The sequence below is a fragment of the Helianthus annuus genome, chromosome 15, assembly GCF_002127325.2.
Source record: "Helianthus annuus cultivar XRQ/B chromosome 15, HanXRQr2.0-SUNRISE, whole genome shotgun sequence".
Lineage (NCBI taxonomy): Eukaryota > Viridiplantae > Streptophyta > Magnoliopsida > Asterales > Asteraceae > Helianthus > Helianthus annuus.
In genome coordinates this window covers 117,890,719-117,962,807 of record NC_035447.2, presented here as the reverse complement: position 1 = coordinate 117,962,807, position 72,089 = coordinate 117,890,719, and positions in this window count along the sequence as shown.

Here is a 72,089-nt window from a genome sequence, read left to right as displayed (position 1 = left end):
CGCAAACTGGTGAGTTCATGTCCCCCTTTTCTCTTAACTGTTTTCGAATTTATAACTCTCGGGGGTGAAATACATGTTACATATGTTTCAATGGTATGATTTGGCTATGAAATGAACTATTAGATCATGTGAGCATAGGCTGAAACTGAAATGCCAATAACTCTCATAAGAAACATGGTCAAAGGTTAGATCTAACGGGTACGGCCGAGCCCCACTCATGGTCCATTTATGACTACTTAGAGTGTTTTTGTGTCCCACTCGAGGTGATTCGACAACGGTCAAGGGGATTTGACACAGTCAAGGTGATTTGACACAGTCGAGGTGATTCGACACAGTCGAGGGGATTCGACACAGTCGAGGGGATTCGACACTAATAATAGCCCACTTGGGTTGGGTACTCCCTATGTTTTCACATATATTAATGTTCTTGCAAAACATTAATTGATCTATTCATAGACGCTTTACATACTTGTTTTCAAAGGAATCTCTCAAATGTTTACAAGTTTATTGGAACTCATACAAAACGCATGAACTCGCTCACCTTTTGTTGACTTTTTAAAACTACATGTATTTCAGGAAACAAGTCTTGAGCCGGTGATACATGATTGGATGCAATGATTACCTTTCTTACGTCACACGCAACACGCTTCCGCAACTAGCAGGGTGTGACAGATTGGTATCAGAGCTCCGATTGTAGTGAACCGGGGAAAAACTTTTATTAAAGTTTGGTCTACAATCACTATGGGCTCTCACATGAAAACAAACTTGATAACATTACAAAAAATGATTTCAAAAGTATGACAAAATGACAAAAGGTTTTCATTGTGTCACGATAACATGAGGATCTATACACGAGCTCAATCATAAGTAATAGATAGGGATCAATACATGGTTTGTCTATAAGGAATAGACTCGAAACATTAGGAAGTACATGTGAAATCACGAGAACAAAAATAGCATGAGATTTAGTGATTGTATATATATCTATACATATGTGTTGTACGGAATATTTTGCCATGAACGAAAATACCCTCGACTATGAATTCTACTATTACACTTGACTCACGTGATGAGAATGATGACCTCGCGTCTATTACGAAGCTTATGGCGGACGTGGTCCCTAAGCGAGACCCTAAAGCATTGATCCCGTGGAAGATGGTTGTTCTCCCTCGGATGGTTACAAGTCTGGCTTCAGTAGTGGCGACGAGGAGGATGTGGCAGCCTTAGAGAACAACTCTACTAGTGGGACGAGGCCCTTGAGGCTCATACTAATCGTGATTGATGCCACTCTCGTCCAGACATGGAAGAGGAAGTACTCATCTTAAAGGTGCCCCTCCAGTTGCTATTGTTGCGGATTCTCTATATTTCTATTCCGTCTAACGTTGTGCCCTTTCACGAATAATGACTACGGGTGTTAGCATGTGGACTATCACGACGGTCCCTTTTGTGTTGAAGGTATAATGACAATAGTGTCCTCTCTCTGACTGATCGTCTGCTTGAACGAGAGAATGCAAGGGTGACCATGCAAGATAATTTATTATTACGGGGCCCACGTAATAACAACTTGTAGTGCATGGGGAATCCTGGTGGGCTCTGTGGGTCAAGCTAGCGATCACTATCCATTCGAAATTCTTAAGTTGTTCAAGTTTCTATCTAGTAGAACGCTAACCGGAATGGTTACTATAACACTCTATGATGCAGGAAGACCACACGCATTTTTCATACTTAACATTTGATCTATAACACGAGTCGTTCGATACTAGTCATCGAGAGCAAACAAAGCTTGTTAGCCACTCATGGAGGATTTTCCTCAACATTCTCGAAATTCTTGTACATGGGTTGGTTCTTTGGTGTCTATGACACCTTACCTTATCTTATTATCAGAGATGATTACATTAAACTTCGTCGTTTGATATTTGTCTTATTCCAAGGGATACTACGGCATGAGCCAAGCTACAACCCCTTCATTTTATTATTCGACATCTATGGAAATTATAACAATCTTGTCGAAGTATGGGATACACGTTGTAAAAGTTGGAGACGACCGTTTGGTTTCTCCTTCTCAACGAATTACTTCTTTTCCCATTTAGGCACATGGCTAATACACTCAAGAGGTACTATGCATTTTGGAATGCATTTATTCATGTATATCATTGTTCAAACATACCAGAGCAACGCTTTCTTGAGGTTTCCATGACCAATCACATTCTTAATTCTTAGGCGCATGATAGGCTACATCTGTCCAAATAAAAGCCTAGACCCAATGATACTATGTATAGGAAACAAAGTGTCATCGACAAGAAAATCTACGCCTAGAAGAGGGTCAGTTAATCAGCGCCCTACTATTAAAGTTCAACTAGAGGTCATATGGAACAACATGAGGTTGTCGAGTCGACACTAGTGATGGTACTGATGGTACCGGTAGTTCAAGTGGTTCAAATCCCGATGGGACGAGAATGAGTGGCAATGCCACACTTGGAGATGCAATCACACCAGATTTTAATCCTAAGGCTTTTCCGGATTATAAGCCGCGAGACCTCATTGATACGGAAGGTGCGGTGAGTTCTATCCGTTAGATAAAGACAAGGAAGTCAGTTAACCTTGCTAATAAATGTACTCCTAAGTAAACATTTTGGGTAAACTAATATCCTTCTGTGGAATGAGGCGTTAACTTGGTGGAATCTCCAAGTGCAAACTATAGGGAGTAATACAACAAGAGGTTATTGTGGGAAGAACTCAAGAATCTTAAGCGAGAAGAGTATTGCTCGCTAGTGGAAAAATTCCAAGTTTGGGAACCGAGCTCTAGAACTCGATTATGATTAGAGCTAATGTTGTTAGTTACCACGACGCCTCTATAATCTGTCAAGGATTGATTGCATATTGGATAACACTCGAATCTAAACACACTGAGCGCTACATTTGGGGTTTAGCCCTGAGATCCGAATCATGATCACATCATGTCACCCTACCTTGATTTATTTTCAAGTAACTCTCTCAGTTAGTCTCGCCAAGGATGTGGTGAGGATGGGGGACTGCCCAAGGAGGGTGTTAAGAGAAAGGGAAATCCTGTGACACGCAAAGCGAAGGCGGTTACTGCCATAATCGATGCTCGCATTAAGAAGTATGCTAATAACTTGTCAAAATTCGGAATAAGATAGGTGAAACTTTCATCATGAGGGCACTTGCAAAAGTGACAAGAGTAGCAGTGTGGTGAGACTTGGCACAAAACAGAAACTAATGAGTTAGCTATATTTAAGAATGAACGAGGTGGTTTTTACTGTGGCAAGGAGGTCACTACGAGCATGGATGGTTAAGTATGAATCAAGCTAGTAAGTAAGCAAGTCCAGGGGTATGCTCTACTCTACAACCATCATGTATCAATTCTTTGGATACCAACGCCGGCTTAACTTAGTGTCTTTAGATACTAAGCATATACACGAATTAGAGTCATGTAGGTTAAACATGTCTTGCTCTATCAAGTTAGCTAATGAGGAACTAGCGAAGTCATGTGAAGTCATTAAGGGTCACCGATACGTTCCTATCAACCGACCCGTTGCATCCGTTTTGCTTAACACCGGTGTCGGTATTAGCTTCATCCCCATAAAATTCAAAGTATGCTTGGCCGAGTCAAGTAAACAAGACGTCCTCCCATTCAATAGGATTGACCAATGGTAAATTAGTCAAGTCAGGAAAGACATCAAATGATGCACACTCGAACATGGAGCACGAAAATTCAGTAACGACTTTTCACTCATTCAATTAGGTTGTTACGACTTAACTTCTGGCATAGACTGGTTGGCCGACAACCAAGAAGAAGTAGTTGTGCTGTGAAAACTATTATTCTTTTTCCTCCTCTCTGACGAGAGAACATCTTTTGGTGCACGGAGAGAAACACGACACACGGCTGCTGACCAACAACTGTATGAAGGCTCGGAAGAGTCTGAGAACAGGATGCATCGCCTTTCTTGTCCATGTGGTCGACAAGAAGGCCGAGTAGCACAAGGTGGAGGACATCCCTGTGGTAATGGAATACCCTGAAGTCTTTCCAGAAGACTTGCCGGGACTACCTCCGCAGCGACAAGTCGAATTCAGTATCGATCTTGTGCCAGGAGCTGCACCGGTGGCGAAAGCTTCATATAGACTCACACCCTCGGAGATGCAGGAATTATTTATTCAGTTTCAGGAATTGTTTGACAAAGGATTCAATAGACCGAGTTTCTCACCTTGGGGAGCTCCGGTGCTATTTGTCAAGAAGAAAGACGGAACCTTTCGAATGTGTATAGATTACCGAGAAATGAACAAGTTAACCATAAAGAACCGGTATCCTTTACCAAGGATTGATGACTTGTTCGATCAGTTACAAGGTTCTAGCTTCTATTCCAAAATTGATCTAAGATCCGAACACCATCAGCTGAGGATCCAAGAGGAAAGCATTCCTATGATAGCGTTCAGGACTCGCTATGGGCATTACGAGTTCCTGGTTATGCCTTTCGGCCTAACAAACGCTCCCGCCGTATTCATGGATTTGATGAATCGGGTATCTAAGCCATATCTCGTCAAGTTCGTGATCGTATTCATTGATGACATTTTAATATACTCATGAACCAAGGCGGAACATGAGCAACACGTGAGAACTATTCTGGAGCTACTTAAGAAAGAAAACTTGTATGCTAAATTCTCAAAATGCGAATTTTGGATTCGCGAGGTCCAATTTCTCGATGACGTCGTGAACGAGAATGGAATTCATGTGGACCCAGCTAAGATAGAAGCTATAAAGAGCTGGAGCGTTCCAAAGACCCCAACGGAAGTAAGACAATTTATGGGTTTAGTGGGATACTATCGAAGATTCATCGAGAAGTTTCTCAAAAATTTCTCAACCGCTAACCTCACTCACTCAAAAGGATAAAAAGGTCGATTGGGGTGAAAAACAAGAAGTGGCATTTCAAACACTCAAGGATAAACTATGCCAAGCACCAACCTTATCACTCCCTGACGGTACTGATGACTTTGTGGTGTATTGTGATGCATCACACCAAGGTTTGGGTTGTGTTCTAATGCAACGTGAAAAAGTCATCGCGTACGCGTCATGACAATTGAAAGTTCATGAAAAGAATTATACCACTCACAACCTGAAGTTGGGCGCAGTGGTATTCGCTTTAAAGATTTGGCGTCACTATCTCTATGGTACTATGTGTACCATATTCACAGACCATAAAAGTCTTCAACATATATTCAATCAAAAAGAATTAAACATGCGCCAACGGCGATAGGTAGAATTGTTGAATGACTATGACTGTGAAATCAAGTACCATCCGGGCAAATTGTGGCGGATACTTTGAGCCGGAAAGAACGAGTCAAAACTTTACGAGTACGAGCTTTAGAGTTAACCATTCAGATGAACTTCACTACTCGTGTGCGCGATGCACAACTAGAAGCTCTAAAGCCGGAGAACATTCAAGCAGAATCCTTGCGAGGATTAGAGAAATGACTGAAGAGATCAAAGATGGCACAAGGTACTTCATGAGAAGAATTTGGCTTCCTTACTTTGGCTGATTGCTAGACTTAGTGTTGGATGAAGCACATAAGTCAAAATATTCAATACATCCCGGATCTGATAAGATGTATCAGGATGTAAAGGAATATTACTGGTGGCCTAATCTCAAAGGAGATAGTGCGACCTACGTTGGGAAATGCCTAACTTGGGCAAAGGTCAAGGCCGAGTATCAAAAGCCATCTGGACTATTACAACAACTCGAGATTCCCGATTGGAAATGGGAACATATATCAATGGATTTCATTACAGGACTCCCACGGACCTCTCGAGGTCATGACATGATTTGGGTTATCGTCGATCGATTAACCAAGTCAGCTCACTTCTTGCCAACTCGTGAGAAAGAAGAAGTTAGCTGAGCTTTATCCCAAAGAAATAATAGCACGTCAAGGAGTAACTATTTCAATAATCTCGGATCACGATGGTCGCTTTGTGTCAAGAATATGGCAATCATTTCAGGAATCGCTTGGATCTTGTCTGGATCTAAGCACATCATTTCATCCGCAAACTGATGGACAAAGCGAACGAACCATCCAAACATTGGAGGACATGCTTCGCGCCTGTGTGATGGTTTGGGAGAAAACTGGGATACTCATTTACTGCTAGTGGAGTTTTCCCTATAATAACAGTTATCACACAAGCATCAAAGCTGCCCCATACGAAGCACTATACGGACGGAAGTGCCGATCACCGCTGTGTTGGGCGGAAGTCATAGACAAACAACTCATTGGCCCTGAACTAGTCCAAGAGACTACTGACAAGATAGCAAATATACGAGACCGTATCAAAGCGGCTCGTGACAGACAAAAGAGCTACGCGGACAGAAGACGTAAACCATTAGTCTTCGAGGTCGGAGACAAAGTCTTACTGAAAGTCTCGCCTTGGAAAGGCGTAGCTAGATTCGAGAAACGCGGAAAACTAAACCCGAGATACATTGGGCCATTTGAAATTCTAGAAAAGATCGATACCATCGCGTACAAGTTGAAACTGCCAGAAGAACTCAGTAACGTACACGAAACATTTCATGTGTCGAATCTTAAGAAAAGTCCAACAAATGAAAACAGTTATCATCCTAGCGGATGGAATTCACGTAGACGACAAACTCCAGCTTACCGAAGAACCTGTTTAGGTTATGGACTGGAAAGTCCACAAGACAAGGGGAAGTCGTATAAAACTAGTAAAGGTCCGTTGGAACTCACGTCACGAACCCGAGAATACATGGGAACGTAGAGTTCAGATCAATACAAAGTACCCCTCCACCTGGTCGATAAGAGTCCTTTAAAGGATAACTCAGCATGAATTTCGGGACCAAATTCTTTTTAACAGGGGGAGAATGTGACAAATGGCAATAAACTGACAATTCTGTACAAACTAATCACTATTTTATTTACATAATCTCATGCATTTAGCGTAATTTAATTACGTAACAGTGTCGTTAATTGGATAACAAGGTTAGGACAAGGAAACAATGCTAAAACATATGTTGGTTTTCACCACATTGCGAAATCAGGCAAACAACGTCCTAAAAGTGTTGGTAGAAAGTGCCACGTGCACTATTCACGGTTACAGTATTCATGCCAGCAAATTGTGAAATCAGATCGAAACACTGAAAAACGACAGTCGGATAACATAACTGAGTCCATTTATATAAGAAAACATTATTATGAAAACACATCTTGCAAAGAAACAAGACTTTCCGGTATAACGCCCTAATCTCAAAAATGTCTATTTCGGCTAAAAATATAGCACTTTTAACTTGTCCGAACCTATAACAAAGCATTTCCGGGACTTCGGAATTATGTCACTTGATGAAAAACACACTAAAACATTTTAAGGATATCAATGAGATGACCAGAATCATAAGCTTCCGATATTATATCGCTATGCATTAAACTAGTCTGTTAGCGAACCGACGAGCTAGTAAGCAGTATTTCTGTCATCGTAATAACCAAATGAAAACTCTGGTGAACTAGTTAAGCCTAATTTGGAACTCGGAACCACTCCATACATCGTTCGGATGTGAAATAACAACTCGCGACAAAATCCGTCGGTACGCCACAAAAGTGCCGTAAATCCACCGATGACCGAACGAAAGGCATCCAAGGTATCAAAACATGATTTTTACTAGTTTAGGGATCTAGTTAATACTCCCTCCGTCCCATATTAAGTGTCCAATTTTGACTTTTCAAGTCTTTTTCTTTCAATTTTGACCGTAAATATCTTAGAGATAAATGTAATAATCCCTTTCCTTTAAAGGAATACAATCTTACCACCGTAAATCCAATTCATTCATATATTTTATATCAAGTGTTACGTAACACACACAAAAAAAATCTACGGTCAAAGTTGAAAGAAAAAGACTTGGTAATTCAAAATTGGACAATTAATATGGGACGGAGGGAGTAATAATTTTGGTTCCGAAACACCAATTACCTCTTAATGGTGTAATTAAACCCTAAATCACCATACTTTGGTTAAAGACCAAAATATCTATATTTTTAACCATTTTTATAAAAACAAATCATATGATACCCCCCCCCATGGTCAATTCGGTCAACAAGTGGGTCCCACCCACTTTACCTTGTTTGAAATATGAAAGATATGGAGTATGGCTTGTGACATGGTTGTTGAAATTATTTAGCCTACACCATCATTTCACCATAACTTGAAGACTACCATTTCTATCATTTATTATCACAAGAAAATTAAAACCAAAACCCCATTCTTGTCTTCCCATTCTCGGCCAAACAAGGAACCCCACAAACCCACCATAAATTACTTACTTTCAAGGCACATTAATGTCATTAATGCATGGATTAAGCATGGAAGATCATTAGGAGCTTGGTTGGAGCTTAAACATCTTCTTAATCTTCTTAATCATCTTGTGCAAAGTTGTAAGACTCCTAAACACCTTATTTAAGTTCATTATTATGTATAGATTATGGATGTACAAGTTGATCATCTCAAAGATTAATAAAAATCACACCAAAAACCCTAATCTCAAAGCTAATAAACACTAAATATAACCATATTATGTGTTAATTTGTGTAGATTAGCGCAACTAGTTAGTGTAATCTTGTTATTTATGTTGATTATGTTAAGACTAGTTGTATGAAAAATGATATTGTGATGATCTTAATGCTTATATGTTGTAGTAATTTATAAGCATGATAATATGGTTATGTTGAACTTAAAAATATGATTTAAACATGGATATGTTTAAATCATAAAAGATCATCATCTTCATGCTCATGAGCCATTTATATAATTTTTGGAATACTTGGAGAAATAACGGTTTAAATGAACTTAAAACCTAATTTTAGAAGATTAGTGAACTTGTTCTTTTTTTTAGGATAAGTTATACAAAATAATTGGTATAAAAGTTCATATTAAAAAGTCTAAATTTTTGCTACATGGAAAAGTGTATATATATACAAGCTCATTAAGTGTTGAGGTTAGATAATGAAAAGTGTAAGTTTGATGAATTAAGGGTGATTTGGAAATTGATTGGTGATTTAAACGCGTTTTTATAACGTGGGAAAACGTCATAGTTTTAGGGGAAACTATGGCGAATTTTTCTAAAAATATAATCACGGTTAAAGAGGGATTAAAGGGTGATTAACAAGGTTAAACGTGATTAGTGGTCTTAAACGTCATTATGGAAACTTTGATGGGAATATTTAAGGTTTAAATATTCAAGAAGTTCTTATGAACTTAAACTTATATTTTTACAAAAATAAATGGGTAAAAATATAACAATGTGTAAATATAATTTTTGGTAAGAAAAATTATATATTTTTGGAAACTTGCTAAGTGCATGTAATGTGTGCTATATATATGTATGTATTAGATACCTATAGGGTGATCAAAATAAATATACATACATGTTCCTACATGGTCCAAGAAATGCTAGTAAAATCGGACAATTAAATAGAATGGTCGAAACGGAAATACATAACACTTGATGATGACAAATTGGGCGTATCGATATCGTGAACAAGTTACTACAAAGTCGAGTCTAAAATAACATATTTTAGACATTAAAACGAGCACATATCTAAACGATCGATAACAAGAATCTGGAAAGTCGAAAACTATACAAATTTCCAAGTATTTTTCATAGGAAAAATGAACTTATTTAAAGTTTACTACTTGGTAACATTTTGGTAAAAATTGCAAGATCATGTTAATGGACTCATAAAGTTAGAATTGGGCTTATCAAAGCTAGTAATGAGCTAGGCCCAAATTCCTTAATACATGGGCTATGGCCCAATGACAATATAACATGGGCTCGGCCCAATGACATGGGCTCGGCCCAATAACATTAAAACATGGTTTAGATACGGTAACATAGATGACATGGGCTCGGCCCAATCTCATGAGCAAGGGCTCAATTACACGTGTGCGCGGCACGAAGACATATGAAGGGTGAAGCCCGTTCACCTATAATTCAATACGTATAGAATACATGTATGTACATAACAATCGAGCGAGTAAACTATCAACGCTCTAAAATACAAAGTTGTTCCAAAGATGACAAACGAGAACATAATAAAGAATTCAAGATGAACAACTTGTACGAGGTCCGAAAGACCTAGTGTCTAACGAGATTAGTACACATGTAGGTTATTGACACGTACGGACGCTCACTTCGATATCATAGTACACGGAACACAAACTGGTGAGTTCATGTCCCCCTTTTCTCTTAATTGTTTTCGAATTTATAACTCTCGGGGGTGAAATACATGTTACATATGTTTCAATGGTATGATTTGGCTATGAAATGAACTATTAGATCATGTGAGCATAGGCTGAAACTGAAATGCCAATAACTCTCATAAGAAACATGGACAAAGGTTTGATCTAACGGGTACGGCCGAGCCCCACTCATGGTCCATTTATGACTACTTAGAGTGCTTTTGTGTCCCAGTCGAGGTGATTCGACAACGGTCAAGGGGATTTGACACAGTCAAGGTGATCCGACACAGTCGAGGGGATTCGACACAGTCGAGGGGATTCGACACTAATAATAGCCCACTTGGGTTGGGTACTCCCTATGTTTTCACATATATTAATGTTCTTGCAAAACATTAATTGATCTATTCATAGACGCTTTACATACTTGTTTTCAAAGGAATCTCTCAAATGTTTACAAGTTTATTGGAACTCATACAAAACGCATGAACTTGCTCAACTTTTGTTGACTTTTTAAAACTACATGTATTTCAGGAAACAAGTCTTGAGCCGGTGATACATGATTGGATGCAATGATTACCTTTCTTACGTCACACGCAACACGCTTCCGCAACTAGCAGGGTGTGACAAGAAGCCTGGACACGGGGGCGTGTTCAGTGAACACGACACGTGTCCAGTTACCTGAACTGGGTGATTGCTGCAGATTGTGCAGCACGGGGCCGTGTTGGGCGGACACGGCCCGTGCTAAACTTGCTGTAATGAAGAAATTTTTGTTGGACGACCCTGTTTTCGTGCATGGGGTGATGTTTCTCGTTTCCCTTGTTATCCTTGACCATCCCGAGTGTGTTTTATTCATTACAACACCATTAAACATTAAAACCATCCTTTCATTGAAGTCATAGAGAGATACATAATGTTCCTAGAAAATTAAAAACAAAGAAGAGAAATAAAAAGTTAAAAGTCCTAAACTAGATAGGTCAAGTGATACATAAAATTATCATAAGGAGTCCTACTTTCTCATTAAGAGCCAAAATCCCGGAATTAGTTGTCCGGTATTGAGGAGTGTAGTAGGACTCTTGGCCGAGGGTTATCTTCCTAGATGTTGTTAAAGCCATTCTTCTATCTCTCTTGGGAGGAAGAAGGCGGCTTCGTTTTCCTCAATATCTTGCGAAGGAGGGGAAACACCAACCGGAACCCCTTGTAAAATGTCTTGAGGAGGCCCCGGGTGCATGGTGTACCACTCGGCTGGTATGATGACTTCATGCACCACGTTCCATGCCCTTTGGGTTATTATAGGCACCAAAGGAGGAGATGCAAGAATGTTCAACCTCTGGTGCAAGAGGTTGACCTCCCGGAGACACCCTTTCAGTCCCACCGTTAGGTGATTGATACGGTCGACCAATGCTTCTTCCACCCCCGTCATTTCATCATTAGCTTCTCTTAAGGCGTAAACATAGTTTACAAGAGAGTCTTCCGCCGTTGATCACCTCCTTCCCTGTCGGTTGTTCCTTGAGTGCGATGAAGACGTTCCGCTTGTTCTGCTCGCCATTCTGGGAAAACAGACCGAAAAGAGCTCAATTTTTACGAAACAGTCCCTCGGACACGGCCCCGTGTTCAATGAACACGGCCCCGTGTCCAGTCGTCTGCAGGTTTTCAAAGCAAGGAATCTTGGAGTTTTAAATTATTTTCTTGGTTCATAGGTTAATTTTAAGCATAAATAATTCAAAACAAAGTTGCACAACTTATTTTAAACAAGATTCCTTGAATAATAACCCTACAAATACCACAATAAAGGTTGGAATCATGAAGCTTCCAAACTTTAATGGAGGTAGTGATTGAAAATTGAGGAAGAAGGCAATGAACAAAAGTGGAAAAGACAAGATGGATCTTGAGAACCTTCTTTTAGAACATACCTAGGATAGTATGAGTGAAGATCTCAGGAATCTCTGTTTTTTGAAGTGGTCCAAATGAGAAGGAATCTTGCTGCATTTATAGAAAACGACAGCACGCTGGACACAGCCCCGTGTTGGCTGGGCACGGCCCCGTGTGCAGACAGAATCCTGACACATTTTTGTCCGTATTCTGATGAAATCAGAAGAGAATCTTTTGGTGGACACGGGGGCGTGTTGACTTGGGCACGGCCCCGTGTCTGGAAGCTGTCTTATGGAAGTTGCCTATTTTCAAGGAACTTATCCGGATCGGGCGGTTCCTTACTGGATGGAACAACCCCAAAGTGCCTAAGATACCTTAATTGCTCTAGACTAAGACGAGAACGCAAGAGGTTGTCGGTGAGGATGATTCCTATGCTAAATGTAGGTGGACAAGTCCAACCCTTTTCCCGGCTCTTGCTAAAGAAGGTGTATGCCGAATCGCTCAGGTCTATGTATGCATCGAAAGAAGTCGATGGGGAGTCCTTCACGGCACAATCGGCACGGGGACGACTACCGTCCAAGTCCTCGCTAGAGTGGAAGGTATTGTTGGAAGCATCGAGGTTGTTTTTATTTGAATGCGAACCCAACAATTCTTCTTGGTCATCGTCTTGAGATGAATTAAGGAAATCCATCTTAAGTTCTTTTAACCAATTAAGAACTAGATCTTCTAGTTGAAATAGTTCGTCGAGGAGCATTTCTCCTAATATCTGGTTGAGCGCATTCGAGGGAGAGATAAGGATTATTTTTACTTTCGCCCCTCTTAAGGCTACAGGAAAACAATGGGTCTATATAGTGGGGCTTATAGTTTAGAAAATAGCAATCTAATTCTTCATGACCGCCACCACATAATTGACACCACGTACCATAAGAGTGCCGAAAGTAAAAAATATCATTTTCACTCATGTTTGTGTCAGAAATTACCAACCATCGGGATCTTGCAGTTCTTACCACCACCGCAAACTGCTTCGTGGTACTTTGATGTATTAGATTTACATGTCGGAGGTGGTGTCGCCGCCGTGGCCACCGGAGGACCGTTGTTGTCTTGCCTCAGCTTTCCCGTTCTCTCTCTCATCACACACACATGTGTGTGTGATGTGGGTGGCAGTGGTGTCAGTGGCGGTGGTTGTGGCTAGTGTGGCGTATAGAGAGAGAAAAGTGAGAGATAAAGAGAGTGGGGGTTGTGAAACGGTGGGAATGGTGGTGGTTGTGGTGGTGCATGGTGGTGATTACTGTGGTTGGTGAGGGAGAGAGACAGGAGTGAAAGAGGGAGGTTGTTTCGGCATTTGTTTTTTCTAAATAATTGCTATTATAATTATTATATAAATATATATTTAAATGATTAAAAGAGAAAAAAATATATAAATGGTTTTGGATGAAAACGGCAATTTAGAAACTTTTTTTTTTGTTAATGCCAAAAATACCCTTAGTAATAACTAGGTTTTAGACTGAGGTAGGCGATATGATCAAAATGACAAAAAAATGAAAAACTCAGGGACACAGAGGAGAAAAAACTATTTGAACTAAAATGGCAATTTGGAATAAACCTCAGGAACTAAAATGGCAGTTTACTCTTTTTAAAACATTGTTAACTTTAAAAAATTGTTTATTTTTTAAAATATAAGATTTATACGAGGTCCTATACGACAAGTATAGCCCTATACGCGTCGTATAGGACTCAAAACACTTTTCAGATCTTCAAAAGGGGGAAAGTGGATCGAACACACACTTTCTCTACGTTTTCTCTCTCATTCTCTCTCTCTCTCTCTCTCATCTCGAACCACTTATTTCAGCTGGATTTTTGTTAAAGGTTAGTGTATTCTTTTTTATCTGGGTATTTGTTTTTTTAAAATTGGATTTTTGATTTTTCCATTTTTAGGGGGAGGGCTGTTATGTAACAACTTACGTTTTCAAATTCAAAGTACAAGTCAAAGTCAAAGTCAAAGGAAGAAAAGATTGCTAAATGCGATCTGTCACTCCTTGCTTAATTATTGATTGTACATCTTGACTTGTAATCAAATCCTTTAATTTGTGTACTTTAGTTGTATTATGCGGAGTATCTATAATAATCGCAGTTTAATCGAAGTTTATCGCTAATCTATCTATCGCTAATCGCATCGCAATCGCATCGCAACTTGAATTATGTGTTCTGGATATTTTTTACTTGTGTGTGCTAATTATGTGTTACTTGTGCATGTTTATGTTATGCATGTGGTGATTAATCGAAAACGCAATCGCAACTCTATAGCAACACAATCTAATCGCAAACGGTAAACGCAAGTTATTGTTAAATGTTACTTAGGTTATTTGTGTGACTATTATTTAAATCGATCGCATCGCTTAATCGATATTCACTCAAACGCATCGCAACGCTCAACGCACGAAACGAAACATCAAAATTCAACTCGCCGGAGACATTCGATCGAATGACCATTCAATCGAATGGTCATCCGTACAGATGACCATCCGATCGGACTGCCCTCCGATCCATCGCTACTCGCTCAAACGCATTGCAACGCTCAACGCACGAAACGAAACATCGAAACTCAACTCGCCGGAGACGTTCGATCGAATGACCATTCAATCGAATGGTCATCCGTACAGATGACCATCCGATCGGACTGCCCTCCGATCCATCACTGCATCGCCTTTCCTCTTTTGGACACCTATAAATACCACGTGTCACATCATGAACAGTGATGTGACAGCTCTCTCGTCCGACCAGCGCACTTTGGCATATTCTCTCTCGATTTCTCGCGATTCTTGTAAGTTTCTACCTCAAATCTTGTACGTCTTTGATCTACACACACTCCTTCATCTTTTTCACCAACAAATCTTCATCTTTCACCATGAAATCGGCTGATTTGAGGTGTTCTAGGATGATGTCATCATGGGGTTCTTATGAACTTCAAGATTGATCTCATTCCACCAAGAACAACTCAGATCTAACAGATTTTGACATGTTAAACACTGATTTCACTTAAAACCAAAACATTTTCGAGATTAAAAGGATTGAAAGATGTTTTCATAACTTTCTTTCAACTCTTTTACACTCATGAACTTAAAACCAATAGAATCGGAGCTCATTCAGGCCTTCTGCTCATTCTCTAGCGAAGTGTCGGTCTGAGAACTGATTCCTATCAAAGAGACTACCGATTCACGGGTTGAACATGAACAACCATTAAGAACAGTCAACTGATCAGACGGGGTGATTACCATCCGATCGGATAACTTGGACTTGATGGGGTTTCCGTTGTTTAACACGTTGTCATATCGTCTGGGTCAAACCGCAAACTTTTCAAACTTAACAAATTTTCCAGGTTTCAAAACGAGCAAGTTACCAAACGGACTGCCGTCCGATCGGATTGCCATTTGATCGAACGACGATCCGAACGGATGACTTATGGTCCCAACACTTGAACTTTTTACAAACTTTCAATACATATCAGTTCACAGTGAATGGTCATCCGATCGGACGACCATCCGGTCGAATGACCATCCGATTGTGAACTTTTTCTCTGAGAAATGCCTCGCTGGAACGGATCGCCATCCGAGTGAACGACCATCCGACTGGACGACCGTTCGACCGGACGACCTGAAAGGTAGAGATACTTCTCTGATTTTAAAATGCTAAAACGAAAAATTCAAAGCCATCATGCACCAACACATCCATCCCAAACAAATGCCAACCCGACCGAATGGCCATCCGACCAGATGACCATCCGTCCGGATGTCATCCAATCGAATGACCATCCGTCCGGATTGCCATCCGACCGGATGACCATTCGTCACTCAGTTCACTCATCACAGTTTAACGCACCGTTCATCGCTTGTGCTATCGTTCTATAATCAGACTAACTTTCCAGCGCTCCCTTCAATACAAGACGGTGTTTATTTAGTAAACGCTATATGTGACTATACTCGAACCCTCTTTGCTTTACGCACTTTTGGGTGTTACATACGTTACTTATTCAAATCACGATCGACACACAACGCACACACTTTTATACGCTGACTGTTATTGCATGTTATACGTGTTACTCGATGAATGCTTGTATGTTATGTTTACACAGTGATTGTTGCCTGACACCTTAGCAACGATAGTACTACAGTTTGGACTCAGCACCTGTCGTGGACGGGGGTTGCTAAGGGTGTTTATTCACGTGTCACAGTGGTAATATGTGTTGCGCACTCTACAACTCGCAGTCACGCCTGTGCATATTTCATTGTCGATAACCTACTAGCTTCACTTTGCTACATGTTTCATGCTGGTTATGCGTAAAACAATTTCGCTATCTATTATGCTATTAAACTTGTATGTTCACCTTTACACTATGTGTATTGACCTCTATTTTAACGTATGTGACAGGTGTTTGAGATGCTAGGATGTCACACCCCTAATTTTCCACGTGTCACCGGTGGGCCTGGTGGGGAGTATCGTGACATAATTGATATCATCATAGTCAAACAATCACAACATATAAATGCACAGCGGAAGCAGAAAGATAGATTCATTTCAACCAAATAAAAATGTAATATTAAGTATCACAAAGTGGCTGAAACAGATCCACAGGCGGATGAAATAAAAAGGAAAACTGTTCAACAGACTTTGACATCTAGAGCTTGCGAGACTTGATTATTGATGCCTGGAGTAGCCAGCCTATTACGTTTAGTACCTGCACTTAGCCTTTTTGGAAAATACGTCAGTTTACACTGGTAAATACAACTTAACAGACTCATTTTGAAAAGAGTTTGAAAATTGATTTGAATGCACTTCGGCAAAAATATTTTTATAACTTGGGACAATTATTCAAAATAATCTTGTATACAGTTTTACTCATTTGTCGTCCATTAGGGCCGGTTGTAAGGCCGAACTTAAGTTAACTGACACGCCACAGGTATAATGCCCACAAGGTCGATTCCTTTAAGTGGGATACCAGTTTTTACATAATGCATCTGTCAGGTGTACGCCTACACCCCGTGCTTAGGTCGTGACCATTTCTTGAATGATGCCAAGGATATCCGGGACATGGTCATTTAACCCCCAAAGGCCATACACCAAATAATACATATTAAACAGGTTATGTAAATACATCAATCACAATACGATTTAAATGACTACATACACCCGACCAAGCGGTACTCTTATAGTATCGTATCCCAAGCCCGTATAAGGAAAATAAGTTAAGAGTATTTACCTGAGCAAAGTATAAATCAAATATAGCAAGTGCACGTAGCTTTTACTGGGCTCCTAATCTGGAACGAAGGTTTTTAATAACCTATTAGAATTCTAACGGGTCTTTAATTAAGCCTCGACTTAGACCGGTTAGTTTTCAAAAGGAAGACACAGTTCAAACGCATGATAAAGCGAAGACCGGTTTAGAATGTGGTTTTGGCCTGACAAGCTTGCATGCTTGTTTAATATGGGTAACTTAAACACATTCTGGATTTTGAGACAAAAACGATATGGTTTGACCCATTTCGGCTAATATATGTAAACTAGTTACATAGACCGATCCGAACACGAAACATGCGTAACGGGTAACCATAAGAGTCATATGCAAGTTTCCTAAGTTAATATGCCTTAAATATATTGTGACATCAGAAAGATATCTTCTATTATGCCCCAAATGAATTTAAACTCAAATTACGCCCCGTAGGGGTATTTTGGCCATTTAAAAGATTATAAAAGAGTTTAAATATGATTCTGAGTTTCGAGTCTGATGGAATCAGTAAAAATACTTAATTTACTAAGTTATATTAGTAGGGTATAACTTATATGTGAAATTTATCATTTCTAAACATACTATGCTCCGAAGGGCATTTTGGTAATTTCACTTAAGGTTTAAAGGTTAAATATGGAAATCTGAGTTTAAAACTTTTGCTTACTGATAAAGTATAGAAATTTACTTAAAACATCAGTAGGTATCAAGTCTTATTTATCTAATATGGTTTTAATACATACTATGCGTTCAAAACGCTTAAAAACGCTTAAAATGGCGATTTTGAGCTATTTCCAGGTTCTTAAAGGAAAGCTGATATTTTTACTATTCCAGAAGACTTAAAATATTCTATTTATCATATTAGATCAGTAGAAAAGGTTTGGTCTCAAAAGGTTTGGTAAAACTCATTTTATGGCTTAAAATGGCAAAACCGACAACTACCGAATTAAGTTTAGAACTCTAGGTTATGATCATCCTAAAAATAAATAAAAAATCTCCAAAAATCCCAAAATATTATTTTACATTAGTAGGTATAAAGTTTGGTATCAAAGATTGGGTTTAGGTAGGCTATATGCTAATTACGCCTTTTAATTACTAAAAAGTTTTCTAATTACGCTATTGAGCGTAACTCTTAATCTAGACCTCAAACTGATGTCAAATTTTAGGTACAAGTTTATAAATCAGTACCTAAGGTTTCTACTCTTTTACATTTTCAAAATTCATGTTTTAAGGTCATATGGGCATAATAGTCAACATTTAGGCATTTAACGGAAATATGCATATGAATCGGATAACTAATGAACCAAGTTGTATAATCTCAGAGGGTTATACTTGTAGGAAACCTGATCCGAAATAAACTCTAAAGCATTCCTAAATCATGCTCAAACGGGTCTGAACTGAAAGTCAAAGCATAAGTCAAACTATGCGACTTTTGGTCCCGAACCGAGCCTAAACTAAAAATTGTCGAGTTGAACATGTTTAGACATGTTCTTACATTACTTACCAAGTTATATTAATGATAAAACACGTTGCATAGCCCTTACATTGCTAATTATGCATTTATTTGAAAATAGGCTTCCTGTTGACTTTTTATAATCAAGTTTGACTCGACAATTGACCTAGTTAGAGTGGGAATCAGAGAATACCCTTTTAAGGGTTTATTGCCCACATAATTTCCAACACATAGGTACTTTCAATTTGAATTTTGACTGAAGGGATTAAAATTAATGACGAAGTCAAATCTTAATTACGACGGTTTGACTTTACGCTAATAAACTAAGCAAAACTGAATTAAGAAGGGTTAAATATACTTACAATAGTCCTAAGCACGACTAATGATCACTAGGAATGAGTCTTGAGCTCCAGGAACCTCCAAGAAGTGGGTTGTGAAAGTTTCAAGTGAATGAGCAATGAAGAACCCAACTTATGGCCCTTATATAGGTTTCTTGATGCCTTTAGATCATTCCAAATAAGTCTATAGATGTTATGGGATCATTCCAAGTGTCCCTAGACTCTTTAAAACCATCAAACAAGCCCATAGAATAAAAAACAAGTGTTTAAAGTCGGTTAAATGGTTGGAACAGACACCCGTGCTTATTTTCTGCATCTGGCAGTTTTAGGCGGCCCGCGTAAGGATCCATAGGGACCTTACGCGCCCCGTGTGAGGGTCTGATCCGGTTACAAAGTTTCAAATATTACACATTTGGTCCCTGGTCCTTCCAAACTTGATTTTAAGCTCATTTCTTGCACTTTAAACCCCCAAACTTGACTTTTAAGGCCTCCAAGTTATAAACAAACTTTGTTAAGTCCCCGGTTATTCATACGTTCACCGAAAAGTCTTAAATTTCAACGTTGACGCTTTTAACCCCTCGTATACGAATATTGTCATAACTTTCTCATACTTAATTGAAACCTTGTGAAATTTTTATCACACATTCTTGTGAGTATAATTAACCATTACAAAGCTTCGGTTTCGCTAAAAGGTCACTCAGATGTATACTTTACACATGTTGACACATTTAGCCCCTGTAGTTTGTAATTCCTCACTTTCTTTCACAATTAGCTTCGTATGATCCATGATTTATTCGTTTAAGGGTATAAACATCATGTAGGGTTATTGAAAGATATATTTATCCGTTGTTGACATTTTGAACCCTTATATTCACATACTTTCCTTGTTTGTCAACTTTAGTCCTTCATACGTAATCTTTCACACGTTCAAAGCTTATGACACATGTCAATACCTTATTGGACATGAATTTTCTAGGTGTTACATAGGATGCTTGCTATCTTTTGTGGAATCAAGATTAGGAAGAGTCTAGAAACCAAACAAACAATTTATATTTTGAGTTGTCGGAACAATGATTTGCCTTGAGATATCTATGTCTGTAATAATTGTTTTACTTGATAAGTTATGGTATGGGACATAATGTTAATTATCCGGTAATTTAGTTGTTATGGATTTCTCTTGGACAATCTGTTTCACACAGTGCCTCACCCCGATGTTTCCGCCATCGGTTGGGGTGTGACAGATTGGTATCAGAGCCATAACTATAGGGAATTAGGCAAGACACGACCTAGTCTGGGTCGGTGTCTTAGAAACGGCCTAGTCTATAGTCTAAGTACCAACAGACCGCCTTGTGCGAACCCAGTAGGGGTTCTGCACGAGCCTATTTATGTTACGTTTTCTCGAAATTATCCTCGCACAAACACTGCATGATATGGCCTTAGGAAAGGAATGCAGGCACATCGCACACTATTTTCGAAAAAAAGAACAAGTGATTAGATCGAGACTAGGTGTGAAACTACAAACTCTCGATTGGATCGCTTGTTCGACGCACATTTTTATCATAAACACGAGAATTTGCGTTGAATCAGGAGTGAAATCTATACTTCGACGCAAATTTTCCTCTCTATCTCGTGATTCTATCACACAAACAGGAATAAAGTCGTTAAGTTAGGGGTGAAACCCGAACCTTGGTGACATGTTCCGCTCTTTATTTGGTTTTACAAAACTCTAACCAAAGTCTCGATGGAATCCAACGACCCGAGTCATGCGAGTAACCGAAAGGATGCCTGCCAATCACCGTACGTCGGTGATAGAGCACAGTCTACTAGGCTAAAACGTGTACTTAAAGTCCTTATGAATAGTCGAATCACTTTGGATAGTCAACGTCTCACACTTGGACACTCCCATCGCTGAATTTATGTGTTTCGATTCTGGATTTCACCGCCGCTAACTCTGTAATTTGTAGCTTTTATGTGGAATTTTATATATTTTATGTGGTTTTACTTGTTTATGTGTTTTGATTTTTGGTGATTTATACGCTTTTCGCTTTTCGTTTCGATCAACACACACAAGTCACACTACACATCTATCTCAAAACGTTAACAAACCGCATGCTATATTACTCGCTATACTACTCGCTGTGTACTCGATGCTCGCAATCGCTACTCTCGAATGATTTACGCGGCTGTGATAGATAGGTAAATACATGCATTATATGTAGGCGAATACGTGCAATATAGGAAGGCGAATACGTGCAAAATACGTGCTTATGTGCTTCTGTGTTTACGTGCCTATGTGACTTATGTGCCTACATGACTATATGCTTATGTGTTTGGATGTGTTCCCAAGCTTTATTTAGTATTAGTGTGTGTGAGGTGAGATTCGATTTTATAGTGTTTGAGTCCTATGGTGATGTCTGTTGCAGACAATGTCATCATTTGGATCGCATACCTCCCGCGCCGCTCGCAGAAACCATGAGGACAAACGTATCGCTGCTCTAGTCGCAAAACAGATGGCTAAGGTCATTCCGAAAATTGTCATCAAGCTGAATGAAAACACCAGCAAGTCCTCTGAAGAATCTAGGACTGATTCTCCTAAGTCTACTTTTAGCTTCAAGCAGTTTAAGGCCTGCGGACCCAAGGAACTGACCGGAGAAGACGGGCCTACTGCCATGTTTCAATGGTTCGATTCAATTGAAGTCACCCTGCGCCAAAGCGGCTGTCCTGAAGACCTACGCATTGTTAACGCCACTGGCGTTTTCCAGTCCAGGGCTCTGGACTGGTGGACTGCCGAAAGAAACAAGCGTGGGAATGACGCAACCTATGGGCTTATGTGGGATGAGTTGAAGGACATCATGATGAAGGAGTTCTGCCCTCCCCACGAGCTTCAGAAGCTGGAGGACGAGTTCTGGCACATCAAGCAAGAGGGTGGCGACAACGCTGGTCTAACTGCCCGCTTTAAGCATCTGAGTATCATTTGTCCCTGCCAAGTTACTACCCCTAAGATGACCATCAAGAAATACATCCATGCTTTACCGGATTGTGTGGCTGATTTCGTGCAAGCCGCGAAGACAACAACCATTGAGGAAACCTTCCTGCTCGCTGCCGAGATTAATGACAAACGACTTCGGGCTGGTTACTTTGATAAAGCCACCAAGAATCTTCACCAAGCTACCGCCGCTCCGCAAGCTTCAAAGTCCTCCCGCTGCAAGAGAAAGAACAACAACAATAGTAGTAGCAAGAATTGTGCTATCACTGCCGCTCTGCTCCAAGCTATCCCCGCTCAACCGCAACCTCAGAACCGCCAAGTAGCGGCACCGGTGACCAATGCACCGCCAGCCAAGCGTGCATATACCGGTCCTCACCCGCTCTGCCCTACCTGTACCTATCATCATCCTACTGGGATTGCTTGCAGATTCTGTGTTCATTGCAACCTGTACGACCACTTTACTGCTAACTGCCGTACCGGTCCCCGTCAAGCCCCAGCTCAATGTCACACCCCAACCGATGACGGAAACATTGGGGCACGGCACTGACCGAAACAGATTGTCCAGGAGAAATCCTGTTGATACATGAAATGTATGTTGACTGCGTCTACATCAAGTCTTAGGTCAAGATTGGTCAAATTAGGAGCTAGAAAGTAAAATTCATGTATTTCATGTTAGTTTCGCTTATGTGTACATTTTGCTAGAGGTTCCGCTTTTTAGTCATCATAGGGTTTCGCTTATGTGGATTAAGAAGGTTCTGCTTATTTGTCATGCTCTATAAGCGAAACCTCAGGTGCTATATATAGTCACCATAAGCGAAACCTGATAAGGTGTGGATGTACGTTGAAGCGAAACTATGTGTATGCTTTAGGTGCTAGAACTCTGTCAAAACTGATTCAAATAGCTATAAAAGAGAAGGAATTGAAAAGGAAAAGCTGTGTTCCTTCGCATATATTGATTTCGCCTTTATACGTGAAGATGAACTATCTCAACTAACTGTTTAGTGTCGGAACACGGTCCAACAAGTGGTATCAGAGCTCAGGACGAGGAGTTCATACTACTACAGCTTGAATCTGTAGAATTCTCTCATTTCTACTCACTTTCTCTCATACTTTTTCAGTTTGAACTGGTTCCTACAGTTGAAATGGCCTGAATTTTGACTATAACGTGTGAAACACAGTAATAACAAACCCTAGAAAGTTTCAAGTTAAAATTCGGACTAAAACATGGTGAAAATTGGTTAGAACTAGGTTCCGCTTTTACGGACATCGAAGGTTCCGCTTAAAAGACCTAGTTTCGCTCATAGGTTCTGCTTGAAATAACCAGTTAGTTCCGCTTTTTTGGACGTTTCGCTTGTAGGTTTCGCTTGAAAGAACAAATAGTCTCGCTTTTTCGGACAGTTTCGCTTATCAGTTTCGCTTATAGGGACTTGTTGGTTTCGCTTATAAGGACAACTTGATAGTTCCGCTTATAAGATCACTGATATTTCGCTTGTTTGTCAAACAAGTGGTTCCGCTTATACAAACATTTGTAGTTTCGCTCATTTGAACCATATTGTTTCGCTTATACAGACACTTGCTACTTTCGCTTATACAGACATTTCTAGTTTCGCTTATCAGTCATACCATGTTTTGCTTATTTGTCACATTTTTCAAAATCTCGAAAATTTTTCTAAGTGTTGGTTGGTTTTGCAGGTACAATCACGATGGATGATATTTTCTTAAACCCGTTCCGCGACATGTACGTGTTTGCTGGAAATTCTGGAAACGATGATACATCGTCAAGCAATGTGAACGAGAATCCGCCAAATGCAAAGAAGAAGCTTACGGAAGCTTGGGAATCGGAAAGTGCTTTTGGAACGTTCAATAAACCACCAAAGCTAATGGCTATCGAGGAGTACAATCGGTGGTCTAAAAAGTTTGAAGATTGGTTGATGGCGTTTGCGTTTGCCAGCTGGAAAAGTCTGAAAAACGGGTATATACATGGAGACAAAAGTGGAGAAACTTTATTATCAGCTGAAGAGATCGAATCATTTGTAGCCGAACAAAAATGTGTGGCTTTGTTGTTCCAATCTGTCTGAGAAGACATTATTTCCTTGATTGATTATTCAAACGCAAAAGATCTGTGGAACAAACTTCGAGCAAAATGTTTAGGAAGTGAGGAAATTGTGAAAAACAAACGAAAACTTCTTAGAAAAGAATTTGATCTTTTTGGATGTCTAAAGAACGAGTTGGTTTGTAAAATGATAGAAAGATTTGGTCATCTAAAGCTGGAATTAGCACGACATGATATTACATATCCTGAGGATGAGCTTATCGACAAATTGTTCGATTCGTTGCCGGACAAGATGGATTGGAGATACTATGCGTTAATGTTGAAGAATACCATCAAGGCACAAGAAAAGTTGACGTTAGATTTGTTGATTGAAAAACTAGAGAGTCACGAGTTAGAGCTGAAGAAGACATTCAAAGTTAATCACTCATCTTATCAACAGAATTTGGATCTATATGATCCGAAAAGCATGATGCCAAAAGCAACTTCTCCAAAAACTGCGTTTTCTACTGAGAATGTGACGATAGCAAGCAAAGAAAGTCAAAGCAGTCAAAGCAGTGGAAGTCAAAGTGGTTATCACAGTGGATCTTCATCATCTACAAGTCATTCTGATGCAAAGAACCGTTTTCAATGCAATATCGCAATAGATTTGTAGAACGCACAGAATTTTGACGAGGAGTCGGCTAAGCAACAAATGGTCTTCTTGGCGTCGGTGTTGGAATCGTATGAAGGGTTAGTAGCTGGAAAGATCGGCAATACCAACCTGACGAAGGAAGATTATGACCAGATAGATCCCGAAGAAATGGAGCTAATCGATATTAGTTGGGCTATGGCAAGTGCTGTTCGTCGAGCACAACGCTTCATGGAAATTACCGGCAGAAAGACAATCGGTGGTAGATCTACCAAGCTGGGGTTTGATAAATCCAAGGTGACATGCTTCAAGTGTAAGCAGAAAGGTCACTTCAAGCGAGAATGTAGAAACGCTTATGCTGATGTATCGGAGAACCCTTTCAGAGATGATTATTACAAGAAGGCGATTTATCACCAGAATAAATCTGAGCCGCCTAGATTGAAGCAGGCTGAAGATAACATAGACAAATCTAGGGCTCTTGCGGTGATCTACGATGATGAAGGGTATGATTGGAGCAAAGAAGTGCTACCGGAGGAAGATGCGGTTGGTTATGCGTTCATGGTGAAAAATGAACCTATTCCGTGGAAAGACAATCGTACTGAAGAGCAGAAATATAGATACAGAAAAATGATTGCTGAAAATAGAATAATTAGAATTTCTGGTATCTACCTAGAAGCGAGGAGAGCGAGAAGATGGGATCCGGACAGGGAGTGTTATCTTGATGAGTATGGAAATATTGCGATCGATGACAAAACGCTTGATCTGGAAGCCATCATCAAAGAGTTAAAAGAAGAGGAAGAGTATTGGCAAAACAAATGGTAGGGAACTCCAACCGAGAAAATGAGAGAAGAAGAGAAAGAGAAAGAAGAAAAAGAAGAGAAAGAGAGAAAGAAGAAAGAAGAGATCGAGAAAGCAAAGAAGATTGATACTGGCATTATCGATACAACGCAGGAGTTGACTGTAGAGAAACTGGGAAAAATGGCTGACAAAGTGTTGGCTGCTAAAGCACTTGAGGTAGACTCTAACACCGTATCTGAGTCAAAAGGCCAGGTCAGTCCAAACTCGTCAACAAATGCGTCAGGTAAAAACATCGAAGGAAATGCTGATTGCAAAAATTGCAACAAAGAGTGCAAATTTTGTAACACTGTCACGTATCTCAACGGTGAGAAAGTTAAAGATCTGACAGCAAAGGTCAGAAGCGTTGAGAATCAGATTCTTGCGCATGACAAAACAGTGAAAGCTTCAACTGAACGAATAAGAGAATTAACTGGCCAAATTGAAAAAGATAAAATTGATCATGAAAAGGTTAAAAAAGAAAATGAAAGGTTAATTCTCGAAAACCGTCAAATTTCTGAAAAGTTTGAAAAACTCAAAAGCACAGTAAAAGATAGTGATGATCGAAATGGTAAAACTTTTAAAGAAAACGAACATCTAAAAGCTGTGCTGAGAATGAAAGAAGAATCAATCAATAAACAACTGGATGAAATCGCTAAATTGAAACTTAAAGTTCAAGAGGTTGAAATTGAAAACGAGCGAATCCAGTTGAAGCTTAACAGCTATAGCTCCGCAAGCTTTGTGTTGCAACACATTGTTCCCAAATCCATCGGGAAAAACAAAGTTGGTGAAGACGTGTATTCTGTGGAACCGGGGTGGGTTTTCACAAAGTTCCACCACCAATTTTGCATAATTACACGAAAAAGGAATCTGGGTTGGTTGAACATGAGGAAGGAAGTGAAGTGAAACTTCCTGAGAACATTGATGTCACGTTCACATCTTCCAATGACGATAGTGTCCAAAATGATATTGTGAAAGATGTTGTTGCAAATGTGTTTACAACAGATAGTGACACTACTGAGGAAGATGGGTGTTTCTTGGACAAATACATTCCGAAACAAAAGTCCAAGAACAACTTAAATGAAGAATCAAATCTTGTCATGTACAAGATGTTAGGTTCAGATAAGTTGTTTTCGGATTCAGAGTTTCCGATCGAGAATGTAAACTTGAACAAATTGACAAATGTTTTCAAATTAGTTGAAGTTGAATTGTCAGAAGTGAATAATCTGAGTCAAACAAAGAGAAAAATGAGTTTTGAGAAACAAAAAGTTTACAACAAAAAGTCTGTTAATCCACCACGTTTTTATAATAACAATCGAAACAACTGGTCGGGAGGTTATCAGGGTGGTAGGAATTGTCAGAAATGGAATGGTCAAAACAAGAAGTTTGCTAAGAAAAAGATGTTTGTGAACAGTTCGAGTTCACTTGCTGATGAAGAGAAAGAAATTTTTTCAAAATCAAACAATGAGTTCTTTGAAAAGAGAACTTCACAGGTTCAGTCTGATGGCACGAGTCGAGGTGTTGATACTCGCACTTGCTTTAGATGTAATCAAGTTGGTCACATTGCACGAAAGTGTACCAGTGTGAAGCCTAAGACTGAAACTGTGAAGACTCAACAGAGGAAAGTTGACGTGAAGGGTAAAGCACCAATCGTTGTTGAGAAAAAGAGTGTGAAAAATGAACCCGTAAAGAAGTTGGTAACTAAAAATGACAAATTTTACAAAAGGGTTGTAGTATTTCAACAAGTTTGGAAACCAAAAGTTGAGAAGAAAATTTCAACTTCTGAGGTGAAAAAGGCTGAAGAATCAATTACGGTTGATTATGATGCGAATTTTCCACCTCTAAAGGCTGAAAATTTCAAAATTCAAATTGCAAGAGTCAAGGTTACACCCAAGACTGATGAGGCCTGGGTGGACACCATGTTTGACTAAATAAGTTTGAATTGCCGGAGCTTCCTGGATCACGAAGCATGAATCGGCATCATTCTTGAAGTTGTTTAAGTCAAAGTTTGTTATGTGCAGGATCTTCCAAAACTTGTATCCAGATGGATCATGGATAGTGGAGCTTCGAGACATATGACAGGGAAGACCGCGTTGTTGTATGATGTGAGAAACATTAATGGTGGTTACGTAGGTTTTGCTGGTAATCAAGGAGGAAATATTATAGGTGAAGGAACGTTATCCAACAGAATCGTAACGTTTGAAAGAGTTAACTACATTGCTGAACTGGAGAATAATCTGCTGAGTATCTCCCAGATCTGTGACAGGATGTATACTACTCACTTCACTGACAAAGAATGTTTGATCTTGAAACTGGGATTTGTGATACCTGAGGAATGGATCATCATGAGGGCACCAAGAGTTAATGATCTGTACGTGTTGGACATGAGCGTCGCTACTACAAGCACGGGTCAGGCTCATTGTTTCGTGTCCAGAGCAACGGAAAAATAATCAAGATTGTGGCACCGGAAAATGGGGCATATTCACCTAAGGAAGATGAATCATTTAGTGCATAATGATATGGTCACAGGAGTTCATGTCAAAGGTTTTCATCTAGAAGGGGAGTGTATAAGCTGTGTCAAAGGCAAGCAGAAGAAAAAGTCACACCCTACAAAGTAAGTCAATTCAGTTTCGAGACCTCTAGAAAGGCTTCACATGGATTTGTTTGGTCCTGTGAATGTCAAAAGTATAACAGGAGATTACTACTGTTTGGTCGTAACTGATGATTTCTCCAGATTTTTGTGGGTTTCATTCCTGAAAACGAAAGACGAAACATTTGACAGTTTGAGGCGTTATTCAAAAGAATTGAGAATTTATACCAACGACGTATTCAAAGGATTCGAAGTGATAATGGTACTGAATTCAAAAACAGTAAGATGGAAGAATTTTGTGATGAACGAGGTATATTGCATGAGTTTAGTGCTCCGTACACTCCGCAGCAGAATGGAATCGCAGAACGCAAAAACCGGACGCTAATCGAGACGGCTAGAACGATGCTCGCAGATTCAAAGTTACCTATTAATTTTTGGGCTGAAGCTGTTTCCGCCGCATGTTATACGCTCAACAGGGTTCTTACTGTCAAAAAGTTCAACAAAACATGCTTTGAGCTAATCAATAACCGCAAACCTAATTTGAAGTATCTAGAACCGTTCGGGTCACCCTGTACAGTTATAGAGCCTAATGGAAAGTTTGGTTCGAAGTGCATTGAGGGAATATTTGTTGGTTATGCCAATCCATTCTGACGTGTCTTCGTTCCAAGTGAGAAGCGGATTATTGAAGCAGCAAATGTTGAATGTCAAGGTCACACTATGCCACCGCAGAATCCTGGTGATTCATGGCGTTATCATTATGACAAACTTTGGGATTCGTTTGACATGAGAGTAGAATCAGAGGAAGATGAAGATTTCTTTGATGAGCTGGATATTTTGCGAGAATATGAGTCGCAGCTCAGGTTCCCAGCAGAGTATTCTAGAAGACCTCGGGAAACTTCAAATGACGATGAAGCAGGTCCTAGTAATGATGGTGAACATGATGATGATGTTGCTCCTGGTAATCAGTCGGATGTGAATGATAATCAAGAAGCTGAAAACATGCCAGTATTTGACCATGGTGATTCAGATTCTGAGGGGGAGCAGATTCAGATATCAAGTCAAACAAACCAAGTTGGTGAACAAGATGCAGATCAGAATGTTACAAATCTGGAGGGAAATGTAGATGTTCCAAGCGAAGTGATGCTGCGAACTCTTTCATATCATCCAGAGGAGTTGATCATAGGAGAATTGCAAGCAGGTGTCCGCACAAGACGTCAAATTGACCAGGGCTTAACATGTTTTTATTTTACAGTAGCACCTTTACAAACTGAATTTTCATTAAGTTGTTTTATCTCGCAGGTCGAACCGTGAACTTATAAAGAGGCGCTTACTGAAGACTCTTGGGTCATAGCGATGCAAGAAGAGTTAAGTCAGTTTGAAAAGTTGGGAGTGTGGAAGTTAGTGGATTTACCGGATGGTCAAAGGAAAATCAATACAAAATGGGTATGCAAGTGTAAGAGAGACGACAGAGGAGTGGTTGTAAGGAACAAAGCTCGACTCGTTGTTCAGGGCTTTAGTCAACAGGAGGGGATTGATTTTACAGAAGTCTATGCTCCTGTAGCACGACTAGAGGCTATCAGAATTTTCCTAGCATTTGCGTCTTGGAAGAACTTCAAAGTTTATCAGTTGGATGTAAAATCGGCGTTTCTTTATGGGAAGGTCAAAGAGGAGGTTTATGTCAGTCAGCCGCCGGGTTTTACTGACCCAATCCACAAAAACAAGGTCTATTTATTGGACAAAGCACTGTATGGTTTACACCAGGCCCCGAGAGCCTGGTACGAGACTTTGTCTCAACACCTACTCGCTAACAGCTTTATCAGAGGGAAAGTGGATGCCACTCTCTTCACTAAAGTCGTTGATGGTCATCTTCTGATAGTTCAGATTTACGTAGACGATATAATTTTTGGGTCAACGAATGAGAAATTGTGTAAAGATTTCGAACAGGTGATGAAGCAAAAATTCGAAATGTCATCAATGGGGGAGATGAAATTCTTTCTGGGTCTACAAGTTGAACAACTTCCTGAGGGAATTTTCATTCACCAGACGAAGTACGTTCGTGATATTCAAGAGAAATTTGGGATGTCAAGTTCTGCTCCAGCTGCTACCCCACTTGCGACAAATCATGGGATTCACCCAGATCTCACCAGAGACAGGGCTGATGAAACGTTCTACCGTTCCATGATAGGTTCTTTGATGTATCTAACTGCTTCACGTCCTGATATCATGTACCCAACGTGCCTCGCAGCAAGATTTCAGTCTAACCCGAGAGCATCGCACATGATTATTGTGAAAAGGATATTGCGTTACCTGAAAGGTACTCCATCATTGGGGTTATGGTATCCTAGGAAAGGCGATTTTACACTCGAAGGGTATTCCGATTCGGATTTCGGATGCTACAATGTCAACGCGAAATCAACAACTGCAGGATGCCAGTTCTTTGGACCTAGATTGGTTACCTGGCAGTGTAAGAAACAAACGTCTATGGCGCTATCCACATGTGAAGCGGAGTACGTATCTGCTAGCAGTTGCTGCTCTCAGATCCTGTGGATACAGCAACAGATGCGCGACTACGGTTTGCAGTTTCTTAACACACCTCTGTTTGTTGATAATGAGGCCGCAATAAATATAACAAAGAATCCAGTACATCACGCTAAAACTAAACACACAGAAATTTGTCATCACTTTATTCGCGATTGTTTCGAGAAAAAGTTGATACAAATCGAGAAAATCCACACTGACGAACAAAAAGCTGATTTGCATACCAAAGCGTTTGATAAAAATCGGTTTCAATATTTGTTAAAACTTAATGGTATGAAATTTCTTTCGGTGTCGGATGGAATTGTGAGCGTTGATGAGAGTACTGTTGCGGATGAAGACGAGAAACAATCTGCAATGGGTTGTCGATTTTTTACGTGTTTTGATATTTAGGGGGAGTATAGGTAGATGTATATAGATATATTTTCAGAAAATACAAAAACAGTAAAAAATGCAAAAATCCAAAAACATGATAAAATCTGAAAAAGAGCTTGTGTATATAGGGAAAATGATAGTACATCGGCTAGACAATTACAGTATGCTAAAGATTTGGAAAGACAAAATAAGTTAAACAATCTTACTAATGATGTTTCGATAGGTTTTCACACATTTAGTAGATATATTCGGGATATAAACCTAAAATTTCAAACTTGCGAAATTCATGGGGAACACTACTTGGATATATAGGTAACCCCTGAAATCTCGTTTGAAAGGTCTCGTATTCTGATATAATAGGTTTTTATACTCAATGATGTCTGGGGTATTATTCCGGGACTTCTGCTGAACGGAAGTTCTGACCTAGTCCTTGGATAATATTTTCACCAAATGCTTGAAACATAGCAAAAACCCTCAGCATGCAGATGAAACAATAAAATTGATAGTCGCTGTTGTTGTAGCTAAAAGATCCTCTAAAGGGGACATACTGAAAAGTCGAAGCTGATATCTCTCTGCGCATACGGAAGTATCGACTTGAGATCCCTTGGCCCTCGCATACCTAATTTATGTACAGATATCATTGTAGTATACTTACCTGTAAGACTGAATATTGGGATTCTGGATACGGGAGTATATTCAAGAGGTGGGACACATGAATTGAGATTAAGTTCATAAAACATCTAAATCGTATCCTGAATAGATTGAAATCTGTGTGAGAATTTAAGATGGATCAGTATATCGACAATCGAGGTGAATTGTTTAAGTCTGAATATTAAATGAAGCTTAACGGTACTAGTATTTTGTCTGAAAAGCTGATCTGATTCCCTGACACGCTCGCCAAAAATAAGCTTGTAAATAGTTTACTTTCTGTAGTTTAAGTTTTCTGTATTTTCTTAGTTTAGATCACATTAAAAATCCAAAAAGATTTTTCATTTCTGCCTTATTTTTGACAAACCAAAGTGGAGAGTTGATTGTTGGATTCTAGAAGATTGAAGCAGATGCAGGAAAGTTCTGAGCTGAAGAATGAGGAGAGCTTACTTTGATGGAGTTTGAAGATGTTTTCAAAGTTACAGCAAGTTCATTAAATTGATGCTTGTTACATTGTTTTTAGAAAAAGTGAAAATGTTTTTACAAAATCAGTTTGTTTCGTCAAATGATCAACCAGGGTCATTAAATTGAACTACGTAGATTAATTGAGTATCAGGGTCATTAATTTGGACCTGAATACTTGAGTGGATTTCTAAAGCTGATTAAATTTGTGTTAGTGATTTATTGTTGGAAAGATAGTTTGTAATGTTATTGGTTGAGTAACAGGTTTGGACTTCATTATTCCCATGGAAACTAATTGTCAAAGCTTGAACCAGATCTCTCAGATTCTAGCATAACGAGAGGGGGAGTCTGTGAAAGGGGGAATCTGGATCAACAATCAAAGGAAAGATGGAAGTTAGAGCCAGGATGTGATCATGAACTTGTGAAGTTATTGTGCTTATGATGTGAAGACAGAGAGTTGGAGAAAAGACCAAGACTGAAGACTCGGGAGCTGAAGACTACGTCAACATCCAAGGGGGAGTCTGTTGATGCATGAAATGCCTGTTGACTGCGTCTACATCAAGTCTTAGGTCAAGATTGGTCAAATTAGGAGCTAGAAAGTAAAATTCATGTATTTCATGTTAGTTTCGCTTATGTGTACATTTTGCTAGAGGTTCCGCTTTTTAGTCATCATAGGGTTTCGCTTATGTGGATTAAGAAGGTTCCGCTTATTTGTCATGCTCTATAAGTGAAACCTCAGGTGCTATATATAGTCACCATAAGCGAAACCTGATAAGGTGTGGATGTACGTTGAAGCGAAACTGTGTGTATGCTTTAGGTGCTAGAACTCTGTCAAAACTGATTCAAATAGCTATGAAAGAGAAGGAATTGAAAAGGAAAAGCTGTGTTACTTCGCATATATTGATTCCGCCTTTATACGTGAAGATGAACTATCTCAACTGACTGTTTAGGGTCGGAACACGGTCCAACAAATCCATAAGAAATAATTTACCAGATATAAAATATTATGTTCCATACCATAACATACCGAAGTAAGTAATTATTATAGACCAAATATCTCAAAGACAAATAACATGTTCCGACAACTCAGATTTAAATGGTTTTTGTTTATTTCTAGACTCCATCCTACTTGATTCCACAAAAGCAGGTAAAGCACAGCATCCTAAGCACCTGTCACATACGTTAAAATAAAGTCAATACACATAGTGTAAAGGTGAGCATACAAGTTTGATACTATAATAGAGTTCGAAATAGTTTACGCATAACCAGCATGTAACATGTACAAAGTGAAGGCAAGTAGGTTATCGACAGAGAAATATGCACAGACGTGACTGCGAGTTGTAGAATGCGCAATACATATCCCCACTGAGACACGTGAAGTAAAGCCTTAACAACCCCTGTCCACGACAGGTGCTGAGTCCAAACTATAGTACTATCGTTGCTAAGGTGTCAGGCAACAATCATTATGTTAACATAACATATAAGCATTGTGTGTCGATTGTGATTTAGAATAAGTAATGTATGTAACACCCAAAAGTGCGTAAAGCAAAAAGGGTTCGAGTATACTCACAGATAGCGTTTAACAAGTAAACACTCTCTTGGATTGAAGGGAGCGGTGGGAGATTCGCCTGAACAGTTAACAATAGCATAAGCGATGAACGACGCATAAAATGGTGAAAAGTGGCTAAGTGTCGAGTGGCAACTCGATCGGATGGCTATCCGATTGGTTGACCGTTCGATCGGATGTCAATCTGTTCGGATGGTCATCCGATCGGACGACCATTCGATTGGAAAGACATTCGTTTTGGTAAGGATGTGTTTGTGTATGATGGCTGTAGCATCTTGAAAACAGAGAAGTGTCTCTACCTTTCAGGCCGTCGATCGAACAGTCATTTGATCGGATAGCGATCCGATTGGCAGGACACTTAGTGAGAACAAGTTCACAGCAGGATTGTCACTCGATCGGATAGCAATCCGATCGGATGGTAATCCATTAGAAACTGGTGTTCTTTGAAAGTTATGAAAATGATTAAGTGTTGAAGTTCCAAATGTCACATGGTCGGATGATCGTTCGATCGGATGGCTATCCGATCGGGCGGCAATCCGTTCGACGTTCAGATCCTTGAAAACTTGAAATAAATGTTTAAGTGTGGAACCAAGTGCAACCCGATCGGATAGTAGTTCGATCGGATGGCTATCCAATCGGACGGCATTCCGTCCCAACGAACCCAATCGTCTTGAACTTGATTATTTTTGAAAGTTTTGCAGTTTGATCGAGACGGTATGATAACGCACTGAACAACGGAACCTCGTGAAGTCCCAAGTCGTTCGATCGAACAAGAATTACCCTCATCCGATCAGTTGACTGTTCCTTGACGGTTGTTCATGTTTATCCCGAAATCGGTTGTCTCGTTGATAGAACCCAGATCTCAAACCGACCTATCACTAGAGAAGAGTAGAAGGCCTGAATGAACTCTGATTCTATCGGTTTTGAGTGCATTGAGTGTAAAAGGGTTGAAAGAAAGTTAGAAAACCATCTTTCAATCCTTTTAACCATGAATATGTGTAAATCTATGCGAAAACATTGTTTAATCATGTGGAAATCCTTCAGATCTGAGTTGTTCTTGGTGGAATGAGGCCAAAACTTGAAGTTCTTAAGAACTTCATGATGATATCATCCTAGAACACCTCAAATCCACTGATTTCACGGTTAAAAGTTAAGATTCAAAAGAGAAAATGATGAAGAAGTGTGTGTAGATCATAGAAGTACAAGATTTGAGTTGGAAACTTACAAGAATCGTGAGAAATCGAGAGAAATAAGGGCTTGAGTGCGGCTGGTCGAGTGAGAGAGCTGTCACATCAAGTGATGTGACAGGAGGGGGGTATTTATAGGTTGCCAAAAAGGGAAGGGGGTGCAAGTGTCGAATAGGGTGCACCTCGATCGGATGACACTCCGATCGGATGGCAATCCGATCGGATGGCCATCTGATCGAGTGGTCACTCGATCGAGTGGCTCCGACGAGTTGCGTTTCGACGTTTCGTTTCGCATGTCGGGTTTCTAGTTTCGATTAAGCGAAGCGATAGATTAATAATAACCACATAATACTATATCTAACATACAATCACTATAAATAACTTGTGTTTAGCGTTTGCGATTAAATTGCGTTGTGATAGAGTTGCGATTGCATTTTGATTAATCTCCACAAACATAAAGTAAACATGCACAAGTAACACATGAGTAACACACACACGTAAAACAATATTCTGAATCTACCAATCCAGGTGTGAGCGCGATTACGATGCGGTTAGCGATAAAGTGATAAAACATGCAATAAACATCGATTAAACCTCGATTATTAATAGATACTCCATATAATACAACTAAAGCAATTAAATAAAAGATTTGATTACAAGTCAAAGAAGTCAAAACAGTAGTTGAGCAAGGAGTGACAGATCGCAATTAGCAATCTTTTCTTCCTTTGACTTCAATCTTGACTTTGACTTTCGTAACACGGGGTGTTACAGCCTCCCCTTCTTAAGGGAATTTCGTCCTGAAATTAAGCTGAAGCTGTAACAAACAACTGCGGGTACTTCGCCTTCATGTCACTTTCGAGTTCCCAGGTGAACTCTGCGCCTCGTTTGCCTTCCTAGCGAACCTTCACAATGGGAATGCGTGAGCGCCTGAGCTTCTTGGTTTCTCGGTCCATGATCTCGACAGGCTTCTCCACGAAGTGTAATGTTTCGTCCACCTGGAGATCCTCTAGCGGAACTTGTAAATCCTGCTCGACTAGGCACTTTCTAAGGTTCGATACGTGGAAAGTCGGGTGAACGTTGCTAAGTTCCTCCGGTAGTTCAAGTCTGTAGGCCACTTTTCCGATCCTTTCCAGAATGTTAAAGGGTCCAACATATCGAGGTGCGAGCTTTCTTTTCTTGCCGAATCTAATCACACCCTTCCAAGGTGATACCTTTAGGAGTACGTGATCGCCAACATAAAATTCAAGGGGCTTACGCCGTCTATCGGCGTAACTTTTCTGACGACTCCGAGCTTTCAACAGGTTGTCTTGAATTTGGAGGATTTTCTCAGTCGTTTCTTGTAGTAGCTCAGGACCGGTTAGTTGCGCATCTCGGATCTCATGCCACACAATCGGCGATCGTTATTTTCTTCCGTATAATGCCTCAAATGGTGCCATTTGTATGCTAGAATGATAACTGTTATTGTACGAGAATTCAACCAAAGGTAAGTGAGCGTCCCAATTACCACCGAAATCTATGACACATGAGCGAAGCATGTCTTCCAGAGTACGAATCGTTCTTTTAGTCTGACCGTCGGCTTGGGGATGGAAAGCGGTACTTAGCTTAAGCGTAGTACCGAGAGCAGATTGAAACGTTTCACAAAGACGCGAAGTAAACCGACCATCGCAGTCAGAGATGATGTCACGAGGTATACCGTGTTGACAGATAACTTCGTCGGTGTAGATTCGGGCTAATTTTTCTTCCTTGAAGTCTTCTCGTATCGGCAGGAAGTGAGCGGATTTAGTCAAACAGTCAATGATAACCCAGATGCTATCGTGACCTGAAGTTGTACACGGGAGTTTCATAATAAAGTCCATGGCTATGCTTTCCCATTTGCACATCGGGATCTCGGGTTGCACAAGCAAGCCAGATGGTCTTTGTTGCTCGGCCTTGAGTTTCGAGCAAGTCAGACACTTCGAAACATACATAGTGATATCCTTCTTCATTCCCGGCCACCAATACCTTTGACGAAGGTCATGGTATATCTTGTCAGCACCAGGATGAATAGAATATCGAGACTTGTGGGCATCATCCAACAGGATTAGTCGCAAGTTAGTACGTTTGGGAATCCAAATTTGGTCCAAATAATGGAATATCCCATTCAATTTATTCACTAACTGTTCGCCGTTATGGTAAATCCTTTCCTTCTTCAAGGTGCGTTCGGTAAAACGAGCATGCTGAGCGTCACGGATGGGGGTTTCGAGATGATGCTGGGCGTGAACATTACGAACGCTATGCAAATAGCTTCGTCTGCTGAGGGCGTCAGCAACGACATTTGCTATGCCAGGATGATAACGGATCTCATAGTCGTAATCGTTGAGAAGTTCTACCCATCGGCGTTAACACACATTCAGTTCTTTTTGGCTGAAGATGTGTTGTAGGCTCCTATGGTCGGTGAAGACCGTACACTTGGTACCATAAAGGTAGTGTCGCCAGATCTTCAACGCAAAAACGACTACGCCTAACTCGAGGTCGTGGGTTGTATAATTCTTCTCGTGGATCTTGAGCTCACGAGATGCGTAAGCGATAACCTTGTCTCGTTGCATGAGAACACAGCCCATGCCAAGGTTCGAGGTATCACAATAGACAATGAAGTCATCGTTTCCGTCGGGTAACGCGAGAACGGGAGCATTGCAGAGCATATGCTTGAGAGTTTGAAAGGCAGTCTCTTGTTCAGTTCCCCAAACAAAAGGCTTGTCTTTATGCGTCAAGGAAGTAAGCGGGACAGCGATTTTCGAGAAGTCAACAATGAATCGACGGTAATAGCCCGCCAATCCGAGGAACGAACGAACATCGGATGGTGATTTTGGAGTAACCCAACTCTTAACAGATTCGATCTTCGTGGGGTCGACGTGAATACCTTGACTATTGACGATGTGACCAAGGAATTGAACCTTCTCTAGCCAAAATTCGCACTTGGAGAACTTGCCATAGAGTCGATTCCCCTGGAGTAACTCGAGAACCAAACGTAGATGCTGCGCGTGTTCGGTTTTCGACCTCGAATAGATATGGATATCATCGATGAACACGATGACGAAGCGGTCAAGAAATGGTTTGCACACACGGTTCATCAAATCCATGAAAACCGCACGTGCATTGGTTAAACCAAAGGGCATTACGACAAATTCATAATGACTATAACGGGTTCAAAATGCGGTTTTCGGTATATCTTCCTCTTGAATGCATAACTGGTGATAACCTGAGCGTAAATCGATCTTCGAAAAACATGAAGCACCTTGCAATTGATCAAAAAAATCATCGATTCGGGGCAGGGGATAATGATTCTTGATTGTCAGCTTATTCAACTCCCTATAGTCGATGCACATCCGGAACGACCCATCCTTCTTTTTGACGAAAAGGACTGGTGCGCCCCAAGGAGAGGTGCTAGGGCGAATAAAGCCTTTATCAAGTAATTCCTGGAGTTGACTCGAGAGTTCGCGCATTTCGGATGGAGTGAGGCGATAAGGAGATTTAGCAACAGGGTTGGCTCCAGGAATGAGGTCAATACGAAAATCAATATCACGACTCAGAGGTAAACTAGGTAGCTCATCACGAAATATGTTAGGAAATTCGCAAACAACAGGGACATCTTTCACTAGCGTCTTCTCTTTCTTTTCCTCCTCCCCTACTACAATGTTTGCCAAGAAAGCTCTGTATTCCTTGCGGAGATACTTGCTCGCTTGGATACATGACATGAGTTTGAGACCTTTCGATGGAGTTTCACCATAAACACACAATACATCACCATTAGCGAGTGAGAAGCGAATCATCTTATCGAAACAAACAATCTCAGTATGATTCTCACGAAGAAAATCCATGCCTATTATGATATCTAAACTACCAAGCTGCATCGGAATGAGATCGATAGGAAAGATGTGATTGTTGAATTCGAGAGTACAATCACGAAGAATAGAACTGACAGCGACGGTTCTTCCGGTGGCAACTTCAACATCGAATGACGAGGGGAGATGGGTGCGCTTACGATTAAGGAGCTTTTCGAATTCTAACGACACAAAACAGTTATCGGCTCCAGTATCAAATAGACATGAAGCATATATACCATTCACAAGGAATGTACCATTAACCACGTTGTTATCGGCTTGAGCTTGACGGACGTTGATGTTGAAAGTACGTCCGGGGGCTGCCTGCTGCTGCTGTTGTTGTTGTTGCTGGGGCTGCTGCTGTTGTGGCTCTTGCTTCACCGCTCCATACGGGCACATGTTTGCGAAGTGGTTGGGATCACCACACGCAAAGCAAGCTCTAGCATAAGTAACACACATAACACATGTGTGCCAAGAAAACATGCACAAGTAACACATAAGTAACACACACATGTAAAACAATATTCAGAATCTACCAATCCAGGTGCGAGCGCGATTGCGATGCGGTTAGCGATAAAGCGATAAAACATGCGATAAACATCGATTAAACTTCGATTATTAATAGATACTCCACATAATACAACTAAAGCAATTAAATAAAAGATTCGATTACAAGTCAAAGAAGTCAAAACAGTAGATGAGCAAGTAGTGACAGATCGCAATTAGCAATCTTTTCTTCCTTTGACTTCAATATTGACTTTGACTTTGACTTTCGTAACACGGGGTATTACACTCAAGCTCAAGGTGAAGCTCCTGCACCACAAGCTCTCCTTCCTGCTCCCTAGGGCCAACAAGCAGCTCCTGCACCCGCTGCTCACGCAACAGCCTGCTTTGCATGTGGTGATCCCAAGCACTTTGCAAACATGTGCCCCAACAGAGTGGTGAAGTAAGAGCCACAACAGTAGCCTCAACATCAACAACAGCACCAGCCAGCTGCCCACGGACATGCTTTCAACATCATCGCCCACCAGGCTCAAGTAGACAACAATGTGGTTAATGGTACGCTCCCCGTAAATGGTATATATGCTTCGTGTTTGTTTGATACTGGAGCAGATAACTGTTTTGTATCATTTGAATTCGAGAAACTCCTTATTCGTAAGCGCGCCTATCTCCCTACGACGTTTGACATTGAAGTTGCCACTCGAAGAATCGTCACTGTTAGTTCACTCCTTCGTGATTGTACTCTCGAACTCAATAATCACGTCTTTCCTATCGACCTTATCCGGATGCAGCTTGGTAGTTTTGACATCATAGTATGCATGGATTTTCTTCGCGAAAATCGTGCTGAAGTAGCTTGCTTTGATAAAATTATTCATTTCTCGCTCGCTAATGGTGATCAACTTTGTATGTATGGCGAAACTCCTTTGAAAGGTCTCAAACTCATGTCGTGTATCCAAGCGAGCAAGTATCTCTGCAAGGAATACGAAGCTTTCTTGGCACACATTGTAGTAGCGGAGAAGGAAAAGAAAGAGAAGGCAATAGACAAGGTGCCTGTGGTTCGTGATTTTCTTCGAGTCTTTCCTGATGATTTACCTGGTTTACCCCCGAGTCGTGATATTGATTTTCGTATCGACCTCATTCTTGGAGCCAATCCTGTTTCTAAAGCTCCCTATCGCCTCTCTCCGCTGGAAATGCGCGAACTCTTGAGTCAACTCCAGGAATTACTTGACAAAGGCTTCATTTGCCCTTGCACCTCTTCTTGGGGCGCACCAGTTCTTTTCGTTAAAAAGAAAGACGGGTCGTTCCGGATGTGCATCGATTATAGGGAATTGAATAAGCTGACTATCAAGAATCTCTATCCCCTGCCCCGAATCGATGATTTGTTTGATCAATTACAAGGTGCTACATGCTTCTCGAAGATTGATTTACGCTCAGGCTATCACCAGTTACGAATTCAGGAGGAAGATATACTGAAAACCGCTTTCCGCACCCGATACGACCATTATTAATTCGTCGTAATGCCCTTTGGTTTAACCAATGCACCTGCGGTTTTCATGGACTTGATGAACCGTGTGTGCAAACCATTCCTTGACCGTTTCGTCATCGTATTCATCGACGACATCCTTATCTATTCAAAGTCGAAAGCCGAACACGCGCAACATCTATGTTTGGTTCTCGAACTACTCCAGGGGAATCGACTTTATGCCAAATTCTCCAAGTGTGAATTTTGGCTAGAGGAGGTTCAATTCCTCGGTCATATCGTTAATAGCCAAGGTATACACGTCGACCCCGCGAAGATCGAAGCTGTTAAGAGTTGGGTTACTGTCACACCCCGATTTCCACGTGTCACCGGTGGGCCCGGTGTGGGGTACAGTGACGTAGTTGGCATCGTCATAGACAATCAACACAATATAATAATGCACAGCGGAAGCAGAATAGAAACATTTCAACTTTAAATAAAGTGCAATAATAAATATCACAGTAGTTGAAATGGATCCACAGGCGGATCAAATAAAATAAGATAAAATAGTTCAACAGATATAATGTCGTCCGAGCTTGCGAGACTATAGTGGACGCTCTTAGGAAACAACCAGCCTATTTCCGTATAGTACCTGCACTTAACCTTTTGGGAAAAATACGTCAGTTTACACTGGTAAATACAAATCGACTGACTCATTTTGAAAATGATTGAAAATTTATTTAAATGCACAAGGCATAAATATTTTTATTAACTTGGGATAATTATGTAATATAAACTTGTGAACGATTTACATGCACTCGTATCTCTGGTGGCCCGGGATCTACTGTCCGGGCTAGAGATTAAATGACACACCACATTTAAAGAGTTATACACGTCGGGTGTACGCCTACACCCCGTGCTCTGGTCGTGGCCATCTCGTAAGATAATGCCAAGGATATCCGGGACACGGTCAATAACCCCCCAAAGCCTTTAAGTAAGACAAAACTGTTTAAACGAAGTCGCACAAGCTATTCAAGACTGTACACCTATAAGGCGCAGGACTTGTGCGCCCGATCAAGCGGTATTTTAAATACCGTACCCCAAGCCCGTATAGGGAAAATAAGTCAAAATGTATTTACCTGAGCAAGTATAAGTCACAAATGATAAGTGTTGGTAGCTTTTACCGGGCCTCCTAATCTGGAACAAAGGTTTATAATTAACCTATTAGATTCCTAACGGCCTTTTATGTAAGCTTAAGCTTTGACCGGTTAGTTTTAGGAATGATACGGTTTACGCACGATTAAGCGAAAGACCGGATAGAATATGATTTAGACCCGACAAGTTTGAATACTTGTATAATATGGGTATACTAAATACATTCTGGATTTTGAAATAAAAATGATATCGTTTGACCCGTTTCGGTCAATTTACGCAAACTAGTTACGTAAACCGAACCGAACGCGAAAACGGCGATACGGGTAGTCAAATGATTCAAATGCAAGTTCCCTTAAAATATGATAGTATATCAGTAAGTTATGTTCTATATTGCCCGGAATAATTTTAAATCCAATTTATGCCTTAGAAGGGCATTTTGGTCATTTAAAAAAATAAAATTAGAAATCTGAGTTTCGGGTCTGGTTCATACAGTAAATATACTTAATATATCATATTATATCAGTAAGGTATGACCCATATACCAAATTTATCATTTAAAATCAAACTATGCACCGTAGGGGTATTTTAGTAATTTCACAAGGGCTAAAAGTGCCAAAACTGGAAGTCTGAGTTCATATACTTATACTTACTGTTTTTATATGAAAATATGCTAAACACATCAGTAGGTATAGGTCTTATATGTTTAACACAAGTATAACGCTTACTATGCGCTTAAAACGCTAAATATGCGATTTAAGGGCGTTTTCGGGTTTTCAAATTAAATCTGAGATTTTTATATTTCCAGAATACTTAAAATAATTTATTCATCATGTAAAATCAGTAGAAAAAGGTTTCGGGTCAAAAGGATGTGTAAAACTCATTTTATGGCTAAAACGGTCAAAACCGACATAAACCGAAATTTCTAGGCGATCTAGGATCCGTTCAGCCAAAAATTAATTAAAAATCATCAAAATTCCCAGAATATTATATTACTTCTGTTGGTAAAAAGTTTCGTATCAAAACGTGGCCAGAAACGGGTTCTATGCGAAAAGGACCGTTTATGTAAATTTATAATATAGTTTTACGCTAATGGCCATAACTCACAATCTGGACCACCAACTGATCCGAAATTTTCGGTGCAAGTTCATATATTAGAAATAAATATTTCTATCCTTTCACTTTTCCAAAAATCCCGTTTTAAATCAAAAAGGGAAAAATAGTCAACTTTATGTACAAATCGGAAACATGCATTCGAATAGGCTAAGCATAGACTCAATCAAAGAAAATTCCAGAAAGTTTAACTAAAATAAAAATAGTCAAAAATACTTTCCAATACAGATCTCGAACATGCATGTACGAATCCGAATCGATAGTCTACGAAATAATCGTTTTACAAGACTTTCGGTTCCGATTCGTGGCTATACTATAGATTGTCGAGTTGATGATGATTAAAACACATTCTTATATGTATTACAAGTTACTTATGATGATCAATCAGATTGCATGTCTAATATATTAACATTCAAGCTTATTTTTGCGAAAATCAATTCTGTTGACTTTTTAGAACCATGTTTGACTCGACAATTTGCATGCATATAGTGGGATTCAGATAGTGCCCTTTAGAGGGTTTGTTTCCCACATAAATACCAATCTATAACAAGTTTCAATTCGAGAAATGACTGAAAGAAATCCGTTTAATCGGAAAGTCAAAGGTTATGAACACCCAGTTTGACTTTTATCAATAAACACAACAAGAACGGATTAAAGAACGAATTGAAAGCTTACAAAGGTCCTATAGGTGTTTAATGAACACTAGAAATCGGCCTTGTTGCTCAGATTGTCTCCAGGAAGCTTGCCTTGAGAGTTCTTGAGAGCTCTTGTGAGAAATGTGTTCTTGATCAATTGCAAATGTCCAAGAAAAGGGTTGTAATCTGATTTAAACCAGAATTTTCGAGGGTACTGTTGATGTAGGCATGCAAGGCTTCTAATTGGTGCAAAAGGAGGCAAGAACAACTGTAATCAACTCAAATTCGGACTCAATTTGACCCAATTTCGAATTTCTGTCGCTGGGCAACCCACGCGGCCCGCTTGGGCTTTCCCAGGCGGGTCGCCTGACCCCTGGTTCAGCCAAACAAGTTTCAAACATTGACAGCTTTGACCCCTGAACTTGTACGCGATGTTTCGGCTACTTTTCTCGACCCGTAAACCCCCAAACTTGGTTTCTAAGGACCTTAGGACTTTTACCAACATGGTAATGTCCTCGGATAACTTTGCGCTCAACCGAAAAGTCATGAAATTCGACGTTGACGCTTTTAGTCCTTTAAGTACGGTTTTGGCCATAACTTTCTCATACGTTGACGAAACTTCATGAAATTTTTATCACATATTCTAGTGAGTATATTTTAGCTATACAAAGCTTCGGGTCTGCCAAAAGTTCACTCAGAGGTATAAATTCAACATGTTGACACTTTTGGCCCCTATAGTTTACAATACTTCACTTTTGTGCAATTTCCGCGTCGTATGATCCATGAACCATCCGTTAAAGGTTATAAACATTATGTGGGGTTATCATAGAGCCTATTTATCCGTTGTTGACACTTTGGACCCTTACGTTCCATAGTTTTCACTGTTTGTCACTTTTAGTCCCTCTAAAGTATGTTTTCACATAACGGAACCTTATGACACGTGTCAAGACATTATTGGACGAAATTTTTCGAGGTGTTACATCCTCACCCCCTTAAAAGAAATCTCGACCCCGAGATTTATTCAAACAAATGGGGATATTTTTCTTTCATCGTGGATTCCACTTCCCACGTGTATTCGGGACCTCTACGGGCATCCCACTTGACCTTAACAATAGGCACGTGCTTCCTTCGAAGCTTCTTTACCTGTCGATCCTCAATCGACAAAGGTTTTTCCACAAATTTTAGACTTTCGTCTATGTGTATATCTGTATGCGGTATAACCAGTGAATCGTCAGCGAAACACTTCTTCAAATTACAGATGTGGAACACATTATGAATAGCACTAAGCTCTTCAGGCAAGTTTAACTTGTAAGCGACTGCCCCGACACGTTCGATTATCTTGAAAGGTCCTATGTATCTCGGGCTTAGCTTGCCTTTCTTTCCAAATCGCATTACACCTTTCCAAGGTGATACCTTAAGCAACACTTTTTCACCTACATCGAAGTGAAAATCCTTGCGCTTAGGATCCGCATAACTTTTCTGCCTATCCCTGGCAGCTTTCAAACGATCACGGATCTGAACGATCTTGTCTGTCGTCTCAAAGACGATATCTGGTCCAGACAACTGGACATCTCCAACTTCTGCCCAACAAATGGGCGATCTACACTTCCTACCGTATAGGGCCTCAAAAGGCGCAGCCTTTATGCTGGAATGGTAGCTATTGTTGTAGGAGAATTCAATTAGTGGTAGGTTCTTATCCCAACTACCACCTAAGTCGATCGCACATGCACGAAGCATGTCTTCCAAGGTTTGAATAGTACGCTCGCTCTGACCATCAGTCTGGGGATGGTAAGCCGTACTAAAATTCAAACGAGTGCCCAACGACTGTTGGAAACTCTTCCAAAAATGTGACGTATATCTAGTATCTCTATCAGAGATAATAGATATAGGTATACCATGTAGCGCTACTATCTTATCGACGTATAATTGAGCTAACATATCTGAGCTATACGTCTCCTTGATGGGTAGAAAATGAGCTGACTTAGTCAGTCTGTCTACTATGACCCATATGGTATCATTTCCCTTTTTCGTCTTCGGCAACTTGGTGATAAAATCCATTGTCACCATTTCCCATTTCCATTTGGGAATTTCGGGTTGTTGGAGCAAACCTGACGGCTTCTGATGCTCAGCTTTGACTTGCGCACAAGTCAAACATTTGGCCACATACTCGGCCACGGACTTTTTCAAACCAATCCACCAGTAGTTTGATTTCAAATCCTGGTACATCTTATCTGCTCCAGGATGAACTGAGTATTTAGAGCTGTGGGCTTCCTGGAGGATAACATCCCGAAGTCCTCCATAAACTGGAACCCATATTCGTCCGTTTAGTCGTAGCATTCCATCTTTATCGTAGGATAACTGTTCCTCAGTTACTCCTAACTTTTCTGCAGGATAGTTAGCTTCCAGCACAGCCTCCTTCTGTGCAGCTAACACCCTTTCGTTCAAACTATTCCTTATCTCAATGCGCTTGGCATTGATTCTGATTGGTTTCACCCTTTCCTTTCTGCTTAAGGCGTCGGCAACCACATTTGCCTTGCCTGGATGGTATCTTATCTCACAGTCATAATCGTTTAAAGTTTCCATCCATCGCCTTTGACGCATGTTCAATTCCTTCTGATTGAACAAGTGTTGAAGACTCTTGTGATCCGAGTAAATTATACACTTGGTTCCATACAAGTAGTGTCTCCATAGCTTCAATGCAAATACAACCGCACCCAATTCCAAATCGTGGGTGGTGTAGTTCTTCTCGTGCACTTTGAGCTGTCGAGAAGCGTAGGCAATGACTTTGCCTTTCTGCATGAGTACACAGCCCATGCCAGTATGTGATGCATCACAATACACCACAAATTCATCTATACCATCGGGCAACGTCAACACTGGCGCATTGCTCAGCTTCTGCTTCAGAATGTTAAAGGATTCCTGCTGCTTAGGGCCCCAATCAAACTTAATCTTCTTACGGGTTAATGAGGTTAGGGGCGCAGCAATCCTTGAGAAGTTCTCGATGAATCTCCTATAATATCCTGCCAATCCGAGGAAACTGCGAATCTCGGTAGGAGTCTTCGGCTCCTGCCAGTTCATGACTGCTTCTACTTTAGCGGGATCTACTTGGATACCACGCTCGCTTACAACATGTCCAAGGAATTGGACTTCTCGAAGCCAAAATTCACACTTTGAAAATTTGGCGTAAAGCTTCTCTTGATACAGAAATTTGAGAATACAACGAAGGTGTTTCTCGTGGTCAGCTTGGCTCTTCGAGTAGATAAGAATGTCATCAATAAAGACGATAACGAACTTATCTAAATAGGGTTTGCAGACGCGATTCATGAGATCCATGAATGCGGCTGGTGCGTTGGTGAGCCCAAACGGCATCACTAGGAACTCGTAATGTCCATAACGAGTCCTAAACGCGGTCTTGTGTACGTCTTCCTCCTTGACCTTCAACTGATGATAACCTGACCTTAGGTCAATCTTGGAGAAATAGCTTGCTCCTTGCAACTGATCGAACAGATCGTCGATCCTGGGTAACGGATACCGATTCTTGATAGTGACCTTGTTAAGCTCACGATAATCGATGCACAGACGCATCGAACCATCCTTCTTCTTAACGAACAAGATTGGCGCTCCCCAAGGAGACGAGTTAGGTCTAATAAAACCTTTAGCTAAAAGCTCATCCAACTGCGTCCTCAACTCCTTCATCTCCGTTGGTGCCAATCGGTATGGTGCTCTTGCTACAGGTGCTGCACCTGGTATGATATCTATCCGAAACTCTACTTGCCTATCCGGTGGCAACCCGGGTAGCTCTTCAGGAAACACTTCAGGATATTCCGAAATAACAGGAATATCTTCAATCTTCGGCTTCGGCTCATCAATGGTAACTTGTGCCATATAAATGACACATCCCTTCTGCATGCATCTGGATGCTTTGAGCATGGACACTTGCTCCGGCAATCCATGCTGGGTATCTCCTTGAATAGTAAGTGACTCACCAGACGGAGTCTTAACTATTACTTGCTTTCTATTGCACAGAATCTGGGCTTGGTTACTCGACAACCAATCCATGCCTATCACTATGTCGAATCCAGCTAGCTTAAAGGGAAGCAAGGATAACGGGAAGGAATGATTCCTAATGGATATAACACATCCATCTAAAACAGTTGAGGCGGTTTCTATGGTTCCATCGGCTAATTCCACCTCATATTTCACGCTTAAGGTTTTAACAGGAAGGTTCAACAATTTACAAAACTTATCATCTACAAACGACTTATCGGCTCCTGAATCAAACAAGACTCTAGCAAAAACATCATTTACAAGAAACGTACCGGTAATGACGTTATCGTCAAGGACTGCTTCCTTTGCGTCCATTCTGAAGACTCTCGCATTAGTCTTCTTCCCTTCCTCGGCCTTCTTTGCAAACTTTGGGCAGTTGGGCCGAATGTGACCTTTTTCGTTGCAACCGAAACAAGTTGCGTCCTTCATTTTCTTGCAATCCACAGCTTTATGATCTGTGGACTTGCAGATTCCACATCGTTTCTCCGAAAACTGGGATTTTGTTTCTAACCGACACCTCCCAAAGTGGTGTCTCCTACAAATCTTGCATCTGGGTTTCTCACCCGACTGATGATCACTCTTCCTAGACCCCGACCCTTTTCTGTGGTCGTTGTTCCCTCTATGTCGCTTTTCAGATCTTCGTGAGGTGTCATCCTCACGTTTCCGTTTGTTCTCCTCAGAGCTCTTCATGGCTCTCAATCTAACCACGTCTTGAGTGAGGGAGAGGGATAGATCAGCTACGGATCTAAATGTTGTAGGTCTTGAAGCTTTGACACTTGCTTTTATCTCCGGTGCCAGACCCCCAATAAATCGAGCAATCCTACGCGGCTCCGGGGTCACCAAGTAAGGCACTAAACGAGACAACGTGTTGAACGTAGTAAGATACGCTTGACAATCGAGGTTCTTCATAACTAAGGATACAAAATCCGATTCGATTCGCTCGACCTCGTGCTGCGGACAGAAGTTCTCTTTAATCAGGGCCACAAACTGTTCCCATGACAAACCGTACAGTGTGGCCTTACCGGCAGCTTGTAGGAGTGACTTCCACCATGCTAACGCATCCCCCTTAAATGACTGGGACACGTACTTCACGACGTCCCTATCAGCACACCCGCTGATATCAACTACAGTGTCCATCTCGTCAATCCACGTCATGCAGTCGACGGCTCCCTTTTCCCCAGTGAAATCTCTGGGCTTGCAAGATACAAAATACTTGTACGTACAGGACCTGCTGTACGTGTCATGTTTCAGCTTAATCTCCTGCTTTGGGACGCTGCTGTGGTTGGAGGAGTGATTATCATCCTCAGCTTTCTTCGGCTCACTCTTTTTAGATGGCGGCTTACTATGAGCCTCAGAATGAGTCTTGGGCTTGACATGCGTCACTGTTCGGGTCCTACTCCGAGTACCACTAGATTCCTTGAATTGCCTATCCATAGCTTTGGCAACAGCGTTATCTATCAGTGCTTGTAACTCTGCACCGGTAACGTGAATCTTTGCATTATCTGAGTGTTCCCCAGAATGACTGTTGGTCTCTTCCGATTTGGCCATTGTAGCTTTAAGCTACAATAAAGGACAAGGTCTAATTTAGAACCTAACAGTATTATCGTTCTAGACGATTTATTAACCATGGTATCAAAAACCTTAGCAGTTAATTTAATAAATTTCATTCAGGCTCTTATTAGCAATCAAGGAATGAAAATATATATATCGGCACCATAGGCCTAGTCACAACGGACAATTACTAAATTATAAATTTAGATTTTTATAGGATTATAAATTGTATAATTAAACAAATAATCCTTTACTAGACAGAGAGTCATAAACCACAACTGTCATTATATAACATAGTTATAACCCGTAGGTATCAAGTCATAAACAGACTTGTGTACAGATATAATCTGTAGATAATTCTTTACTAGGCAGGGAGTCATAGACCACAACTGCCACTATATGACATAGTCATAACCCGTAGGTATCAAGTCATTAATAGACTTGTATACAGATAGAATCTGTAGATAATTTATTAAAAAGGGTGGCTTGTGTGATTTTACAGATCACGCTTGGCCAGGAATGTTAACATGTTCTCAGATGTTAACAGGGAGTTGAATCCTTTCAACCAGGTTTTACCATCAGGGCCAGGCCTGTTAATAAGGCATTCAAGCTAGGTTATACCTTACTAAGATTCTTATAAAATGGCAAATCAAGTAAAAATTGATATTTTCAATTATTTTATTATTATTCATGCATATAAATAAAATGATAAATTCAAACTAACCATTTCAAATCTCAAATAAAATACCAGTACATAATTGCCCTAAACGGGACTTTGAAATAACATGGATAACATGAATAACATGAATAACATGCCCGCGCAGGGGCTAAACAAGTAATATCAATAACAAAAATAAAATAAAGCAAACCCACGCAGGGGTCAACAGAACAGCATACCCTCGCAGGGGTAGGATAGGATAGATATACCCACGCAGGGGTAGAGTACAAGGATAGATGTCCACGCAGGGACATGAGTACATGAGACAATAATCGAAGGATTCAATGATCCCTCTTGCTCTTACCCTTGAGTAGGTCAAACACCTTCTTGAACATGCCACGGTTGTGACGGCGATCACTTTGCAACTCCCGTCGCATGCTATCAATCCCATGCAGGATTTCCTGAACCTGCGGCGGCGACATCATAGGCGCCGGTGGCGGTGGCTGGAAGTGCTGCGGCTGCGGCGGCTGGTACGGCTGCGGCTGCGGTGGCTGCTGGTAACCCGGAGGGTAACCAAAAGTAGACTGCCCAGCAGTCCAAGTGTCTCCCAATGGACCGCTAGGAGGGAGTGAGCTGTAGTTCACAGCTTGCCAGTAAGGGTCTCCTGTGTAATCATAACCCTGAGGGAAAACATGCTCGAACGGGTTGAACTGAGCGGCACTAGCATAAGCCGGAATCGGCTCTCCATAGTTCTGCGGCGGCAGAGGCGGGATCGGTACAGAAGTAACCTCTGATACGGGATGCTGAGACTCCCCTGTCTCGGACTCCCCGGGTAGAGACGTGTAGCGGCTGCTACTAACATGTGGAGGGGTACCTATGCGAATCCCTCCGCGCGTAGACATGCGCGCATTCCTCCTTGGCCTCTGAGGCGGAGGAGGTAAAACTGGTGGCGGCGGTGGTGACGGAGTGATCACGTCACGCCATAGGGCCTCAGATAGGTCCTGCGGTAGAGGCGGCTGCTGCTGAAGCTGCTGCGAGTGGTGCTGCGAATGCACCGGTGAAACCTGGTGAGACTGAAGCATCGGAGAGTTGTGGCTGGGGGTGAAATACCAATCATGCTGCTTAAATCTCTCCTGGAAGCTGTCCCCACCATTGTAGGGTGATCCCCTAAATGGCGACCCATCCGATATCTCAATCGGATGGTTAGGCGTACCTGATGGAGGTAGCGAGGGGTCCGTATCCTCGTCGACGTCCATCTCGTGACCACCAGAAAAGTGGTCCTCCGGTCCAAGTGGGTTATGGCCCACTGGCTCATCCCCAAAAGCGTTAGGGTCATATAAACCCTGGTAGACTGGTGTCACACCCCCAAAATCCCACACGCGGAGTGCCACCGCTTGGAGGCGTGACTGACCAGGATCAAGCCACCAATTATATCAAACATAGCATTTAATAAAATCAAAGACATAATTGGTGTTCAAAACCAAACACTGTTTAAGTAGCGGAAGCATTAAATGTAAAACCCAAATCATAAGCATCATTGTGTGAATGTAAAAGTGTTTAATAAGCATTCATGAGTTCTTGTCCACAACGACCCGCTTCTCCTCTGGTGCAAGCTCCAAGTATACCTAAGGTCCTGCAAGGCATGCAGCAAATAATCAACAAACTAGTTGAGCGAGTTCACAGAAAGTAAGTTCATAACATGCATAAGTATAGCTAGTGGGGGCTTCCCATACTAGTGTGTACTAAAGGTGGGGGCTTCCCATGTTCATCCTGGTCAATGAGGGCTTCTCATTAACGGTACTTACTAGACTAACTTCCGACCATGTGTTCTTCTTTACCGAGAACAGGAAAACGTACAGGGTCACGTAGGCTTTACGTGACGTGCCCTTCCCCGAGGACAGTGGTACGCGTGGGGGCTACGTAGGCTTTACGCAGCGTGGCCTTCCGACCTGGAAGCCAGTGAATGGTATTGGGTTACGTAGGCTTTACGTAACGTGTCCTCCCGACCCGGGAGACATATGGCAAATATACTGGGTTACGTAGGCTTTACGTAACGTGTCCTGACTATCCTGAGGACGATGGTCTATAGTCTGGTATATGCGTAAGTACGAGTAATCATTCCAAATTCAACATATCCAACCCAATTCCCAACCCGGGAATCCCATGCCTTGGCTGTGTGAACTCACCTTGGTTTGCTCGGCAGATACACAGAGAGTACAAGTAGCAAGTAAATGGTCACTCACGTCCTACCATGGTTATTATACGAGTCAGGTTCGTGTATAGCACGTATATAGTAATCACGTATAGTCATGGCAAACATGTACGCACGTAAGCAGATAAGACATAGCATGCGTGATCCAATTATCTAAGTCCAACAATACCCGGCCCAAAGACATAAGCAGCCCAATAACAAAACAATCCCGATTCTCAATCGGCCCAAATAGAAATCACATACAAGTCCAATAATAAACAGTCCACAGTTCAAATCGTTGGGCTCAACAGATTGGGCCCGTGACAGTGAAGGCCCAACAGTGTGCGTGTAAACGATGGTCTTGAGTCGCAACGGAGATCTCGAGTCGCAACCGGAGATTACGAGTCGCAACAGCTGGTTGCGAGTCGCAACGGTGATCTCGGTTCATCATGGCCTGGTTACGACTGATCATGTGCTGGTTACGAGTCGCAACGGGACTCGCAACCGTAGTCTCGACTTGTGCTGGCTTGGTTACGAGTGGGATTCTGACTCGCAACTATGGTCCCGACTCGCAACCAGGTGTCGAAACCGCGTATGTAACTGATTTCCATAATTCCTGCATTGACTTATCCGTGATTCTAGCTAACAGTTTGGTCAGTTTGGTAACCAGATCAATTAACAAAATTCTCAACAAATCAATAGCATGATATCGATCAAACAGAACAATTGCAACACAAATTCATAAGAACCCTAATTATAACATGCATGAACAACCAACAATTCATCGACAAACCAACATTCAAGTTAACCCGATGCATACTATAGCCGATTACTTGTTCATTCGGTAATACTACCAGATCATCGATCCTTATGCAATTCATACATTCGCACATATATCCGGTTCATATCTAAGCCAATTACATGATCATCAAAACAGCCGATTTCTATATATCAATACATTCGGTTCTAAACTAATCACAACTACAAACTGATTATATAACAATACATTCAAGGACCAACATAACCACATAATCTAACCGGCCCTAGATCATCATCATGCAAATTCTAATCGGTTCGATTTAAGCATGTAATCAAAGCATCACTTAACACACAAGCATAAAACATCATACTAACCGATTACAAGAAGGAGAGTGTGATCCGAGCAAGGGTGTTCCTTGGTGCCGTCGGGTTCCAAACGAACGAGAGAGAGAGAGCAAAGCTTCTAGGGTTTGTGTGTGTGTTTGTGATTTGCAAAAGTGGTAAAACAAAACCCCTAAACTCAGTTTTGTGTGTTGCGAGTGGGGAGTGGGCCGAGCCCACTCGATTACCTAATGGACCCGAGAACAAGGAGTGACCCAAAGGGCTCGTGTACTCGGTCCGCATACATACGACATACGTACGCACATAATGCATATAACATAACATCTATCATGAAATCAATTAATCATTCAGGTTTATAAAATCACATATCGTGCACAAACGTTACATCAAAGTAAGCCTAAAGTTCGAGTTGTCACATTATCCCCAACTAATTGGAAATTTCGTCCCGAAATTTGGTATGCACTCACTGAGGAAGCTAGGTAAACTGTACTGTTCACTGATTTTCCTGGGGTGTCACATCCTCCCCCCGTTGATCTGGAATTTCGTCCCGAAATTCCGAAGTAGTAGCTTCAGCCTCAGTAGTGGTTGCCTGGTTCCCGAATAACTGGGGGTACTTTTCTGTCATCCTGTTTTCGCGTTCCCAGGTGTACTCTGGGCCACGTTTGGAGTTCCAACGAACTCGGACAAGAGGGATTCTCTTGTGTTTGAGGACCTTCACATCCCGGTCCGTGATTTCAACTGGTTCCTCGACGAACTGCAACCGCTCGTCGATAGTGAGTTCCTTAAAAGGAATGATGAGTGTTTCGTCTGATAGGCACTTCTTTAAGTTCGATACATGAAAGACATTGTGAACTGCCCCGAGTTCAGCTGGTAATTTCAACTTGTAGGCTACCTTGCCAATCTTTTCTATGATTTCGAATGGTCCGACGTATCGCGGATTCAGTTTACCCCGTTTGCCAAAACGAACTACACCCTTCCAGGGTGAGACTTTCAATAAAACCCGGTCCCCGACCTCAAATTCCAATGGCTTTCTACGCTTATCTGCGTAGGCTTTCTGACGGTCTCGTGCTGCCGCCATGCGTTGTCGTATCTGTGCAATCTTTTCTGTGGCGTCCACTACAATCTCTGGACCCGTAATCTGACTATCTCCCACCTCTGCCCAACAGAGAGGTGACCGGCATTTACGCCCGTACAATGCCTCGAATGGAGCGGCTTGAATGCTGGTGTGATAACTGTTATTGTAAGAAAACTCCACCAAAGGGAGGTGCTTTTCCCAGCCGTTGCCGAAGTCGATAACGCATGCCCGAAGCATGTCTTCAAGCGTTTGAATCGTTCGCTCAGACTGCCCATCCGTCTGAGGGTGGTATGCTGTGCTCATGTCTAGTCGTGAGCCAAAGGATTTATGCATCGCTTGCCATAGTTCTGATGTGAATCGTGCGTCGCGATCCGAAATGATAGATGTGGGCACCCCGTGCCTCGAAACAACTTCTTTAAGATAGACGTCTGCAAGTGTGGAGAACTTGTCCGTTTCCTTAATCGGTAGGAAGTGTGCAGACTTAGTGAGTCGATCCACGATCACCCATATAGTATCATTCCCACGCTGGGATCTAGGTAAACCCGTAACAAAATCCATGGAAATTTCCTCCCATTTCCATTGCGGTATTTTAGGCTGCTGCAGTAGGCCAGCTGGTTTTTGATATTCGACCTTGACTCTCGCACAGGTCAAGCATTTTCCAACGTACGTAGCGATGTGGGCCTTCATACTAGGCCACCAATAAGTAGTACTGATGTCGTGGTACATTTTATCCGACCCTGGATGTACCGAATAGCGAGACTTGTGTGCTTCGTCCATCACAAGTTCGCGTAGACTACCATAAAGTGGGACCCAAATACGCCCCGTTACATAGGAGGCGCCGTCCGCCTTCTGTTCCATTTGTTGTCATGAGCCGCGTAAGGCCTCAGCCTTGACGTTTTCGGGCTTCAGTGCTTCTACCTGAGCGTCTCGTATCTGTGCAGGAAGGCTAGACTGAATCGTAAGCTGTAGCGCTCGCACGCGCCGTGGTAAAGTGTCTTTCTGACTGAGGGCATCAGCCACAACATTGGCTTGCCTGGATGATACTTGATAGCGCATTCGTAATCATTAAGTAACTCGACCCATCGTCGTTGACGCATATTCAAATCTTTCTGCTTAAGGATATGCTCGAGACTCCTGTGATCGGTGTAAATCGTGCACCTGGTACCGTACAGGTAGTGTCGCCATATCTTAAGCGCGAAAACAACAGCTCCCAGCTCTAAATCGTGCGTCGTGTAGTTGCGTTCATGAACCTTGAGTTGACGAGAGGCGTAAGCAATAACCTTGTCGCGCGGCATTAACACACATCCAAGTCCCCGAATGGATGCATCACAATAAACCACGAAGTCATCTGTGCCCTCTGGCAATGAGAGGATAGGTGCACTGCAAAGTCTATCCTTTAGGTGCTGAAATGCAGTCTCCTGGGGCTCTCCCCAGCGATAGGTAACACCCTTCTGTGTCAGTAACGTAAGCGGCTGAGTAATCTTCGAGAAATCCTTGATAAACCGTCTGTAGTAACCTGCCAGACCCAAGAATTGGCGTATTTCCGTTGGTGTACGCGGTGCAGGCCAGTTTCTGATCGAATCTACCTTGGATGGATCGACATGGATCCCATCCTTGTTAACCACATGGCCTAAGAAGTGGACTTCACGAAGCCAGAAGTCACATTTAGAAAGCTTGGCGTACAGTTGCTCCTTCCGAAGGAGTTCCAAAATAAGACGAAGATGCTGTTCGTGTTCCTCCTGACTCTTGGAGTAAATCAGAATGTCGTCGATGAATACTATGACGAACTTGTCTAGGTAGGGTTTGTACACCCTGTTCATAAGGTCCTTAAATACTGCAGGTGCGTTCAATAACACCAAACCACCCATCATGTCAAACATAAAGTGTAATAGTTAAAATAATTCATAAAACCCAAAACGATGGATGTTCAAGTCAAACTTTGTTTGTGTAACAGATACATAATAACGAAAACCCAACATAAGTTATAAGTTCAAATATCGTTCATTGCGTCTCCTCGTCCTAACACGAAAGCTCGACCTCTTGCCTCGTTGCCATTATTGTTGTTGTTTCCGCCGTTGTTGTTGCCGTTGCCCTGGTTGTTATTGTTGTTGCGGTTCTGGTTCAACTGAGGGCAATCGCGTTTGAAGTGACCTTCAGCTCCACACTGGAAACATCCCCGGTTTCCATGCTGTGGCTGCTGCTGCGGTGGGTTCTGTGGAGCTGGTTGTTGCGGTTGCTGGTCCTGATTTGCAGGACGAGGGCTCCTACAGTCTTTAGCCTCGTGCCCCATCTTAAGACACCTTTGACAGCGACCCTTGTTACACGGGCCGTGGTGATGCCTGTTGCAGTTGTGGCACCTAGGTTGACTACCCTGATATCTCCTCTGTCTGTGACTACTAGAGGATTGCTGACTGGGACTCTGATAGTGGTCAGTCTTCTGTTGCTGAGCTTGAGACTGAACGGATGCTGAGCCTTTACTAGAATCTCCATCCCATTTTCTTTTACTGTCACCAGATGTAGCAGGAGTAACTGAGGTGGTGACATTAGCAGTGGCATTAACACGCTTGGGCAGTTTATTCTGATCCACTGCCTGATCAGTGATGCGATGAGCGAGGCGCTGGATTTCCTGGATGTTTTCGAGGTTAGCCGACGTCACGTGGCTCTGAATTTCTGGCGCCAATCCCTTGAGATACAACTCAATGCGCTTGTATGGAGGGTCCACCATAGTTGGACACAGAACGGCCAGCTCATTCGACCGTTTAGTATACGCTTCAATTTCCGATCCGACCATCTTCAGATTGTAGAGCTCATCCTCCAACTTGTGGATATCCTCACGTGTGCAATACTCACGCTTGATGAGTTCCTTAAAGTCGTTCCATGGGGTGGCGTTAGCAGCTGCCAACCCTAAGATCTGGACTTGGGCATTCCACCAAGTCAGTGATATTCCTTCCAAAGTACCGGTAGCAAATTTGACCTTGCGAGCCTCAGGGCACTCGCACATTTCGAATACTGATTCTAGCTTCTCGAACCAGTGGAGGAGTCCAACCGCTCCTTCTGTGCCGCTGAAAGAGTTCGGACGACAGTCCATGAAGTTCTTAAACGTGCAGACAGGCTGCTGCGCGTGTTGACCTATTGTGTACGAGTAGGGCAAAGTTTAAATACAAAAGCTAGTTTAGGAGTGTAGGATCTAAAGATCCTAGCGTAAGTTATAACTACAGGTTATCCTACCTGCTTGAGCAGCCGCAAATGCTGCTGTGACTTGGGCTTGAACGAGAGCCTCTAGCTGGGCTTGTGTCATGTTGATTCTTCCAGACATGATCTTCATTGTAACAAGTAGCATAGGTAAGAATGGTTCGCGAATAGGGCGATGACAGAAAAGTATAGGCATATAGGTGTTCTCATGTAATCAAAGCATGTGTATCTAAGCGTAATGCGAGCAAGGTTCTAAGCAGTTCTAGCAAACAGGCAATAAACATAAACCTTATTACCTAAGATGTCGAGTCTTGCACGTGGAGCGAAGCGTCGTTGTGGATCGTTGAGAGCACTGTTCTGGTTATAGTCCGGTTTTAATAAAAACGTTTTCCCATATTAAAACCAAGTTCTCTATAACCAATGGCTCTGATACCAATCTGTCACACCCCCAAAATCCCACACGCGGAGTGCCACCGCTTGGAGGCGTGACTGACCAGGATCAAGCCACCAATTATATCAAACATAGCATTTAATAAAATCAAAGACATAATTGGTGTTCAAAACCAAACACTGTTTAAGTAGCGGAAGCATTAAATGTAAAACCCAAATCATAAGCATCATTGTGTGAATGTAAAAGTGTTTAATAAGCATTCATGAGTTCTTGTCCACAACGACCCGCTTCTCCTCTGGTGCAAGCTCCAAGTATACCTAAGGTCCTGCAAGGCATGCAGCAAATAATCAACAAACTAGTTGAGCGAGTTCACAGAAAGTAAGTTCATAACATGCATAAGTATAGCTAGTGGGGGCTTCCCATACTAGTGTGTACTAAAGGTGGGGGCTTCCCATGTTCATCCTGGTCAATGAGGGCTTCTCATTAACGGTACTTACTAGACTAACTTCCGACCATGTGTTCTTCTTTACCGAGAACAGGAAAACGTACAGGGTCACGTAGGCTTTACGTGACGTGCCCTTCCCCGAGGACAGTGGTACGCGTGGGGGCTACGTAGGCTTTACGCAGCGTGGCCTTCCGACCTGGAAGCCAGTGAATGGTATTGGGTTACGTAGGCTTTACGTAACGTGTCCTCCCGACCCGGGAGACATATGGCAAATATACTGGGTTACGTAGGCTTTACGTAACGTGTCCTGACTATCCTGAGGACGATGGTCTATAGTCTGGTATATGCGTAAGTACGAGTAATCATTCCAAATTCAACATATCCAACCCAATTCCCAACCCGGGAATCCCATGCCTTGGCTGTGTGAACTCACCTTGGTTTGCTCGGCAGATACACAGAGAGTACAAGTAGCAAGTAAATGGTCACTCACGTCCTACCATGGTTATTATACGAGTCAGGTTCGTGTATAGCACGTATATAGTAATCACGTATAGTCATGGCAAACATGTACGCACGTAAGCAGATAAGACATAGCATGCGTGATCCAATTATCTAAGTCCAACAATACCCGGCCCAAAGACATAAGCAGCCCAATAACAAAACAATCCCGATTCTCAATCGGCCCAAATAGAAATCACATACAAGTCCAATAATAAACAGTCCACAGTTCAAATCGTTGGGCTCAACAGATTGGGCCCGTGACAGTGAAGGCCCAACAGTGTGCGTGTAAACGATGGTCTTGAGTCGCAACGGAGATCTCGAGTCGCAACCGGAGATTACGAGTCGCAACAGCTGGTTGCGAGTCGCAACGGTGATCTCGGTTCATCATGGCCTGGTTACGACTGATCATGTGCTGGTTACGAGTCGCAACGGGACTCGCAACCGTAGTCTCGACTTGTGCTGGCTTGGTTACGAGTGGGATTCTGACTCGCAACTATGGTCCCGACTCGCAACCAGGTGTCGAAACCGCGTATGTAACTGATTTCCATAATTCCTGCATTGACTTATCCGTGATTCTAGCTAACAGTTTGGTCAGTTTGGTAACCAGATCAATTAACAAAATTCTCAACAAATCAATAGCATGATATCGATCAAACAGAACAATTGCAACACAAATTCATAAGAACCCTAATTATAACATGCATGAACAACCAACAATTCATCGACAAACCAACATTCAAGTTAACCCGATGCATACTATAGCCGATTACTTGTTCATTCGGTAATACTACCAGATCATCGATCCTTATGCAATTCATACATTCGCACATATATCCGGTTCATATCTAAGCCAATTACATGATCATCAAAACAGCCGATTTCTATATATCAATACATTCGGTTCTAAACTAATCACAACTACAAACTGATTATATAACAATACATTCAAGGACCAACATAACCACATAATCTAACCGGCCCTAGATCATCATCATGCAAATTCTAATCGGTTCGATTTAAGCATGTAATCAAAGCATCACTTAACACACAAGCATAAAACATCATACTAACCGATTACAAGAAGGAGAGTGTGATCCGAGCAAGGGTGTTCCTTGGTGCCGTCGGGTTCCAAACGAACGAGAGAGAGAGAGCAAAGCTTCTAGGGTTTGTGTGTGTGTTTGTGATTTGCAAAAGTGGTAAAACAAAACCCCTAAACTCAGTTTTGTGTGTTGCGAGTGGGGAGTGGGCCGAGCCCACTCGATTACCTAATGGACCCGAGAACAAGGAGTGACCCAAAGGGCTCGTGTACTCGGTCCGCATACATACGACATACGTACGCACATAATGCATATAACATAACATCTATCATGAAATCAATTAATCATTCAGGTTTATAAAATCACATATCGTGCACAAACGTTACATCAAAGTAAGCCTAAAGTTCGAGTTGTCACAACTGGCGCTGGATACTGGTGCGGTGACTGGTGCAAAGGTATGTAGGATCCATGCGAACCATGGGGCCCATTCTCTGAGTGGGGCCCAAACGAGTGGGGTAATGACGGTGAAGTGCTGGCGGACACCGAGTGTCTAGCAGGCTCGGCGAAAGACCTCCAAAGGTCGTTGGCGGCTGTGTTGTGCGTGGCGGATGGTGCTCGCCTATGTGAGGGCCCTGCCTCATGGTCGTGGGTTGTAGCAAATCCTCCTCGACCTCTCATTCTTGGCGGCATAGTGATCTTGTCAAAAGTCAAACAAGTTGCACAACAAAATATATAAGACAATGCAAAATAATAAACATAAATTAAACGAAAAGTTGAACATTTCCTAAGTTCTTTGTCTAGACTCGAAAATCGAGGAATGTGCAATTGTGTAACTGAGATTAAACACATTAGGATAGTGTTTAATTCACTCAGCGTTGGCTCTGATACCAACCTGTCACACCCCGATTTCCACGTGTCACCGGTGGGCCCGGTGTGGGGTACAGTGACGTAGTTGGCATCGTCATAGACAATCAACACAATATAATAATGCACAGCGGAAGCAGAATAGAAACATTTCAACTTTAAATAAAGTGCAATAATAAATATCACAGTAGTTGAAATGGATCCACAGGCGGATCAAATAAAATAAGATAAAATAGTTCAACAGATATAATGTCGTCCGAGCTTGCGAGACTATAGTGGACGCTCTTAGGAAACAACCAGCCTATTTCCGTATAGTACCTGCACTTAACCTTTTGGGAAAAATACGTCAGTTTACAGTGGTAAATACAAATCGACTGACTCATTTTGAAAATGATTGAAAATTTATTTAAATGCACAAGGCATAAATATTTTTATTAACTTGGGATAATTATGTAATATAAACTTGTGAACGATTTACATGCACTCGTATCTCTGGTGGCCCGGGATCTACTGTCCGGGCTAGAGATTAAATGACACACCACATTTAAAGAGTTATACACGTCGGGTGTACGCCTACACCCCGTGCTCTGGTCGTGGCCATCTCGTAAGATAATGCCAAGGATATCCGGGACACGGTCAATAACCCCCCAAAGCCTTTAAGTAAGACAAAACTGTTTAAACGAAGTCGCACAAGCTATTCAAGACTGTACACCTATAAGGCGCAGGACTTGTGCGCCCGATCAAGCGGTATTTTAAATACCGTACCCCAAGCCCGTATAGGGAAAATAAGTCAAAATGTATTTACCTGAGCAAGTATAAGTCACAAATGATAAGTGTTGGTAGCTTTTACCGGGCCTCCTAATCTGGAACAAAGGTTTATAATTAACCTATTAGATTCCTAACGGCCTTTTATGTAAGCTTAAGCTTTGACCGGTTAGTTTTAGGAATGATACGGTTTACGCACGATTAAGCGAAAGACCGGATAGAATATGATTTAGACCCGACAAGTTTGAATACTTGTATAATATGGGTATACTAAATACATTCTGGATTTTGAAATAAAAATGATATCGTTTGACCCGTTTCGGTCAATTTACGCAAACTAGTTACGTAAACCGAACCGAACGCGAAAACGGCGATACGGGTAGTCAAATGATTCAAATGCAAGTTCCCTTAAAATATGATATTATATCAGTAAGTTATGTTCTATATTGCCCGGAATAATTTTAAATCCAATTTATGCCTTAGAAGGGCATTTTGGTCATTTAAAAAAATAAAATTAGAAATCTGAGTTTCGGGTCTGGTTCATACAGTAAATATACTTAATATATCATATTATATCAGTAAGGTATGACCCATATACCAAATTTATCATTTAAAATCAAACTATGCACCGTAGGGGTATTTTAGTAATTTCACAAGGGCTAAAAGTGCCAAAACTGGAAGTCTGAGTTCATATACTTATACTTACTGTTTTTATATGAAAATATGCTAAACACATCAGTAGGTATAGGTCTTATATGTTTAACACAAGTATAACGCTTACTATGCGCTTAAAACGCTAAATATGCGATTTAAGGGCGTTTTCGGGTTTTCAAATTAAATCTGAGATTTTTATATTTCCAGAATACTTAAAATAATTTATTCATCATGTAAAATCAGTAGAAAAAGGTTTCGGGTCAAAAGGATGTGTAAAACTCATTTTATGGCTAAAACGGTCAAAACCGACATAAGCCGAAATTTCTAGGCGATCTAGGATCCGTTCAGCCAAAAATTAATTAAAAATCATCAAAATTCCCAGAATATTATATTACTTCTGTTGGTAAAAAGTTTCGTATCAAAACGTGGCCAGAAACGGGTTCTATGCGAAAAGGACCGTTTATGTAAATTTATAATATAGTTTTACGCTAATGGCCATAACTCACAATCTGGACCACCAACTGATCCGAAATTTTCGGTGCAAGTTCATATATTAGAAATAAAGATTTCTATCCTTTCACTTTTCCAAAAATCCCGTTTTAAATCAAAAAGGGCAAAATAGTCAACTTTATGTACAAATCGGAAACATGCATTCGAATAGGCTAAGCATAGACTCAATCAAAGAAAATTCCAGAAAGTTTAACTAAAATAAAAATAGTCAAAAATACTTTCCAATACAGATCTCGAACATGCATGTACGAATCCGAATCGATAGTCTACGAAATAATCGTTTTACAAGACTTTCGGTTCCGATTCGTGGCTATACTATAGATTGTCGAGTTGATGATGATTAAAACACATTCTTATATGTATTACAAGTTACTTATGATGATCAATCAGATTGCATGTCTAATATATTAACATTCAAGCTTATTTTTGCGAAAATCAATTCTGTTGACTTTTTAGAACCATGTTTGACTCGACAATTTGCATGCATATAGTGGGATTCAGATAGTGCCCTTTAGAGGGTTTGTTTCCCACATAAATACCAATCTATAACAAGTTTCAATTCGAGAAATGACTGAAAGAAATCCGTTTAATCGGAAAGTCAAAGGTTATGAACACCCAGTTTGACTTTTATCAATAAACACAACAAGAACGGATTAAAGAACGAATTGAAAGCTTACAAAGGTCCTATAGGTGTTTAATGAACACTAGAAATCGGCCTTGTTGCTCAGATTGTCTCCAGGAAGCTTGCCTTGAGAGTTCTTGAGAGCTCTTGTGAGAAATGTGTTCTTGATCAATTGCAAATGTCCAAGAAAAGGGTTGTAATCTGATTTAAACCAGAATTTTCGAGGGTACTGTTGATGTAGGCATGCAAGGCTTCTAATTGGTGCAAAAGGAGGCAAGAACAACTGTAATCAACTCAAATTCGGACTCAATTTGACCCAATTTCGAATTTCTGTCGCTGGGCAACCCACGCGGCCCGCTTGGGCTTTCCCAGGCGGGTCGCCTGACCCCTGGTTCAGCCAAACAAGTTTCAAACATTGACAGCTTTGACCCCTGAACTTGTACGCGATGTTTCGGCTACTTTTCTCGACCCGTAAACCCCCAAACTTGGTTTCTAAGGACCTTAGGACTTTTACCAACATGGTAATGTCCTCGGATAACTTTGCGCTCAACCGAAAAGCCATGAAATTCGACGTTGACGCTTTTAGTCCTTTAAGTACGGTTTTGGCCATAACTTTCTCATACGTTGACGAAACTTCATGAAATTTTTATCACATATTCTAGTGAGTATATTTTAGCTATACAAAGCTTCGGGTCTGCCAAAAGTTCACTCAGAGGTATAAATTCAACATGTTGACACTTTTGGCCCCTATAGTTTACAATACTTCACTTTTGTGCAATTTCCGCGTCGTATGATCCATGAACCATCCGTTAAAGGTTATAAACATTATGTGGGGTTATCATAGAGCCTATTTATCCGTTGTTGACACTTTGGACCCTTACGTTCCATAGTTTTCACTGTTTGTCACTTTTAGTCCCTCTAAAGTATGTTTTCACATAACGGAACCTTATGACACGTGTCAAGACATTATTGGACGAAATTTTTCGAGGTGTTACAGTTACTCCAAAATCACCATCTAAAGTTCGTTCATTCCTCGGATTGGCGGGCTATTACCGTCGATTCATCGCTGACTTTTCTATAATCGCCGTTCCGCTTACTTCTCTCACGCATAAAGACAAGCCTTTTGTTTGGGGAACTAAACAAGAGACTTCCTTTCAAACTCTCAAGCGTATGCTCTGCAATGCTCCTGTACTCTCCCTACCCGACGGAAACGATGACTTTGTTGTCTACTGCGATGCCTCGAACCTTGGTCTTGGTTGTGTCCTCATGCAACGGGACAAGGTTGTCGCCTACGTGTCTCGTCAGCTCAAGATCCACGAGAAGAATTATACAACCCACGATCTCGAGCTTGGTGCAGTTGTTTTTGCATTAAAGATTTGGCGACACTACCTTTTAGGTACCAAGTGTACGGTCTTCACCGACCATAAGAGCCTGCAACATATCTTGAATCAAAAGGAACTGAATATGTGCCAACGCCGATGGGTTGAACTTCTTAATGATTACGACTATGAGATTCGTTATCACCCAGGCAAAGCAAATGTTGTGGCCGATGCTTTAAGCAGACGAAACTATTTGCATAACGTTCGTAATACTCACGCCCAACACAACCTCGAAGCCTTGATTCGTGATACCCAGCATGCCTGTTTCGTTGAAGATATCATGCGAGAGGAAATGAAGAATTGTTGTGCTGAATCACACTTTGTCACCAAATCGAACGGTATCCATTACTATCTAGATCGCATATGGATTCCAAGGCGCAATAACCTTCGAGATATATTGTTGACTGAAGCGCACAAGTCTCGATATTCCATTCATCCTGGTGCCAACAAGATGTACCATGACCTTCGTCTACGGTACTGGTGGCCTGGAATGAAGAAAGATATCGCAATCTATGTTTCAAAGTGCCTGACTTGTTCGAAAGTCAAGGCCGAGCAACAAATACTCTCTGGCTTGCTTGTGCAACCCGAGATCCCGATGTGGAAATGGGAGAGCATAGCCATGGACTTTATAACGAAACTTCTGCGTACACCTTCAGGTCACGATAGCATCTGGGTTATCATTGATCGTTTGACCAAATCTGCTCATTTTCTGCCGATACGAGAAGACTACAAGGTAGAACAATTAGCTCGGATCTACACCGACGAAATCATCCATCGACACGGGATGCCTCGTGATATCATCTCTGACCGCGATGGGCGGTTTATCTCGCGTCTTTGGGAAACGTTTCAATCTGGCCTCGGTACTACTCTCAATCTAAGTACCGTTTTCCATCCCCAAACTGAAGGTCAGACTGAAAGAACGATCTGTACCCTTGAAGACATGCTTCACTCGTGTGTCATAGATTTCGGTGGTAATTGGAACGCGCACTTACCTTTAGTCGAATTCTCATTCTAGCATTCAAATGGCACCATTTGAGGCACTATACGGAAGAAAATTTCGATCGCCGATTGTGTGGCATGAGATCGGAGATGCGCAAATAACCGGCCTGAGCTACTGCAAGAAACGACTGACAAAATCCTCCAAATTCGAGACAATCTGCTGAAAGCTCGGAGTCGTCAGAAAAGTTACGCTAATAGACGCCGCAAGCCTCTTGAATTTGACGTTGGCGATCACGTACTCCTAAAGGTGTCACCTTGGAAGGGTGTGATCAGATTCGGCAAGAAAGAAAAGCTCGCGCCTCGATATGTTGGACCCTTTAAGATTCTAGAAAGGATCGGCAAAGTGGCCTACAGACTCAAACTACCGGAGGAACTTAGCAACGTCCACCCGACTTTCCATGTATCGAACCTCAGAAAGTGCCTGGCCGAGCAGAATTTACAAGTACCACTTGAGTATCTACAAGTGGACGAAACATTACACTTCGTAGAAAAGCCTGTCGAGATCATGGACCGAGAAACCAAGAAGCTCAGGCGCTCAAGCATTCCCATTGTGAAGGTTCGCTGGGAAGGCAAACGCGACGCAGAGTTCACATGGGAACTCGAAAGCGACATGAAGGCGAAGTACCCTCAGCTTTTCGTTACGCATGCGCCTTACTTTCGAGACGAAATTCCCTAAACTAGGGGAGGCAGTAACAACCCACGTTTTCAAAGTCAAAGTACAAGTTAAAGTCAAAGGAAGAAAAGATTGCTAAATGTGATCTGTCACTCCTTGCTTAATTATTGATTGTACAACTTGACTTGTAATCAAATCCTTTAATTTGTGTACTTTAGTTGTATTATGTGGAGTATCTATAATAATCACAGTTTAATCAAAGTTTATTGCTAATCTATGTATCGCTAATCACATAGCAATCGCATCGCAACTTGAATTATGTGTTCTGGATATTGTTTTACGTGTGTGTGCTATTTATGTGTTACTTGTGCATGTTTATGTTATGCTTGTGGTGATTAATCGAAAACGCAATCGCAACTCTATCGCAACACAATCTAATCGCAAACGTTAAACACAAGTTATTGTTAAATGTTAGTTAGGTTATTTGTGTGACTATTATTTAAATCTATCGCATCGCTTAATCGACACTCGCTCAGACGCATCGCAACGCTCAACGCACGAAACGAAACATCGAAACTCAACTCGCCGGAGACGCTCGATTGAATGACCATTCGATCGCATGGTCATCCGTACGGATGACCATCCGATCGGACTGCCCTCCGATCCGTCACTACACCGCCTTCCCTCTTTTGGACACCTATAAATACCACCTGTCACATAATGAACAGGGATGTGACAACTCTCTCGTCTGACCAGCGCACTTTGGCCTATCCTCTCACTATTTCTCGCGATTCTTGCAAGTTTCTACCTCAAATCTTGTACATCTTTGATCTACACACACTCCTTCATCTTTTTCACCAACAAATCTTCATCTTTCACCATGAAATCTTCTAATTTGAGGTGTTCTAGGATGATGTCATCATGGGGTTCTTATGAACTTCAAGATTGACATCATTCCACCAAGAACAACTCAGATCTAATAGATTTCGACATGTTAAACACTGTTTTCACCTAAAACCTAAACATTTTCGAGATTAAAAGGATTGAAAGATGTTTTCATAACTTTCTTTCAACTCTTTTACACTCATGAACTTAAAACCAATAGAATCGGAGCTCATTCAGGCCTTCCGCTAATTCTCTAGCAAAGTGTCGATCTGAGAACTGACTCCTATCAAAGAGACTACCAATTCACAGGTTGAACATTAACAACCGTTAAGAACAGTCAACTGATCAGACGGGGTGATTCCCATCCGATCGGATAACTTGGACTTGATGGGGTTTCCGTTGTTTAACACGTTGTCATATCGTCTCGGTCAAACCGCAAACTTTTCAAACTTAACAAATTTTCCAGGTTTCAAAATAAGCAAGTCACCAAACGGACTGCCGTCCGATTGGATTGCCATCCGATCGAACGACAATCCGATCGGATGACTTGTGGTCCCAACACTTGAACTTTTTACAAACTTTCAATACATATCAGTTTCCAGCGAATGGTCATCTGATCGGACGATCATCCGGTCGAATGACCATCCTGCTGTGAACTTGTTCTCTGAGAAATGCCTCGCTGGAATGGATCGCCATCCGAGCGAACGGCCATCCGACCGGACGACCGTTCGACCGGACGACCTGAAAGGTAGAGATACTTCTCTGATTTTAAAATGCTACAACGAAAACTTCAAAGCCATCATACACCAACACATCCATCCCAAACCAATGCCAATCCGACCGAATGGCCATCCGACCGGATGACCATCCGTCCGGATTGTCATCCAATCGAATGACCATCTGTCCGGATTGCCATCCGACCGGATGACCATTCGTTACTCAGTTCACTCGTCACCGTTTAACGCACCGTTCATCGCTTATGCTATCGTTCTGTAATTAGGCTAACTTTCCAACACTCCCTTCAATCCAAGACGGTGTTTATTTAGTAAACGCTATCTGTGAGTATACTCGAACCCTCTTTGCTTTACGCACGTTTGGGTGTGACATACATTACTTATTCAAATCACGATCGACACACAACGCAAACACTTTTATACGCTGACTGTTATTGCATGTTATACGTGTTACTCGATGAATGCTTGTGTGTTATGTTTACACAGTGATTGTTGCTTGACACCTTAGCAACGATAGTACTATAGTTTGGACTCAACACCTGTCATGGATGGGGGTTGCTAAGGGTATTTCTTCACGTGTTACAGTGGTGATATGTGTTTAGCACTCTACAACTCGTAGTCACGCCTGTGCATATTTCATTGTCGATAACCTACTAGCTTCACTTTGCTACATGTTACATGCTGGTTATGCGTAAAATGATTTCGCTATCTATTATGCTATTAAACTTGTATGTTCACCTTTACACTATGTGTATTGACCTCTATTTTAACGTATGTGACAGGTGTTTGAGATGCTAGGATGCTTGCTATCTTTTGTGGAATCAAGATTAGGAAGAGTCTAGAAATCAAACAAACAATTTATATTTTGAGTTGTCAGAACAATGATTTGCCTTGAGATATCTATGTCTGTAATAATTGTTTTACTTGATAAGTTATGGTATGGAACATAATGTTAATTATCCGGTAATTTAGTTGTTATGGATTTCTCTTGGACAACCTGTTTCGCTCAGTGCCTCACCCCAATGTTTCCGCCATCGGTTGGGGTGTGACATGTTGTGGTTGGTCAAGTTTGGTGGTGGGTTGTACTGTGGTTTTGGTAATGGTTGGTAGATGGTTTGGTGGTGGTGGTGGTTTGGTATGGTGGTGGGTAGACGGTGGTGGTTAGACGATGGTTGTTAGGGTGGTGGTGGGTGGCAGTGGTTTGGTGGTTGTTAGGGTTTAGTTGTGGTTAGGATTTAGTGGTGGTGGTTAGAGTTTGGTGGTGGTGGTTAGGTTTTAATGGTGGTGGTGGTTAGGTGGTGGGGGTCGGGACCCGGACACGTTTATCAAGACGGACCGTATATTTATACAGACCTGTTCGTATTCGACTTGACACGTAAAATTAATTTTAAAGCTAATTTAATATAAAATAAATTCAAAATTTAAATAATATATATAAATAATAAGTCGAACATGTAGATCGAGACGAACGCGTAAAATTTATACTTGACACGTAGGTGTTAAATTTATACTTGTCACTTAGATAGAGACAGACGCGTGAAATTTATACTTGACAGGTAGATCGAGACGGACCCTTATAATTTAGACTTTAGACATAGATCGAGACGGACCCCCATAATTTAGACTTGACACGTAGATCGAGATGGACCTGTAAAATTTAGACTTGACACGTAGATCAAGATGAGCGCGTAAAACTTATACTTGATACGTAGATCGAGATTGACCCATATAATTTAGACTTTACACGTAGATCGAGATGTATCCGTAAAATTTAGCCATGACACGCTTATCGAGATTTGACCCTTATAATTTAAACTTGACACGTAGATGGAGATGGACTCGTATAATTTATACTTTACACATTATTGAGATTTGTCCCTTATAATTTAGACTCGAGACGTAGATCGTCATGTTCCCATAAAAATTAGACTTTACACGTTTATCGAGACGTAGGATTCGATGAGATGGCATCAGGTGATTGTTCGCAGTACGAAAACATGCATTATGCACATCGTAGTTAGGAATGCAAGCGATTCCAGAAGTTTAGTCAGTTGAGTGGCAAGCGGCAGAGGACGTTGTCCAAGGATGCGTTATGGACTATAGGGGATGACTACAGGGTGCGGGGTTTTATCGAGGAGGATACACCATTGGATCGTTTATTTGACAACGAAGCTAAGTCGTCTCATCGGTCGATGATGGTGGAGTTTATTTCCATGTTCTGATTACTCCGGTTGACCAGCCGGATTCATATATGGATGATCCGAACGAGTCGCAGCTGCCTGCTGAGGTATCTTTCTGTCTTCTTGGACAACAACAAGGGATGTCGCTGCATCGGTTTGCAGTTGTCTCCGGTTTATACCACGAGCTGGAGATAGTCACCGGCCTTTACACCACCGTAGTCGCATTTATGCCTGATGATGATTAGATTGTTTGGTGGCCCATGATCGGTGGTGGTGCGTTCGCTAAGAAGGTCTGGGCCTTGATGCTTCGAGATCCACTAGTTAGATATATACATCGTTGCATTGCCACCTCCATCGTTGGACGTGGCAAGAGCAACAAGTGGGTCACAAAGGCCGACCTGTTCTATTTATGTTTATTTTCACGGGTGTCACATCCCCGATTTCCGGTGGGCCCAGAAGGGTAGGGTTTAAGCGTGACGATTGGATAATAGTATCATAAGTTATATGCAGCAGAAGTATTGGAGTAAAAATATTTAATTAAATAAAAGGCTTGAATATATACATATACATACATATATATATATATATATATATATATACAGGGTAAGGATCATTTCAGAACCATAAATATTTCAGAACTCACAGAACTCCTAATAAACAATCTTTTTATTTATATATTTTTATGTTTAGGATAATTTTATCATTTATTATGTGTATTTTTAAGATTACATGCATGGTAAGAGTAATTTTATCATTTTTATATGTAATTTTATAATTACACATATGTAAACTAGTTTTTTTTACATATATGTAATTAGTTATGACACATATATATAATTTGGCTATTATACATATGTAAACTACTTTTAACATGTATGTAATGAAAGAAATATATATAATAGATGATAAAAAGATCCTAAATACAAAAAAATATATATAAAATGATTGTTTATTAGAAGTTCTGAAAGTTCTGTAGTTATTTAGAGTTCTGAAATGAACCCAACCCTATATATATATATAATTATATATATATATATATCACAGCCGGGATCAATGTAAAAAGAGCTTTGGACATCATAGGCCTTAAGTTAGGAGTTGCAAATTCCATAGCCTTTAGCATAACCGACCCAGATTCCCAGCCTAATATCACGGTTCGGTACATGTGGTTCAATCTTTTGAAAATACGTCAACTTTCACTGGTAAATACAATTAACTGACTCATTTTGAAAATAGTTTTTCAAAAAGAGTTTCATAGATAGAGAAAACCCGTAGGTAATCATTTAATATTTCTTGAGATTTTATCTTGTCACCAGTTTTACAATACTTGCCATACAGTTGGGAACCAGAATCAGTGCCGGTCATTTTCAGTGCTATAATGATTAAGGTACACACCAAAGTTTAATAACGCGTCTTATTGTCAGTATGCCTTCACAGACACATTATTTAGTATGGCAATAGTTGTTCATGAGTCGGGACGCTCGGACACGGTACCATTAACCCCCAATTGTTTTAGTTATCAAGTAATACAGATTAAACTGAGTTCTTATATTTATAAGCAATCACAAGGCTCATTTATATAATACCCGCTCCAAGTGGCATATTTTCCATACCCTAAATTTAAAAATAAAATAGGTTAAGAGTATTTACCTTTTACTAGCTTCCAATCGATAACAATTTTAGTTTAGCAAAAGCCGCAAGTCTAAGTATTCTTGACCCAAGTCTGATTATCAGGGGGGTTCTATAGTTCAGAATGAACATAATTAGTTATCCGTTAGAATGTCCACGGGTCATAGGTAAGTTCCTTAGACTTGACCTGTTAACTTAAGAATAGGTTCGGTTTCGCTAGATTAGCGTACACCGAATAGAATGTGGTTTATACCTATCGAGTGCAATGCCTCATTGGATAAAGGTTATTTAAACAAA